At 45.2% G+C, this 72089-nt stretch overlaps 1 protein-coding gene across 1 annotated transcript; it reads left to right on the top strand.

Moving 5' to 3' along the window:
- Positions 1-29273: 29273 nt before the first annotated feature.
- KCTD7 (potassium channel tetramerization domain containing 7) lies at positions 29274-56269 on the top strand. Its single transcript, XM_069757389.1, has 4 exons — positions 29274-29603; positions 39045-39214; positions 46417-46595; positions 55289-56269. Exons 1-4 carry the CDS (start codon positions 29454-29456, stop codon positions 55663-55665), a joined length of 876 nt encoding a protein of 291 aa, XP_069613490.1. The 5' UTR covers positions 29274-29453; the 3' UTR covers positions 55666-56269.
- Positions 56270-72089: the final 15820 nt, after the last annotated feature.

Consider the following 72089-nt stretch of genomic DNA (forward strand, 5'->3'; position numbering starts at 1 on the left):
CACAAAAGGACAAGCACAAAAACAAAACAAGCTCTAGGGTGATGGAACCTGAGCTGACCGCGATCCTGAACCTAAACACACAACTAGCAGTAGCCGGGGAACGTGCCTACGATGATTCCTAGACGTCTCGCGCCAGCCGAAGGATTAACTTCCCCTATAAGAAGAAACACAGACCTCACTTGCCTCCAGAGAAACACCCCACAGAAATAGCAGCCCCCCACATGTAATAACGGTGAAATGAGAGGAAAGCACATACGTAGTTATGAAAATAGAATCAGCAAAAATGAGGCCCGCTAAAGCTAGATAGCAGAGGATACAAAAGTGAACTGCGCGGTCAGCGAAAAACCCTTCAAAAAACCATCCTGAAATTACTTGAACTCATGTGCCAACTCATGGAACATGAGGAGTAATTTCAGCCCACTAGAGCAACCAGCAGCAAGGAATCACATATCTGCAAGCTGGACTAAGACAAAAATTAAGCAAAACGTGGAACAGGAAAATCAAAACTTAGCTTGTCCTGAAGATAACAGACGCAGGGAGCAGAGGTAAAAAGACACGCTGATTACATTGATAGCCGGCGAGGAAATGACAAAAAAGCTAGGTTAAATAGGAAACTCCCATAACCTGATGGAACAGGTGGACACCAGAGACCGCAGAGAACACAAGTCACCCAGTACCATCAGTAACCACCAGAGGGAGCCCAAAAACAGAACTCACAACAGTACCCCCCCCTTGAGGAGGGGTCACCGAACCCTCACGAGAACCACCAGGGCGACCAGGATGAGCCCTATGAAAAGCACGGACCAAATCGGCAGCATGAACATCAGAGGCAATCACCCAAGAATTATCCTCCTGACCATAACCCTTCCACTTGACCAAATACTGGAGTTTCCGTCTGGAAACACGAGAATCCAAGATCTTCTCCACAACATACTCCAATTCACCCTCCACCAGCACCGGAGCAGGAGGCTCAAGCGAAGGAACGACAGGTACCTCATACTTCCGCAACAACGACCGATGGAACACATTATGAATAGCAAACGATGCCGGGAGATCCAAACGAAACGACACAGGGTTAAGAATTTCCAAGATCCTATAGGGACCGATGAACCGAGGCTTGAACTTAGGAGAAGAGACCTTCATAGGAACAAAACGAGAAGACAACCACACCAAGTCCCCAACAAGAAGTCGAGGACCCACGCGGCGACGGCGATTAGCAAACTGCTGAGCTCTCTCCTGGGACAACTTCAAATTGTCCACCACATGACTCCAAATCCAATGCAACCTATCCACCACCATGTCCACTCCAGGACAATCAGAAGGCTCCACCTGACCAGAGGAAAAACGAGGATGAAACCCCGAATTACAAAAGAAAGGAGAAACCAAGGTAGCAGAACTAGCCCGATTATTAAGGGCAAACTCGGCAAGCGGCAAAAAGGAAACCCAGTCATCTTGATCAGCAGAAACAAAACACCTTAAATAAGTTTCTAAAGTCTGATTAGTTCGTTCCGTCTGGCCATTCGTCTGGGGATGGAATGCAGACGAAAAGGACAAATCAATGCCCATCTTAGCACAGAACGTCCGCCAAAATCTAGACACAAACTGGGATCCCCTGTCAGAAACGATGTTCTCCGGAATGCCATGCAAACGGACCACGTTTTGAAAAAACAGAGGGACCAACTCAGAGGAGGAAGGTAACTTAGGCAAGGGTACCAGATGAACCATCTTAGAAAAGCGGTCACACACAACCCATATGACGGACATTTTTTGAGAGACAGGGAGATCCGAAATAAAGTCCATGGAAATGTGCGTCCAAGGCCTCTTCGGGATAGGCAAAGGTAACAACAATCCACTGGCCCGAGAACAGCAAGGCTTAGCCCGAGCGCAAACTCCACAAGACTGCACGAAAGAACGCACATCCCTCGACAAGGAAGGCCACCAAAAAGACCTGGCCACCAAGTCTCTAGTACCAAATATTCCAGGATGACCTGCCAACACAGAAGAATGTACCTCGGAGATGACTCTACTGGTCCAATTATCCGGAACAAACAGTCTTTCCGGCGGACAACGATCAGGTTTATCCGCCTGAAACTCCTGCAAAGCACGTCGCAAGTCTGGGGAGACAGCCGACAAAATCACCCCATCCCTAAGGATACCAGTGGGCTCAGAATTTCCAGGGGAGTCAGGCACAAAACTCCTAGAAAGAGCATCTGCCTTCACATTCTTTGAACCTGGCAGGTATGAAACCACAAAATTGAAACGGGAGAAAAACAGTGACCAACGAGCCTGTCTAGGATTCAGACGCTTGGCAGACTCAAGGTACATCAGATTTTTGTGATCAGTCAAGACCACCACACGATGTCTAGCACCCTCAAGCCAATGACGCCACTCCTCAAATGCCCACTTCATGGCCAAAAGCTCCCGATTACCAACATCATAATTCCGTTCAGCGGGCGAAAATTTTCTAGAAAAGAACGCACACGGCTTCATCACTGAGCCATCGGAGGTTCTCTGTGACAAAACCGCCCCCGCTCCGATCTCGGAAGCATCAACCTCAACCTGAAAAGGAAGCGACGTATCTGGCTGACGCAACACAGGAGCAGAAGAAAACCGGCGCTTAAGTTCCTGAAAGGCCTCCACAGCCGCAGGAGACCAATCAGTAACATCAGCACCCTTTTTAGTCAAATCTGTCAAAGGCTTAACAACACTAGAAAAATTAGTTATGAAGCGACGATAAAAATTAGCAAAGCCCAAGAACTTCTGTAGACTCTTAAGAGATGTAGGCTGCGTCCAGTCACAAATAGCCTGAACCTTGACGGGATCCATCTCAATAGTAGAAGGGGAAAAAATATACCCCAAAAAAGAAATCTTCTGGACTCCAAAGAGACATTTAGAACCCTTTACAAACAAAGAATTGGCCCGCAGGACCTGAAACACCTTCCTGACCTGCTGAACATGAGACTCCCAGTCATCAGAAAAAACCAAAACATCATCCAAATACACGATAATAAATTTATCCAGATATTCACGGAAAATATCGTGCATAAAAGACTGGAAGACAGAAGGAGCATTAGAAAGTCCAAAAGGCATCACCAAATACTCGAAATGGCCCTCAGGCGTATTAAATGCGGTTTTCCACTCATCACCCTGCCTTATCCGCACAAGATTATACGCACCCCGAAGATCAATCTTAGTGAACCATTTAGCCCCCTTAATGCGAGCGAACAAATCAGTCAACAATGGCAAAGGATACTGATATTTGACTGTAATCTTATTCTAAAGACGATAATCTATGCAAGGCCTCAAGGAACCATCTTTTTTGGCCACAAAAAAAAAAACCTGCTCCCAAAGGGGACGAAGATGGACGGATATGTCCCTTTTCCAAGGACTCCTTAACATAATTCCGCATAGCAGTATGCTCTGGCACTGACAGATTGAACAAACGACCTTTAGGGAATTTACTGCCAGGAATCAAATCTATAGCACAATCGCAATCCCTGTGAGGAGGAAGCGAACTGAGCTTAGGCTCCTCAAAAACCTCCCGATAATCAGACAAAAATACCGGAACCTCAGAAGGAGTAGATGAAGCGATAGAAATCGGAGATGCATAATCATGAACCCCCTGACATCCCCAGCTTAACACAGACATTGTTTTCCAGTCCAGGACTGGGTTATGAGTTTGTAACCATGGCAGACCAAGCACTAAGACATCATGTAAATTATACAGTACCAGGAAGCGAATCACCTCCTGATGAACGGGAGTCATACGCATGGTCACTTGTGTCCAGTACTGAGGTTTATTCATAGCCAAAGGTGTAGAGTCAATTCCTTTCAAAGGAATAGGAACTTCCAGAGGTTCCAGACTAAACCCACAGCGATTGGCAAATGACCAATCCATAAGACTCAGGGCAGCGCCTGAATCCACATAGGCATCGACGGAAATGGATGATAATGAACAAATCAGCGTCACAGACAGAATGAACTTAGACTGTAAAGTACCAATGGCAACAGACTTATCAACCTTTTTTGTGCGTTTAGAGCATGCTGATATAACATGAGCTGAATCACCACAATAAAAACACAATCCATTTTTCCGCCTATAATTTTGCCGTTCACTTCTGGACTGAATTCTATCACATTGCATTATCTCAGGTGCCTGTTCAGAAGACACCGCCAAATGGTGCACAGGTTTGCGCTCCCGTAAACGCCGATCAATCTGAATAGCCATAGTCATGGACTCATTCAGACCTGTAGGCGCCGGGAACCCCACCATAACATCTTTAATGGCCTCAGAAAGGCCATCTCTGAATTTTGCAGCCAGAGCGCACTCATTCCACTGAGTAAGCACCGACCATTTCCGAAATTTCTGACAAAATATTTCTGCTTCATCTTGCCCCTGAGAGAGAGCCAATAAAGCTTTTTCAGCCTGAATCTCTAGGTTAGGTTCCTCATAGAGCAAACCCAATGCCAGAAAAAACGCATCCACATTGAGCAACGCAGGATCCCCTGGTGCCAAAGCAAATGCCCAATTCTGAGGGTCACCCCGCAGGAAAGATATAACAATCTTGACCTGCTGAGCAGGGTCTCCAGAGGAGCATGAACATGGAACATGAGGAGTAATTTCAGCCCACTAGAGCAACCAGCAGCAAGGAATCACATATCTGCAAGCTGGACTAAGACAAAAATTAAGCAAAACGTGGAACAGGAAAATCAAAACTTAGCTTGTCCTGAAGATAACAGACGCAGGGAGCAGAGGTAAAAAGACACGCTGATTACATTGATAGCCGGCGAGGAAATGACAAAAAAGCCAAGTTAAATAGGAAACTCCCATAACCTGATGGAACAGGTGGACACCAGAGACCGCAGAGAACACAAGTCACCCAGTACCATCAGTAACCACCAGAGGGAGCCCAAAAACAGAACTCACAACACTCAACTAACCCGTCGGTCTGGGGGTGATACACCGACGTGCGCAACTGCTTTAACTTGATGAGCTTGCACAGTTCCTTTGTCACCTTGGACATAGAAGGAGCCCCTTGATCAGTAAGGATCTCCTTCGGTAGCCCAACATGACAGAACATGGCAAACAACTCCTGGGCTATAAGCTTAGCTGAGGTGTGCCGAAGCCGATTGGCCTCCGGGTACCGGGTGGCATGGTCAACGACCACTAATATGTGTTGGTGGCCCCAGGTGAATTTTACTATCGGCCCTACCAGATCCGCTCAAAAGGTACCTCTATGATGGGCAGAGATACCAATGGACTCCGGGAGTTTGCGGTGGGTGAGATTAGATGGCACTCCGGACATGTATCACAGTACCTCTGGACCTCAGCGTAGACCGCAGACCACAAAAAAGGCTGCAGTATGCGCTCCTGTGTCTTTTTGGCCCCCCAAGTGCTCTCCCAGCATGTGAGTGTGAGCCATTTCGAGCACCGTCTGACAGTAGGATTGGTGCACTACCAGTTGTTCCACCACTGCATCCCGGATTTTATCCACATTGTTTAAGAAATCCTGGTGGACAGCCACGTGGGGGTAAACTGTTTCAGCACATGGTTGCTGAGCCACTCCAGCTCAGAGATCGGTGGGGTCTCATCGACCTCTCATGTCAATACCTCTAGGGGAAATCTATTGGTGTTATACTCTATCCCTAGGTTGGCGACCCTTGCATCAGGTATCCCTGACTCAGGATCTTCGGGTTCCGCGCCCGGAATAACATTTACCCTGGGAGGGTTAACCATGGTCTCCCACAGGGACCAGAATAGGGGCAAGTCTCTTCCCAACACAGTCTCATATGGAAGGGTCTTCACCACTCCCACGTTTTATTGCTCCACAAGGTGTGGAAAAAGTAACCTCCGCGGTCAGGTACTCTCGGAATTCCCCATGTTTACACACCACTCCCACTTTCCGTCCATTGAGGTTGTTCCCGGTAACAAGTGACCCATGGACCATGTCACTAAGCTCCCCGAGTCCAAGAGAGCCTCTGTTTGGTAACCATTGACGAGTACCTGGCAGAGTTGGGGTTTGCTGCTGGCAGTGCCTGTAGTTGCAGTGCAGACTGGCTGGGCATACATAGATACTCTATGCATAAACCCGCAGTCCATAGGTTCATCCGTCAGGGGGCAGTTGGCAGCTACATATCCGGGCCCTTAGCACCGCCAACAGCTAATTGCGGAGGCACGACTGGACTTCGGGACCAGTTTTAGGAGAAACGGGACTTTTGTCACCCTCACTTCTGGGTACCCTCCAGTGTGGACTTGGTTCTGATTATCCCCAACAGAGAGTCGTGGACTTTTTCTAGGCTCCTGGGCTGGCGGGGCCCGATGTGATAACCGTAGTGGGGCAGAGTCCCATATATAGTCGTTAGTGGCCGTATACCACTCAATCAGGCTGACCACCTGGTCTAGGGAGCTGGGAACCCCTTGGCACACCCAACACTGAATAGCGGTTGGCAGAGTACAGGCTGGTCGACCACCACTCTCTCCACCATCTGGTAAAGGGTTAAGGTCTCAGGCTGAAGCCATTTTTTTACCAGTTGTAATAAGTCATATGCCTTAGACCTGGGAAGGGGGCGAGACTCCGCAAATGACCACTGAAACACCCGCTGGACCCGCACATATGTATTAACCCCCTGTCGGGCAAGGATCTCACCTCTCAGCTTCTCATTGTTCAGGGCATCATTCCAACTGAGGTCCAGGTAGGCCTTCTGGGCAGTGGTTGTTGGTGGGAATGCAGTTGTCTTTGACTCGCAGTCCTGGCCAGGTGTATCGGATAATTACAATTCTGACTGGGATATTTAGGTGTGCAGGATCCTTTAGCCCTTGCCAGTTGTCAATGTTTCTCTGGAAGTGTTGGTTCTCTGCCTGGCTTCTCCTTCTTATCTGCCAGTTCAGCAAAGATAAGTGTCTGTTTCTTTTCCTGTGGCACACATGCAGTGTGCTTATTTTCAGTACTGTTCATTTGTTTTTCTTTTGTCCAGATTAGACTGTGTCTGTGTTTTCTCAGTCTGGTTGGTTTCACTGGAGTTGCAGATATACGCTCCTACATCTTTAGTTAGATGTAGGAAGTTTTTTGTATAGTCTGATGTGGAATTTTTGAAGGGTTTTAATACTGAGCGCACAGAACTCTGTCCTATCCTGTCCTATCTAGCTAGAGTGGCCTCCTGTGCTAAATCCTGATTTTTCTGCCTGTGTATGTTTTTTCCTCTCCGACTCACCGCCAATATTTGTGGGGGGCTGTCTATCCTTTGGGGATTTTCTCTGATGCAAGATAGTATTCCGATTTCCATCTTTAGGGGTATTTAGTCCTCCGGCTGTGACGAGGTGTCTAGGTGTGTTAGGTACACTCCACGGCTACTTCTAGTTGCGGTGTTAAGTTCAGGTTTGAGGTCAGTATAGTGGCCACTTTCTCCAGTGAAAGTTCTCATGCAGCTCCAAGGTCACCGGATCATAACAGGGGCCACCAAGTCAGCCCACTGGGACACCGGCATGCTCTCATGCTCTGCTGTGCACTCGAAAATGGTGAAGAAAGCCTCCAAATTGTCCTCAAGACTCATCTTCCTCAGCGCGGACCGGACCTTGTACCGGACCTCAGAACTGATCGGGGTCGCTGGTGAGGACGCTTCTCGCAGAGCCGCAATCTGTACAGGATCAGCTCATTCGTTTTCTGCTGCTGCTAATACAGCAGCTGCTGATGATGATTGTGCTAGTGCAATTGGTGCTGCTCCTATTGTCGTTGCTGCTGCTCCTGCTGCCACTGCTCCTGTTGTTGTTGCTGAAACCATATCCGAGACCTGTTGCCGTGGGCGACTGCACCACCATGTCACACAGGCTGAGCATTGCAGAGCCCTCTGCTCTGCAGTTTGCAAACCAAGAGAGACACACCCAACTCTTTGCTGCAGGGTTTTTAAATGGAATTTGTGGCCATGGGCCACTTATAAGACCCGGCTTGGAGGGAGTGAGCCACTCCACTACCATACTGTAGTTCGCTCCAAAAATAATAGCACATGCCGGGTTATCTTAAATCTGCCTTGGCCAAATAGCGTGTCCAAGACCACACTTACTTTTATTCTGTATTACAACCAAAGCTGTATCTGTGACTGCAATGCCCTTCAGCGGCCTTAATAAGCTTCTATGCGCATCTTGGGGTATACCTAGCGACCCTCCCATATAACACCTGTCACTGTCTCACAATAGCAACGGGTATTATACACTTCATGGCACTCTCTATTATGCACTATGTGGATATTATACACTGTATGGCACTGTACTCTCAGCACTGTGTGGGTATTATATACTGTATAGCAATGTACCCTCAGCACTGTGTATTATACACTGTATAGAAATGTACCCTCAGTACTGTGTGGGTCTTATACACTGTATGGCACTATACTCTCAGCACTGTGTGGGTATTATACACTGTATAGCAATGCACCCTCAGCACTGTGTGTGTATTATACAATGAATAGCAATCCCTCTGCCACCCTCTGTTACCCTCCCTTCCTTTGAGGTGCACTCTGTGCGCATCTACTCCCCCTCCAACTGGCTGCCATCTACCACCCCCCAGGGCCAGCCACAACCTTCTTTGACCACTTCACCACCTGGCTACTTCATTTCCTTTCCGCGGACATCCCTACTATCATCATGGGCGACTTCAACATCCCCATTGACACTTCCCTCTCAGCTGCCACTAAACTTCTATCTCTCACTTTCTCCTTCGGCCTCACTCAATGGTCTTCTACAGCCACCCACAAAGATGGCCACACACTGGACCTCATCTTCACCCGCCTCTGCTCTCTATCTAACCTCTCTAACTCACCTCTTCCTCTCTCTGACCACAACCTTCTCACATTCTCTTCCCTCTCCACTCCATGTCTACAATCTCCACCCCACAAACTTGCACACCCTCGCAGAAATCTTAAACACCTTGACCTACACTCATTCTCTGAATCCCTCCTCCCTCTCACAGATATAAGATCCTTACACAATGCGGATGCCGCTCTATATAACACCACAATAGCTGTAGCTTTGGAATTTGCTGCCCCACCTACACATACCAAAGCTCGCAAAATCAACAGACAGCCTTGGCACACCAGCCTGACCAAAGAACTGAGGCGAGCTTCCAGGGCTGCTGAGCGCAGATGGAAAAGATCCCACTCCAACGAGCACTTCATCGCATTCAAACAGTCCCTCACTACTTTCTTTCTTTCTTTCAATGTTCTTTTTATTGAAAACATGTTTATACAATCATTTTCAGTGAGTTAACGAAAACATAAAACAACTTTAGAATATAGAGTATAATACAAGAATATCGCTTGTTACAAATTCTTTAAGTGCTACTTGTCAGGTATATATATATACATTCAAACATATATATGGTGTCATTTTGTCAAATCAAGTATACTCTATTCTTGGTTTAAATTTAACCGAAAAAAATCTTGTAAGAAGAAAAATCAACTTGTGTATTCGGAGATAAGAAGGGTTAAAAGAAGAAAGGGAATGCAAGTTAGGGTTAGAAGAGTGGGAATGGGGGGGGGGGGGGGTTGACACCTGGGATGTTAGTGTAATGGCTTAAGGTGTTGTTTCTGCTATCTTTGAAAGGAAAGCTTGTTGTGTCCTATAGAGGGTCCAAGGTTTCCAAACATGGTTAAAGTTTACTAAATTATGATTGACTCTGGCGGCCAATTCTTCGATATGATATAGTTGTTCTATTTTAAGATGTAGTTGGGTGGCTGTGGGTATTATCTTGGTGTTCCAGTGCAATGGTATCAAGGATTTCCCAGCTGCTATGATGAATTGAGCTAATTTGTCAGCTGCTTTGTCATTTGTCCAAATTGGAACATGCAGGAAAATATTTTCGGGTTTACATGTAGTGCGCTTATTTAGTAGTTTATATATCATAGAGTTAACCTCTTTCCAGAGGGGGGCTAAATACGGGCAGGACCACCATATGTGTAAGTAGCTGCCTTCTTCAATGCCACATCTCCAGCAGACAGCGGACGCAGTATGATGCCATCTTTGGATCAGCTTGGGCGTGATATACCATCTAGTGACTAGTTTAAAAGAATTTTCTTGGATTCTTACACATTTTGAATGACCGTGTGAGTTCCTATAGATGTGTTTGATTTGTGAGTCAGTAAAGGTGCATCCCAAGTCCTTTTCCCATCTGGCCAGGTAGGCGCGCTTCAATGTTATGTCTATTTTAATTAAAAATTGATATATAGTTGACACAACCTTGGTAGGAGGTCTCAGTCCTGCACATAGACTTTCGTAGGCGGTTAATGGTCTGTTGAGATCGGCTTGTCGGTTATATTGATTTGTTATATGAGAGAGTTTTCTGTGTTGCAGGAAAGTTAAGCCAGAAAGACCTGGGATTTTGTGTAAATCTTCTAATGGTATAGGGGCTCCGTCTTCCAGTATGCACTCTAATGGAATTTGTGTAGCTTGTTTTGGGAGGGAATCCAACAAGTCTGCGATTTTTGCTAAGGGGGATAAAGGTGGAGCCAAATTATGGCGATATTTTTCCCATACTTTAATTGTGGCTAAGGTGTGGATGTTTTTTATTTTTGTTGGGGCAAGGTCATCGCTTTGTCCGAGTAGTATAGATCTCAAAGGGAGAGGTGACATTTCTTCTTCTATATTTAGCCATTGTTTGCTTTCAGTGTTTCTGATCCAGTTAATTGTTCTTGAAATGTGCGCTGCATGATAGTATTTTATTATGTCCGGAGCGCTCATTCCTCCCATCTCTTTTGGTAATATTAGGGTTTTTTAATTAATCCGCGGTTTACTTTTCCGCCAGATATAACTAAAAAAGAGGGAATGCACTTTAGAGAGGAAGGATGAGGGGATTTGGATTGGGAGCATGTTAAATACATATAGAAACTTTGGCAGGATTATGCTTTTTAGTATGTTTTTTTTCTGCCTACCCATGACAGATGTGTATCCTTCCAAGAATGAAGGGTTTCGGTTGTGTTCCTCAGTAGCTGATTGAAATTTAGTTCAAATAAATCTTTGTCTGACGCGCATAACTGTATACCTAAGTATTTAAGGCTTTTCGGTTGCCAAGGAAATGAATATGTTAGTTTAAGCTTATTCACTACATGTATTGGCAGACCTAAATTTAAGAATTCGGATTTTGTTTCATTTATTTTGAAGTTTGATAACTCGTTAAACCTTTCCAGGATAGCTGGTATGGCTGGGATACTCCTCAGTGGTCTAGATATTACCAACAAAAGGTCGTCCGCAAACGCCGCAGTTTTATAGTGGGTTCCCTGGATCTGCAGGCCTGTTATTTCATTACACTGTTGGATGGCCTGTAAGAGTGGTTCGATTGATAGTACAAATAATAACGGGGATAAGGGGCAGCCCTGCCTCGTGCCGTTGTGGATCTGGAACGAGTCTGTCAATGATCCATTAAGTTTAATTTTAGCTGAGGGGCATGAATACATTCCCATGATGGCAGATACTGCCGATGGGGGAAAGCCAAATTGTGATAGTGTTTCTTGCAGGAAAACCCAGTCGACCCTATCAAATGCCTTCTCGGCATCAATACCCATCAGAGCGATTGGTAGATTTTTTAGTTTAGCAAATTGCATTAAATGTAAGATTTTGTAAGTATTGTCTTTCCCCTCTCTTCCTTTGACGAATCCAGATTGGTTCAGGGAGATTAATTGAGGGAGCACCGCCGCAACCCTGTCTGCCATCATTCTCGCATATATCTTCAGATCCGTATTTAACAATGATATGGGTCTATAACTGCCGCATTGTTCCGGATCTTTCCCTTCTTTGTAGATCAGTGAGATTCTGGCTTCAAGCAGCTGCCTCGGTGCCACCCCCCCCCCTCCCGAAGACCATTACACATGTTGAGTAAATGGGGGAGCAAGATCTCAGAATTGGTGCTGTAATAATGAGACAAGAAGCCGTCTGGGCCTGGTGCTTTCCCTTTAGGACACTTCGACAGGGCCGACCGGAGTACAGTCCCTCACTACTTTCAAGACCACACTCGCCACAGCTAAACAAACCTACTTCTCAGCTCTCATATCCTCCCTGTCTCACAACCCTAAACAGTTATTCAACACCTTCAATTCTCTCCTCCATCCCCTGGCACCTCCTCCCTCCCCACTTATCTCAGCTGAAGACTTTGCCTCATTTTTCAAGCAGGAGATTGATAACATCAGAGACAGTTTTGGTCAACAACCCCCACAGCCCTTCCTCCCGACTTCCCAGCCCTCCACCTCCAAAACCAACTTCTCCACCATTACAGAAGATCGACTCTCCACTCTACTCTCAAGATCACATCTCACCACCTGTGCACTTGACCCGATCCCATCCCACTTCATCCCAAACCTCGCCACAGTCTTCATCCCAACCCTAACCCATCTCTTCAACCTATCACTAACAACTGGTGTTTTCCCCCTCAAGCTTTAAACATGCCTCCATCACACCTATCCTCAAAAAGCCCTCTCTTGACCCATCCTCTGTATCTAGCTATCGCCTTATTTCACTTCTCCCCTATGCCTGCAAGCCACTGGAACAACACGTCTACCTTGAACTGTCCTCCCATCTCTCTTCTTGCTCCCTCTTTGACCGCTTACAATCTGGCTTCCGGTCACACCACTCCACTGAAACTGCCCTAACTAAGGTCACCAATGACCTATTAACCGCCAAGAGCAAGTGACACTACTCTGTCCTCCTCCTCCTGGACCTGTCGGCTGACTTTGACACAGTGGACCATTCCTTATTATTACAGACCCTCTCATCCCTTGGCATCACAGACTTGGCCCTATCCTGGATCTCATCATACCTAATAGACCGGACATTCAGCGTCTCCCACTCACACACCACCTCCTCACCTCGCCCCCTATCTGTCGGAGTCCCACAAGGTTCAGTCCTAGGGCCCCTGCTCTTCTCCATTTACACCTTTGGCCTGGGACAGCTCATAGAATCTCATGGCTTTCAGTATCATCTCTATGCTGATGACACACAGATCTACATCTCTGGACGAGATATCACCTCCCTACTAACCAGAATCCCTCAATGTCTGTCCACTATTTCATCCTTCTTCTCCGCTAGATTTCTGAAACTTAACATGGAGAAAACAGAATTCATCATCTTTCCCCCATCTCACGTGACCCCCCCAACGAATCTATCCATTACAGTAAACGGCTGCCCACTCTCCCCAGTCCCACAAGCTCGCTGCCTTGGGGTAATCCTTGATGCTGATTTCTCCTTCAAACCACATATGCAAGCCCTTTCCACTTCCTGCCGACTTCAACTCAAAAATATTTCACGAATCCGTTCATTCCTCAACAAAGAATCTGCAAAAACCCTAGTCCATGCCCTTATCATCTCTCGCCTTGACTACTGCAACCTCCTGCTCTGTGGCCTCCCCGCTAACACTCTCGCACCCCTCCAATCTATTCTAAACTCTGCTGCCCGACTAATCCACCTGCCCCCCCGCTATTCCCCAGCTTCTCCCCTCTGTCAATCCCTTCACTGGCTCCCCTTGCCCAGAGACTCCAGTACAAAACCCTAACCATGATGTACAAAGCCATCCACAACCTGTCTCCTCCATACATCTGTGACCTCATCTCCCGGTACTTACCTACACGCAACCTCCGATCCTCACAAGATCTCCTTCTCTATTCCCCTCTTATCTCCTCTTCCCACAGTCGTATACAAGATTTCTTTCGCGTATCACCCCTACTCTGGAACCCTCTACCCCAACATATCCGACTCTCACCTACCATCGAAACCTTCAAAAAGAACCTGAAGACCTACCTCTTCTGGCAAGCCTATAACCTGCAGTAACCACCGATCGACCAAACCGGTGCATGACCAGCTCTACCCTCGCCTACTGTATTCTCATCCATCCCTTGTAGATAGTGAGCCTTCGCGGGCAGGGTCCTCTCTCCTCCTGTACCAGTGACTTGTATTGTTTAAGATTATTGTACTTGTTTTTATTATGTATACCCCTCCTTACATGTAAAGCGCCATGGAATAAATGGCGCTATAACAATAAATAATAATAATAATGTACCCTCAGTACTGTGTAGGTATTATACACTGTATGGCACTATACTCTCAGCACTGTGTGTATTATACAATGTATAACAATGTACCCTCAGTACTGTGCAGGTATTATATACTGTATGGCACTATACTCTCAGCACTGTGTGTATTATACAATGTATAACAATGTACCCTCAGTACTGTGCAGGTATTATATACTGTATGGCACTATACTCTCAGCACTGTGTGGGTATTATATACTGTATGACACTATACTCTCAGCACTATGTGGGTATTATACCCTGCATAGCACTGCACTCTCAGCACTGTGTGGATATTATACACTGTATGGCACTGTGTTCTCAGTATTGCGGTATTACTTTGTTCCTCACAGCCAGCTGTATGGCATTGTGTTCTCAGTATGGTGGTATTACTTTGGTCCTAGCAGCTGTATGGCACTGTGTTCTCAGTATGACGGTATTACTTTGGTCCCCACAGCTGTATGGCACTGTGTATTCAGTATGGCGGTATTACTTTGGTCCTAGCAGCAGTATGGCACTGTGTTATCAGTATGGAGGTATTACTTTGGTCCTAGCAGCTGTATAGCACTGTGTTCTCAGTATGGCGGTATTACTTTGGTCCTAGCAGCTGTATGGCACTGTGTTCTCAGTATGGCGGTATTACTTTGGTCCCCACAGCTGTATGGCACTGTGCTGTCAGTATGGCAGTATTACTTTGGTCCCCACAGCTGTATGGCACTGTGCTGTCAGTATGGCGGTATTACTATGGTCCTAGCAGCTGTATGGCACTGTGCTGTCAGTATGGCGGTATTACTATGGTCCTAGCAGCTGTATGGCACTGTGCTGTCAGTATGGCGGTATTACTATGGTCCCCACAGCTGTATGGCACTGTGCTGTCAGTATGGCAGTATTACTATGGTCCCCACAGCTGTATGGCACTGTGCTGTCAGTATGGCGGTATTACTATGGTCCCCACAGCTGTATGGCACTGTGCTGTCAGTATGGCAGTATTACTATGGTCCAAGCAGCTGTATGGCACTGTGCTGTCAGTATGGCAGTATTACTTTGGTCCCCACAGCTGTATGGCACTGTGCTGTCAGTATGGCAGTATTACTATGGTCCTAGCAGCTGTATGGCACTGTGCTGTCAGTATGGCAGTATTACTATGGTCCTAGCAGCTGTATGGCACTGTGCTGTCAGTATTACTATGGTCCTAGCAGCTGTATGGCACTATGCTGTCAGTATTACTTTGGTCCTAGCAGCTGTATGGCACTGTGCTGTCAGTATTACTATGGTCCTAGCAGCTGTATGGCACTGTGCTGTCAGTATGGCGGTATTACTATGGTCCCAGCAGCTGTATGGCACTGTGCTGTCAGTATGGCGGTATTACTATGGTCCTAGCAGCTGTATGGCACTGTGCTGTCAGTATGGCGGTATTACTATGGTCCCAGCAGCTGTATGGCACTGTGCTGTCAGTATGGCGGTATTACTATGGTCCTAGCAGCTGTATGGCACTGTGCTGTCAGTATGGCAGTATTACTTTGGTCCTAGCAGCTGTATGGCACTGTGCTGTCAGTATGGCAGTATTACTATGGTCCTAGCAGCTGTATGGCACTGTGCTGTCAGTATGGCGGTATTACTATGGTCCCAGCAGCTGTATGGCACTGTGCTGTCAGTATGGCGGTATTACTATGGTCCTAGCAGCTGTATGGCACTGTGCTGTCAGTATGGCAGTATTACTTTGGTCCTAGCAGCTGTATGGCACTGTGCTGTCAGTATGGCAGTATTACTTTGGTCCCCACAGCTGTATGGCACTGTGCTGTCAGTATGGCAGTATTACTATGGTCCTAGCAGCTGTATGGCACTGTGCTGTCAGTATGGCAGTATTACTATGGTCCTAGCAGCTGTATGGCACTGTGCTGTCAGTATTACTATGGTCCTAGCAGCTGTATGGCACTATGCTGTCAGTATTACTTTGGTCCTAGCAGCTGTATGGCACTGTGCTGTCAGTATTACTATGGTCCTAGCAGCTGTATGGCACTGTGCTGTCAGTATGGCGGTATTACTATGGTCCCAGCAGCTGTATGGCACTGTGCTGTCAGTATGGCGGTATTACTATGGTCCTAGCAGCTGTATGGCACTGTGCTGTCAGTATGGCGGTATTACTATGGTCCCAGCAGCTGTATGGCACTGTGCTGTCAGTATGGCGGTATTACTATGGTCCTAGCAGCTGTATGGCACTGTGCTGTCAGTATGGCAGTATTACTTTGGTCCTAGCAGCTGTATGGCACTGTGCTGTCAGTATGGCAGTATTACTATGGTCCTAGCAGCTGTATGGCACTGTGCTGTCAGTATGGCGGTATTACTATGGTCCCAGCAGCTGTATGGCACTGTGCTGTCAGTATGGCGGTATTACTATGGTCCTAGCAGCTGTATGGCACTGTGCTGTCAGTATGGCAGTATTACTTTGGTCCTAGCAGCTGTATGGCACTGTGCTGTCAGTATGGCAGTATTACTATGGTCCTAGCAGCTGTATGGCACTGTGCTGTCAGTATGGCGGTATTACTATGGTCCCAGAAGCTGTATAGCACTGTGCTGTCAGTATGGCGGTATTACTATGGTCCTAGCAGCTGTATGGCACTGTGCTGTCAGTATGGCGGTATTACTATGGTCCCAGCAGCTGTATGGCACTGTGCTGTCAGTATGGCTGTATTACTATGGTCCTAGCAGCTGTATGGCACTGTGCTGTCAGTATGGCAGTATTACTTTGGTCCTAGCAGCTGTATGGCACTGTGCTGTCAGTATGGCAGTATTACTATGGTCCTAGCAGCTGTATGGCACTGTGCTGTCAGTATGGCGGTATTACTATGGTCCCAGAAGCTGTATAGCACTGTGCTGTCAGTATGGCGGTATTACTATGGTCCTAGCAGCTGTATGGCACTGTGCTGTCAGTATGGCGGTATTACTATGGTCCCAGCAGCTGTATGGCACTGTGCTGTCAGTATGGCGGTATTACTATGGTCCTAGCAGCTGTATGGCACTGTGCTGTCAGTATGGCAGTATTACTTTGGTCCTAGCAGCTGTATTATATATTATGGTCCTATGGCAGTATTACTATGGTCCCCACAGCTGTATGGCACTGTGCTGTCAGTATGGCGGTATTACTATGGTCCCCACAGCTGTATGGCACTGTGCTGTCAGTATGGCAGTATTACTATGGTCCAAGCAGCTGTATGGCACTGTGCTGTCAGTATGGCAGTATTACTTTGGTCCCCACAGCTGTATGGCACTGTGCTGTCAGTGTGGCAGTATTACTATGGTCCTAGCAGCTGTATGGCACTGTGCTGTCAGTATGGCAGTATTACTATGGTCCTAGCAGCTGTATGGCACTGTGCTGTCAGTATTACTATGGTCCTAGCAGCTGTATGGCACTATGCTGTCAGTATTACTTTGGTCCTAGCAGCTGTATGGCACTGTCCTGTCAGTATTACTATGGTCCTAGCAGCTGTATGGCACTGTGCTGTCAGTATGGCGGTATTACTATGGTCCCAGCAGCTGTATGGCACTGTGCTGTCAGTATGGCGGTATTACTATGGTCCTAGCAGCTGTATGGCACTGTGCTGTCAGTATGGCGGTATTACTATGGTCCCAGCAGCTGTATGGCACTGTGCTGTCAGTATGGCGGTATTACTATGGTCCTAGCAGCTGTATGGCACTGTGCTGTCAGTATGGCAGTATTACTTTGGTCCTAGCAGCTGTATGGCACTGTGCTGTCAGTATGGCAGTATTACTATGGTCCTAGCAGCTGTATGGCACTGTGCTGTCAGTATGGCGGTATTACTATGGTCCCAGCAGCTGTATGGCACTGTGCTGTCAGTATGGCGGTATTACTATGGTCCTAGCAGCTGTATGGCACTGTGCTGTCAGTATGGCAGTATTACTTTGGTCCTAGCAGCTGTATGGCACTGTGCTGTCAGTATGGCAGTATTACTTTGGTCCCCACAGCTGTATGGCACTGTGCTGTCAGTATGGCAGTATTACTATGGTCCTAGCAGCTGTATGGCACTGTGCTGTCAGTATGGCAGTATTACTATGGTCCTAGCAGCTGTATGGCACTGTGCTGTCAGTATTACTATGGTCCTAGCAGCTGTATGGCACTATGCTGTCAGTATTACTTTGGTCCTAGCAGCTGTATGGCACTGTGCTGTCAGTATTACTATGGTCCTAGCAGCTGTATGGCACTGTGCTGTCAGTATGGCGGTATTACTATGGTCCCAGCAGCTGTATGGCACTGTGCTGTCAGTATGGCGGTATTACTATGGTCCTAGCAGCTGTATGGCACTGTGCTGTCAGTATGGCGGTATTACTATGGTCCCAGCAGCTGTATGGCACTGTGCTGTCAGTATGGCGGTATTACTATGGTCCTAGCAGCTGTATGGCACTGTGCTGTCAGTATGGCAGTATTACTTTGGTCCTAGCAGCTGTATGGCACTGTGCTGTCAGTATGGCAGTATTACTATGGTCCTAGCAGCTGTATGGCACTGTGCTGTCAGTATGGCGGTATTACTATGGTCCCAGCAGCTGTATGGCACTGTGCTGTCAGTATGGCGGTATTACTATGGTCCTAGCAGCTGTATGGCACTGTGCTGTCAGTATGGCAGTATTACTTTGGTCCTAGCAGCTGTATGGCACTGTGCTGTCAGTATGGCAGTATTACTATGGTCCTAGCAGCTGTATGGCACTGTGCTGTCAGTATGGCGGTATTACTATGGTCCCAGAAGCTGTATAGCACTGTGCTGTCAGTATGGCGGTATTACTATGGTCCTAGCAGCTGTATGGCACTGTGCTGTCAGTATGGCGGTATTACTATGGTCCCAGCAGCTGTATGGCACTGTGCTGTCAGTATGGCTGTATTACTATGGTCCTAGCAGCTGTATGGCACTGTGCTGTCAGTATGGCAGTATTACTTTGGTCCTAGCAGCTGTATGGCACTGTGCTGTCAGTATGGCAGTATTACTATGGTCCTAGCAGCTGTATGGCACTGTGCTGTCAGTATGGCGGTATTACTATGGTCCCAGAAGCTGTATAGCACTGTGCTGTCAGTATGGCGGTATTACTATGGTCCTAGCAGCTGTATGGCACTGTGCTGTCAGTATGGCGGTATTACTATGGTCCCAGCAGCTGTATGGCACTGTGCTGTCAGTATGGCGGTATTACTATGGTCCTAGCAGCTGTATGGCACTGTGCTGTCAGTATGGCAGTATTACTTTGGTCCTAGCAGCTGTATGGCACTGTGCTGTCAGTATGGCAGTATTACTATGGTCCTAGCAGCTGTATGGCACTGTGCTGTCAGTATGGCGGTATTACTATGGTCCCAGCAGCTGTATGGCACTGTGCTGTCAGTATGGCGGTATTACTATGGTCCTAGCAGCTGTATGGCACTGTGCTGTCAGTATGGCAGTATTACTTTGGTCCTAGCAGCTGTATGGCACTGTGCTGTCAGTATGGCAGTATTACTATGGTCCCAGCAGCTGTATGGCACTGTGCTGTCAGTATGGCGGTATTACTATGGTCCCAGCAGCTGTATGGCACTGTGCTGTCAGTATGGCGGTATTACTATGGTCCCAGCAGCTGTATGGCACTGTGCTGTCAGTATGGCAGTGTTACTTTGGTCCTAGCAGCTGTATGGCACTGTGCTGTCAGTATGGCAGTATTACTATGGTCCTAGCAGCTGTATGGCACTGTGCTGTAAGTATGGCAGTATTACTATGGTCCCAGCAGCTGTATGGCATTGTGCTGTCAGTATGGCGGTATTACTATGGTCCTAGCAGCTGTATGGCACTGTGCTGTCAGTATGGCAGTATTACTTTGGTCCTAGCAGCTGTATGGCACTGTGCTGTCAGTATGGCGGTATTACTATGGTCCTAGCAGCTGTATGGCACTGTGCTGTCAGTATGGCGGTATTACTATGGTCCCAGCAGCTGTATGGCACTGTGCTGTCAGTATGGCGGTATTACTATGGTCCTAGCAGCTGTATGGCACTGTGCTGTCAGTATGGCAGTATTACTTTGGTCCTAGCAGCTGTATGGCACTGTGATGTCAGTATGGCAGTATTACTATGGTCCCAGCAGCTGTATGGCACTGTGCTGTCAGTATGGCGGTATTACTATGGTCCCAGCAGCTGTATGGCACTGTGCTGTCAGTATGGCGGTATTACTATGGTCCCAGCAGCTGTATGGCACTGTGCTGTCAGTATGGCAGTATTACTTTGGTCCTAGCAGCTGTATGGCACTGTGCTGTCAGTATGGCAGTATTACTATGGTCCCAGCAGCTGTATGGCACTGTGCTGTCAGTATGGCGGTATTACTATGGTCCCAGCAGCTGTATGGCACTGTGCTGTCAGTATGGCGGTATTACTATGGTCCTAGCAGCTGTATGGCACTGTGCTGTCAGTATGGCAGTATTACTTTGGTCCTAGCAGCTGTATGGCACTGTGCTGTCAGTATGGCAGTATTACTATGGTCCTAGCAGCTGTATGGCACTGTGCTGTCAGTATGGCAGTATTACTATGGTCCCAGCAGCTGTATGGCATTGTGCTGTCAGTATGGCGGTATTACTATGGTCCTAGCAGCTGTATGGCACTGTGCTGTCAGTATGGCGGTATTACTATGGTCCCAGCAGCTGTATGGCATTGTGCTGTCAGTATGGCGGTATTACTATGGTCCTAGCAGCTGTATGGCACTGTGCTGTCAGTATGGCAGTATTACTATGGTCCTAGCAGCTGTATGGCACTGTGCTGTCAGTATGGCAGTATTACTATGGTCCCAGCAGCTGTATGGCATTGTGCTGTCAGTATGGCGGTATTACTATGGTCCTAGCAGCTGTATGGCATTGTGCTGTCAGTATGGCGGTATTACTATGGTCCTAGCAGCTGTATGGCACTGTGCTGTCAGTATGGCAGTATTACTTTGGTCCTAGCAGCTGTATGGCACTGTGCTGTCAGTATGGCGGTATTACTATGGTCCCAGCAGCTGTATGGCACTGTGCTGTCAGTATGGCGGTATTACTATGGTCCTAGCAGCTGTATGGCACTGTGCTGTCAGTATGGCAGTATTACTTTGGTCCTAGCAGCTGTATGGCACTGTGCTGTCAGTATGGCAGTATTACTATGGTCCCAGCAGCTGTATGGCACTGTGCTGTCAGTATGGCGGTATTACTATGGTCCCAGCAGCTGTATGGCACTGTGCTGTCAGTATGGCGGTATTACTATGGTCCCAGCAGCTGTATGGCACTGTGCTGTCAGTATGGCAGTATTACTTTGGTCCTAGCAGCTGTATGGCACTGTGCTGTCAGTATGGCAGTATTACTATGGTCCTAGCAGCTGTATGGCACTGTGCTGTCAGTATGGCAGTATTACTATGGTCCCAGCAGCTGTATGGCATTGTGCTGTCAGTATGGCGGTATTACTATGGTCCTAGCAGCTGTATGGCACTGTGCTGTCAGTATGGCGGTATTACTTTGGTCCTAGCAGCTGTATGGCACTGTGCTGTCAGTATGGCGGTATTACTATGGTCCTAGCAGCTGTATGGCACTGTGCTGTCAGTATGGCGGTATTACTATGGTCCCAGCAGCTGTATGGCACTGTGCTGTCAGTATGGCGGTATTACTATGGTCCTAGCAGCTGTATGGCACTGTGCTGTCAGTATGGCAGTATTACTTTGGTCCTAGCAGCTGTATGGCACTGTGCTGTCAGTATGGCGGTATTACTATGGTCCCAGCAGCTGTATGGCACTGTGCTGTCAGTATGGCGGTATTACTATGGTCCCAGCAGCTGTATGGCACTGTGCTGTCAGTATGGCGGTATTACTATGGTCCTAGCAGCTGTATGGCACTGTGCTGTCAGTATGGCAGTATTACTTTGGTCCTAGCAGCTGTATGGCACTGTGCTGTCAGTATGGCGGTATTACTATGGTCCCAGCAGCTGTATGGCACTGTGCTGTCAGTATGGCGGTATTACTATGGTCCCAGCAGCTGTATGGCACTGTGCTGTCAGTATGGCGGTATTACTATGGTCCTAGCAGCTGTATGGCACTGTGCTGTCAGTATGGCAGTATTACTTTGGTCCTAGCAGCTGTATGGCACTGTGCTGTCAGTATGGCAGTATTACTATGGTCCTAGCAGCTGTATGGCACTGTGCTGTCAGTATGGCAGTATTACTATGGTCCCAGCAGCTGTATGGCATTGTGCTGTCAGTATGGCGGTATTACTATGGTCCTAGCAGCTGTATGGCACTGTGCTGTCAGTATGGCGGTATTACTATGGTCCCAGCAGCTGTATGGCATTGTGCTGTCAGTATGGCAGTATTACTATGGTCCTAGCAGCTGTATGGCACTGTGCTGTCAGTATGGCAGTATTACTATGGTCCCAGCAGCTGTATGGCATTGTGCTGTCAGTATGGCGGTATTACTATGGTCCCAGCAGCTGTATGGCATTGTGCTGTCAGTATGGCGGTATTACTATGGTCCTAGCAGCTGTATGGCACTGTGCTGTCAGTATGGCAGTATTACTTTGGTCCTAGCAGCTGTATGGCACTGTGCTGTCAGTATGGCAGTATTACTATGGTCCTAGCAGCTGTATGGCACTGTGCTGTCAGTATGGCAGTATTACTATGGTCCCAGCAGCTGTATGGCATTGTGCTGTCAGTATGGCGGTATTACTATGGTCCTAGCAGCTGTATGGCACTGTGCTGTCAGTATGGCAGTATTACTATGGTCCCAGCAGCTGTATGGCATTGTGCTGTCAGTATGGCGGTATTACTATGGTCATAGCAGCTGTATGGCACTGTGCTGTCAGTATGGCAGTATTACTATGGTCCTAGCAGCTGTATGGCACTGTGCTGTCAGTATGGCAGTATTACTATGGTCCCAGCAGCTGTATGGCATTGTGCTGTCAGTATGGCGGTATTACTATGGTCCCAGCAGCTGTATGGCATTGTGCTGTCAGTATGGCGGTATTACTATGGTCCTAGCAGCTGTATGGCACTGTGCTGTCAGTATGGCAGTATTACTATGGTCCTAGCAGCTGTATGGCACTGTGCTGTCAGTATGGCAGTATTACTATGGTCCCAGCAGCTGTATGGCATTGTGCTGTCAGTATGGCGGTATTACTATGGTCCTAGCAGCTGTATGGCACTGTGCTGTCAGTATGGCAGTATTACTTTGGTCCTAGCAGCTGTATGGCACTGTGCTGTCAGTATGGCGGTATTACTATGGTCCTAGCAGCTGTATGGCACTGTGCTGTCAGTATGGCGGTATTACTATGATCCTAGCAGCTGTATGGCACTGTGCTGTCAGTATGGCGGTATTACTATGATCCTAGCAGCTGTATGGCACTGTGCTGTCAGTATGGCAGTATTACTTTGGTCCTAGCAGCTGTATGGCATTGTGCTGTCAGTATGGCGGTATTACTATGGTCCTAGCAGCTGTATGGCACTGTGCTGTCAGTATGGCAGTATTACTTTGGTCCTAGCAGCTGTATGGCACTGTGCTGTCAGTATGGCGGTATTACTTTGGTCCTAGCAGCTGTATGGCACTGTGCTGTCAGTATGGCGGTATTACTATGATCCTAGCAGCTGTATGGCACTGTGCTGTCAGTATGGCAGTATTACTTTGGTCCTAGCAGCTGTATGGCATTGTGCTGTCAGTATGGCGGTATTACTATGGTCCTAGCAGCTGTATGGCACTGTGCTGTCAGTATGGCGGTATTACTATGGTCCCAGCAGCTGTATGGCACTGTGCTGTCAGTATGGCGGTATTACTATGGTCCTAGCAGCTGTATGGCACTGTGCTGTCAGTATGGCAGTATTACTATGGTCCTAGCAGCTGTATGGCACTGTGCTGTCAGTATGGCAGTATTACTATGGTCCCAGCAGCTGTATGGCATTGTGCTGTCAGTATGGCGGTATTACTATGGTCCCAGCAGCTGTATGGCATTGTGCTGTCAGTATTGCGGTATTACTATGGTCCTAGCAGCTGTATGGCACTGTGCTGTCAGTATGGCAGTATTACTATGGTCCTAGCAGCTGTATGGCACTGTGCTGTCAGTATGGCAGTATTACTATGGTCCCAGCAGCTGTATGGCATTGTGCTGTCAGTATGGCGGTATTACTATGGTCCTAGCAGCTGTATGGCACTGTGCTGTCAGTATGGCAGTATTACTTTGGTCCTAGCAGCTGTATGGCACTGTGCTGTCAGTATGGCAGTATTACTATGGTCCTAGCAGCTGTATGGCACTGTGCTGTCAGTATGGCGGTATTACTATGATCCTAGCAGCTGTATGGCACTGTGCTGTCAGTATGGCGGTATTACTATGATCCTAGCAGCTGTATGGCACTGTGCTGTCAGTATGGCAGTATTACTTTGGTCCTAGCAGCTGTATGGCATTGTGCTGTCAGTATGGCGGTATTACTATGGTCCTAGCAGCTGTATGGCACTGTGCTGTCAGTATGGCAGTATTACTTTGGTCCTAGCAGCTGTATGGCACTGTGCTGTCAGTATGGCGGTATTACTTTGGTCCTAGCAGCTGTATGGCACTGTGCTGTCAGTATGGCGGTATTACTATGATCCTAGCAGCTGTATGGCACTGTGCTGTCAGTATTGCAGTATTACTTTGGTCCTAGCAGCTGTATGGCATTGTGCTGTCAGTATGGCGGTATTACTATGGTCCTAGCAGCTGTATGGCACTGTGCTGTCAGTATGGCAGTATTACTATGGTCCCAGCAGCTGTATGGCATTGTGCTGTCAGTATGGCGGTATTACTATGGTCCCAGCAGCTGTATGGCATTGTGCTGTCAGTATGGCGGTATTACTATGGTCCTAGCAGCTGTATGGCACTGTGCTGTCAGTATGGCAGTATTACTATGGTCCTAGCAGCTGTATGGCACTGTGCTGTCAGTATGGCAGTATTACTATGGTCCCAGCAGCTGTATGGCATTGTGCTGTCAGTATGGCGGTATTACTATGGTCCCAGCAGCTGTATGGCATTGTGCTGTCAGTATGGCGGTATTACTATGGTCCTAGCAGCTGTATGGCACTGTGCTGTCAGTATGGCAGTATTACTTTGGTCCTAGCAGCTGTATGGCACTGTGCTGTCAGTATGGCAGTATTACTATGGTCCTAGCAGCTGTATGGCACTGTGCTGTCAGTATGGCAGTATTACTATGGTCCCAGCAGCTGTATGGCATTGTGCTGTCAGTATGGCGGTATTACTATGGTCCTAGCAGCTGTATGGCACTGTGCTGTCAGTATGGCGGTATTACTATGGTCCCAGCAGCTGTATGGCACTGTGCTGTCAGTATGGCGGTATTACTATGGTCATAGCAGCTGTATGGCACTGTGCTGTCAGTATGGCAGTATTACTATGGTCCTAGCAGCTGTATGGCACTGTGCTGTCAGTATGGCAGTATTACTATGGTCCCAGCAGCTGTATGGCATTGTGCTGTCAGTATGGCGGTATTACTATGGTCCCAGCAGCTGTATGGCATTGTGCTGTCAGTATGGCGGTATTACTATGGTCCTAGCAGCTGTATGGCACTGTGCTGTCAGTATGGCAGTATTACTATGGTCCTAGCAGCTGTATGGCACTGTGCTGTCAGTATGGCAGTATTACTATGGTCCCAGCAGCTGTATGGCATTGTGCTGTCAGTATGGCGGTATTACTATGGTCCTAGCAGCTGTATGGCACTGTGCTGTCAGTATGGCAGTATTACTTTGGTCCTAGCAGCTGTATGGCACTGTGCTGTCAGTATGGCGGTATTACTATGGTCCTAGCAGCTGTATGGCACTGTGCTGTCAGTATGGCGGTATTACTATGATCCTAGCAGCTGTATGGCACTGTGCTGTCAGTATGGCGGTATTACTATGATCCTAGCAGCTGTATGGCACTGTGCTGTCAGTATGGCAGTATTACTTTGGTCCTAGCAGCTGTATGGCATTGTGCTGTCAGTATGGCGGTATTACTATGGTCCTAGCAGCTGTATGGCACTGTGCTGTCAGTATGGCAGTATTACTTTGGTCCTAGCAGCTGTATGGCACTGTGCTGTCAGTATGGCGGTATTACTTTGGTCCTAGCAGCTGTATGGCACTGTGCTGTCAGTATGGCGGTATTACTATGATCCTAGCAGCTGTATGGCACTGTGCTGTCAGTATGGCAGTATTACTTTGGTCCTAGCAGCTGTATGGCATTGTGCTGTCAGTATGGCGGTATTACTATGGTCCTAGCAGCTGTATGGCACTGTGCTGTCAGTATGGCGGTATTACTATGGTCCCAGCAGCTGTATGGCACTGTGCTGTCAGTATGGCGGTATTACTATGGTCCTAGCAGCTGTATGGCACTGTGCTGTCAGTATGGCAGTATTACTATGGTCCTAGCAGCTGTATGGCACTGTGCTGTCAGTATGGCAGTATTACTATGGTCCCAGCAGCTGTATGGCATTGTGCTGTCAGTATGGCGGTATTACTATGGTCCCAGCAGCTGTATGGCATTGTGCTGTCAGTATTGCGGTATTACTATGGTCCTAGCAGCTGTATGGCACTGTGCTGTCAGTATGGCAGTATTACTATGGTCCTAGCAGCTGTATGGCACTGTGCTGTCAGTATGGCAGTATTACTATGGTCCCAGCAGCTGTATGGCATTGTGCTGTCAGTATGGCGGTATTACTATGGTCCTAGCAGCTGTATGGCACTGTGCTGTCAGTATGGCAGTATTACTTTGGTCCTAGCAGCTGTATGGCACTGTGCTGTCAGTATGGCAGTATTACTATGGTCCTAGCAGCTGTATGGCACTGTGCTGTCAGTATGGCGGTATTACTATGATCCTAGCAGCTGTATGGCACTGTGCTGTCAGTATGGCGGTATTACTATGATCCTAGCAGCTGTATGGCACTGTGCTGTCAGTATGGCAGTATTACTTTGGTCCTAGCAGCTGTATGGCATTGTGCTGTCAGTATGGCGGTATTACTATGGTCCTAGCAGCTGTATGGCACTGTGCTGTCAGTATGGCAGTATTACTTTGGTCCTAGCAGCTGTATGGCACTGTGCTGTCAGTATGGCGGTATTACTTTGGTCCTAGCAGCTGTATGGCACTGTGCTGTCAGTATGGCGGTATTACTATGATCCTAGCAGCTGTATGGCACTGTGCTGTCAGTATTGCAGTATTACTTTGGTCCTAGCAGCTGTATGGCATTGTGCTGTCAGTATGGCGGTATTACTATGGTCCTAGCAGCTGTATGGCACTGTGCTGTCAGTATGGCAGTATTACTATGGTCCCAGCAGCTGTATGGCATTGTGCTGTCAGTATGGCGGTATTACTATGGTCCCAGCAGCTGTATGGCATTGTGCTGTCAGTATGGCGGTATTACTATGGTCCTAGCAGCTGTATGGCACTGTGCTGTCAGTATGGCAGTATTACTATGGTCCTAGCAGCTGTATGGCACTGTGCTGTCAGTATGGCAGTATTACTATGGTCCCAGCAGCTGTATGGCATTGTGCTGTCAGTATGGCGGTATTACTATGGTCCTAGCAGCTGTATGGCATCGTGCTGTCAGTATGGCAGTATTACTTTGGTCCTAGCAGCTGTATGGCACTGTGCTGTCAGTATGGCAGTATTACTATGGTCCTAGCAGCTGTATGGCACTGTGCTGTCAGTATGGCGGTATTACTATGATCCTAGCAGCTGTATGGCACTGTGCTGTCAGTATGGCGGTATTACTATGATCCTAGCAGCTGTATGGCACTGTGCTGTCAGTATGGCAGTATTACTTTGGTCCTAGCAGCTGTATGGCATTGTGCTGTCAGTATGGCGGTATTACTATGGTCCTAGCAGCTGTATGGCACTGTGCTGTCAGTATGGCAGTATTACTTTGGTCCTAGCAGCTGTATGGCACTGTGCTGTCAGTATGGCGGTATTACTTTGGTCCTAGCAGCTGTATGGCACTGTGCTGTCAGTATGGCGGTATTACTATGATCCTAGCAGCTGTATGGCACTGTGCTGTCAGTATGGCAGTATTACTTTGGTCCTAGCAGCTGTATGGCATTGTGCTGTCAGTATGGCGGTATTACTATGGTCCTAGCAGCTGAATGGCACTGTGCTGTCAGTATGGCAGTATTACTTTGGTCCTAGCAGCTGTATGGCACTGTGCTGTCAGTATGGCGGTATTACTTTGGTCCTAGCAGCTGTATGGCACTGTGCTGTCAGTATGGCGGTATTACTATGATCCTAGCAGCTGTACGGCACTGTGCTGTCAGTATGGCAGTATTACTATGGTCCTAGCAGCTGTATGGCACTGTGCTGTCAGTATGGCGGTATTACTATGGTCCTAGCAGCTGTATGGCATTGTGCTGTCAGTATGGCAGTATTACTATGGTCCTAGCAGCTGTATGGCACTGTGCTGTCAGTATGGCAGTATTACTATGGTCCTAGCAGCTGTATGGCACTGTGCTGTCAGTATGGCAGTATTACTATGGTCCTAGCAGCTGTATGGCACTGTGCTGTCAGTATGGCGGTATTACTATGGTCCTAGCAGCTGTATGGCATTGTGCTGTCAGTATGGCAGTATTACTATGGTCCTAGCAGCTGTATGGCACTGTGCTGTCAGTATGGCAGTATTACTATGGTCCTAGCAGCTGTATGGCACTGTGCTGTCAGTATGGCAGTATTACTTTGGTCCTAGCAGCTGTATGGCACTGTGCTGTCAGTATGGCAGTATTACTTTGGTCCTAGCAGCTGTATGGCACTGTGCTGTCAGTATGGCGGTATTACTATGGTCCTAGCAGCTGTATGGCACTGTGCTGTCAGTATGGCGGTATTACTATGATCCTAGCAGCTGTATGGCACTGTGCTGTCAGTATTACTATGGTCCTAGCAGCTGTATGGCACTGTGCTGTCAGTATGGCAGTATTACTATGGTCCTAGCAGCTGTATGGCACTGTGCTGTCAGTATGGCAGTATTACTATGGTCCTAGCAGCTGTATGGCTGTATTATTTCGGCCCTGTAGCGTTATAGGGCAGTGTTGTACGAGGGCACACTCACTGTCAGCTCTCGGGCCAGTTATGTGCCGCCACTATTGGACACAAAGGTGTCATTAATATTTAAGGAGCCTGAGGCGCAGATTCTGACAGGAGATGGAGAGGAAACAAACCAGCCACGTGACGCTCCCGGGGAGCCGCAGAGCCCGCCCTGTGACGTCAGCAGACAAGCTCCGGGGTGATGCCAGATACAAGTGTGTACAGACAGGTCACAGCCCGGGCACATAAACCACATACACCTCAGGACTGGCACAGCATGAGTGCCAGGCGGCTGTGACCTACCCGTGCCCGCACAGCCCTCCCCAGCTCTGACAAGTGAGGCCCCGGCAGAGAAGCTTAGAGGGATGGTGGTAGTTTCGGGGCAGTGTGACGACAGAGGGACCCCGGATGATGCCATGTCGAGTTCTGATGCTGAAGATGAGCTGATCGAGCCAGCTACCCCCACCCCGAGCAGTGCCACCTTCTCCCTGCACGGAAAGCTGCCCCCGCCGCAGGTAGGTCTGTGCCAGGCTCCTGGCAGTCTCCATTAGCGTCTGTCCTTCCCACTCCCTCAGCTGGCACCCATTGGCTGGGCAGGGCTGAGCACACAGGGATTGGCACAGTCCTGGGTGGGCAGCATGGGGGGCTCTGGTGCTGGGTGATGTGCCACTTGTGGCTGCTGTGGGAACGCTTCCAATGTGCCAGGCAGGGGTCATAGGACAATATCATATAACATGCAGGCAGAATCTGATCTAAAATATCTAATATTCATGTATAATAGAAATATAGTCTAAAATATTGTATAAAAATAAAAGTATAATACAATAACAATGCACTGTAAAATAGAACATATAACATAAAATTATCAAAAATCAAGTATACTATAACATTTAGATACAATCTAATATTTAAGTATACTATAAATATAGTCTAAAATATAATATGAAAATCATGTATAATATAATGTAAAATATGAACATCTAAAATACAAGGATAAGCAAAAATAAGTGTAAAAAAATAAGTATAATATGAAAAATCAAGTGTAATAAAATATTCAATATAATCTAAAATGCACATTGGTGATAGAAATCTATAAGAGCATGGTATCGTCCCCTGATGTGAGATCTCAGGCTTCTGGTAGCACCTTGGCATCGTGTGGTGACCTGGCATCGCTCACCATAGAGCAGCTGGGTCGGTGGGGTGTATGTGCCACTAGCACTACAACTCCCAGCAGTTTGGAATCGCACATGGTCCTCAGAGCTGGAGCATGTATAGTGGGTGATTATATTACCCTTTTCAACAAAGCCATTAACAGCAAGGAAAGTGGCATCCTGGTAGAAAAGGTTTGTCAAATAAAACCTATTAGGTGGCATAGCAATGATTAGAATAGTGGATCTGTTTCGGAAGGATGCGCCATGTTTATTCTTGTTCTGTTAGTCCTAAAGCGAAATCTGCCAATTTGCCATTGCTGCCGAGTTCCCCTGTCCGAAGTGTTCTCCTGTTCTTTTCCCCTAAGGTTTTGTGTTTTACTTGTAGTTGTAAACGTTTATTCTTCCACCATATTAGTCATTCTCCTTGTTAATGCAACATCAAGGACTGGATATATTTACGGCGAGGTACCATGACATTATCCCACATGCAGTGTCTGTGTCTCCCCATATAGTTACTGGTCACCATTGAGGATGTATCGGAGCCTGTGTCTTCTGTGTCCATTTACCATGTGCACAAGGAAAGCTCCCATCACATATCTAACCTTAACATTCCCTTCCAAAAGCCTCCATGCAGGCGGAATACATTGGGGTTTCCATCTTTTTACTGTATAGAATAGTGTAGTACATTGGTGCCCATATCATGCTTTCTTAACCCCTTCATGACCGTGGGATTTTTCATTTTTCCGTGTTCGTTTTTCGCTCCCCTCCTTCCCAGAGCCATAACTTTTTTATTTTTCCATCAATTTGGCCATGTGAGGGCTTATTTTTTGCGGGACGACTTGTACTTTTGAACGACATCATTGGTTTTAGCATGTCGTGTACTAGAAAACGGGAAACAAATTCCAAGTGCGGTGAAATTGCAAAAAAAGTGCAATCCCACACTTGTTTTTTGTTTGGCTTTTTTGCTAGGTTCACTAAATGCTAAAACTGACCTGCCATTATGATTCTCCAGGTCAGTACGAGTTCATAGACACCTAACATGACTAGGTTATTTTTTATCTAAGTGGTGAAAAAAAATTCCAAACTTTGCTAAAAAAAAAAAAAATTGCGCCATTTTCCGATACTCGTAGCGTCTCCATTTTTCATGATCTGGGGTCGGTTGAGGGCTTATTTTTTGCGTGCCGAGATGACGTTTTTAATGATAGCATTTCGGTGCAGATACGTTCTTTTGATCGCCCGTTATTGCATTTTAATGCAATGTCGCGGCGACCAAAAAAACGTAATTCTGGCGTTTCGAATTTTTTCCCGCTACGCTGTTTAGCGATCAGGTTAATACTTTTTTTTAATTGATAGATCGGGCGATTCCGAGCGCGGCGATACCAAATATGCGTAGATTTGATATTTTTTTTATTGATTTATTTTGATTGGGGCGAAAGGGGGGTGATTTAAACTTTTATGTTTTTTTTTATTTTTTTCACATTTTTTTTAACTTTTTTTTTTAACTTTTGCCATGCTTCAATAGCCTCCATGGGAGGCTAGAAGCAGGCACAACGCGATCGGCTCTGCTACATAGCAGCGATCTGCTGATCGCTGCTATGTAGCAGAAATGGAGGTGTGCTGTGAGCGCCGACCACAGGGTGGCGCTCACAGCCACCGGTCATCAGTAACCATAGAGGTCTCAAGGACCTCTATGGTTACCATTCACAAGCATCGCCGACCCCCGATCATGTGACGGGGGTCGGCGATGACATCATTTCCGGAAGCGGTAGTTAAATGCCGCTGTCTGCGTTTGACAGCGGCATTTAACTAGTTAATAGGTGCGCCTATTACAGGCACATGTCAGCTGTTCAAAACAGCTGACATGTCCCGGCTTTGATGCGGGCTCACCGCGGAGCCCTGCATCAAAGCAGGGGAGCCGGCATCGGACGGTATAGTACGTCCGATGCCGGTAAGGGGTTAATATTATATATTTTTTTGCAGTAGAGGTCTAATTGTGACAGATGAGCACAGCGCTTGGCTATCTCTGGGGGTGCCATTAGGAATTAAAGCAGTGTTCCCCAACTCCGGTCCTCAAGAGCCACCAACAGGTCATGCTTTCAGGATTTCCTTAGTATGGCACAGGTGATGGAATTATTGCCCGTGCAGGTGATGCAATTATCTCCTGCACAATAATAAGGAAATCCTGAAAACATGACTTGTTGGTGGCTCTTGAGGATCGGAGTTGGGGAACATTGAATTAAGGTATCAGGAATAACTTACAATCTTGAGAACACACTATTAGGCTACGCTCACATTAGCGTTGCGTCGGGCGCAGCCGCGGCGACGCATGCGTCATGCGCCCCTATATTTAACATGGGGGCGCATGGACATGCGTTGTCTTGCGTTTTGTGACACATGCGTCATTTTTGGCGCAAGCGTCGGCGCAGAGGATGCTGCAAGTTGCATTTTTTTTGCATCCAAATCAAGCCAAAAATGGACACATGCATCACAAAACAATGCGTTTTGCATGCGTTTTGCATGCGTTGTGCGTTGCGTCGCCGACGCAACACACAACAACGCAAATGTGAACGTAGCCTTATTGAGCGAAAGAAACACAGCGTGAAAGAGCAGTATATATTCCCAACATGGTGTAAATGCTGCGACTTCAGGGCACGTTGGTGTTATTTGCCCTGAAGCATGTTTTTTGCATATTTTTGGTCATTTTCAGAGAACTTGCTTCTTCATTTTTGACTCTTTCATGGTGTTTTTTTACTGGCGCTTTCCACTTGTTCTTTTTTTGTCTTTTCAGCAATGAAGAAACTGCTTGTGGTGACTGAGGCGAAAACACTCAAAAAGACGCCTGGGTCATCTTTTGGGCTTCGTTTGAGCCTTCCCGTTGTATTGTAAAGTATGGAGCATATTCAGAGCAGAAACCGCCAGAAGAGTGGTCCGCTCATTTCTTTTAGGCTATGTTCACATGTCCGGTAGTGATCCTTTAGAACGGATCCAGCAACAATCAAGTAAAATACGGATCCGTTACAAATGAAAGAAAAATAGATGAGTAATTAACCAGTCCATTTTCCATAGACTTCAATGTTAAAAAAAAACAAAAAAACACGATTCTGAACAGATCACTTATTTAAAGACGGACTAAAAAGTTGTCTGCACAACTGTTTTGCCCACAAATTGCTGCTGGATCCGTTCTTACTGATGATTTCTGGACATGGGAACACAGCCGTAGCTGACTGGCGTCTTTTGAATTCTGAAGCCTGGATATAGGAGTAGCAAGTCGTTTTTACATACAATTTTTTTTTTTGCATATCGTCATTCTTCTGAATGTTTACTGACTGCCCCCAAACCCCCCTAAATAAGAAATAGTTTATTTTTAATTATTATGATTTTGTTCTGTTTTTTTTTTTTTTTTTTTGCATTTTCCCCTTTTATTTGATTTCTTTTAGTGGCAGATTTAAAGCATCAGTTATTAATGCATTTTTATGTTCAGAAAACCTTTAATTCTGCATATAAAGAGGCCATGTCCCCAAGTCAATATTGGCCAGTTTTTGCTCTTATTTTATTCTTGCTGCTTCTCTTAGTATTTTGTTTTTTAAATAAATCCACCAAACGGTTCTAGAGATATGGGCCATTTTTTGTGGTCTTTATCAATGGGGGAGTGCCCACAGGGTAATAATTCAGAGCGGCTTAAAGACATGTCACCTAGAGAATCCCGTGTGCCACGCCACCTTGTAAGGACCATAAAAGTAGCACTAAATGAAAAGCCCCATATAGCTAAGACTCATATGGCGGATTTAAAGGGAAAAAAAAAATATTCTGGAGTAGCAGGAAGAAAATAAGAGCAAATACTGTCCCCTTTTGACTTGTTGACAGACCCCCTTTAAAAACACAACAGTATTTTTTACTGCATTTTTTGGGCTCCCCATAGAAGCCTATAGGACTACAGGGGAAAAATGTATAAAAAAAATACACAGTTCAGCAGCTTCTTTAACTGCACAGTGGCCATGAGCTTTCATAAAATCACATCAACTACGCTTGTACAAATGTGATAGATTGCCTAGCAAACAGGCAATCCCAGCATGTGTTGTGGCTATCGAACAGCCACGAGACATGCAGCCGCGGGGAGTCGAACATAGTATTAGAGCACCCCAAAGACACGGTGGGCACATGAGCATGCTCATATAACACCTTATCAGAGCACGTTCGTTCATCACTAGTGCTAATAACATAATTTGGGCTTATAATGTGTACTGTCAATATCCCCACATGACCCACTTTACAGCGTCGTCTATGTGCCCTCCTGTACTCTTTATATTTCCTCCCACTCTGAGCTGCAGTCTCTTCCACTCCCCAGTTCTGTATTCCGGCTTGGTGACATGAGCAGAAGGCGGAATCACTGAGGTGATATGTTGATTTAAACAGGCTTTATTGAAAAATGAGGAAAGCTGTGTGCAACAGGGTGGGCACCTGTGTGCCACCTGATGGTAATGGTCTGCCCACATCTTGCCTATAAGATTCCAAGGTGTTTTTTTTTTTTTCTGTTTCACTAGTTGTAAAATGAAGGCTGTAAGACTAGTGTAAATATAAACAGTTGAAACTAGAAGTTTACATACACTATATAGATATACTCATTATTCTGGCATTTGGGAAATATTAATAATTATGGTAATCCTAATTGACCTAAAACAGGAAAGGATTATTCTGATTTCATGTCAGATACTGAGAAAAACATGCACATGTGTCTTTTATATAGTGTATGTAAACTTCTGGTTTCAGCTGTAGATGCTAATCTTCTTTTTTCCATGAAATGAAGAATGAGACTTAGGAGTTTACCCAAAAAGAGCATCATTTGTATTATACACCCAGAGGAGGAAGCACTAAGCAGAAATTCCAGGAAATGTACGGGAATGACATTGATCTCTGCAGTTCTGGCCTTCCCCCAGAATAATCATGTGCACAGTCCCCGTCCCTTTCCCGCTAGCAGCGCCAGATGCATATGGTCAGGATGTCCTGGAAGCTCTGTCTGAGGGATACATTCCAATGCAAACAGCCTGGAACAATGTCCTATACTGACAGCACCATACTGTGAGCTAAGATGGGCCTGATCAGCGATCACGCTTGTATTTTCTTCGCTTGCTGCTTTACTGATAGAGATATTGCGTTTAAAATGGAAGACTGTTAAGAGGGCATTGTATATAGATTTGAGGAAATCTTATTCTACATTTTCATTGAGTTTTATGCAATGCATAGTAAGGAAAGTAGAGAATACACAAGTTACATGACTTTTGGATATGGTACGGATCCCCACTCCATCTTAAAACAACCATAACTACAGTAAACTTAGAGGCTGGAATAAATGCGCAAAACACATTATTTTGGTTATCAAAAAGGCCACAGCTTTATTTTAATCACAGGATTAAAACAATCAAAGTAGGAATCAGGAGAAGTGCTAGTACATTGGGATTCACAAGTACTGTGATACCCCCAGCTGTCTGACATACAGCACCAGGACAGACAGCCATAAAGGGGCAGCACGCACTGGTTTGCCATTCAAGCAGAGCCAGTAAACTTTCAGGGCACCAATGACCCTATTATCCTCACTCCTATGCTTAACAACTGTGCCCACCCCTGATTGACGTTACCATTACAACATCCTTGAGGGTGGCCACCAAAGCCGAGCCTGTTCACTACCATGAGCTTTTTACCTCCTCTGTTAGTTAAAATGAGTCCACCTTAACTTCCACCTGACTCCTAAACTGCAAAGCTGTGACGAGTTATAAATTACAAGTCATATTTGACACTTTTAGAATTTTTTTCTTTGTAAATCACTTTTGCAAACTTATAAAGAAGAAGTCCCTCCAAAAGCATTAAACTTAGCAAACCTCTGACTCACAAAGAGTCATCCTACAGCACTCGGGAGAGGAAAACCCCATGTGGAGGAAACCTCTAGGGAACCATGGCTGAAGGATTGACCTTCCCTTGGGCTTAGAAGTTAATGTTAACTCTTTATAGCCATGATAAAATTGGACCCGGTACAAGATATACAATAAAGCATTCATCATTGTAAAGTAAGGGTTAATTAAAACCTTTTAGGACCGTGATTATAACGGGGCAGGTGATGTTTTCTCCAGTTCATCCTGTGCGAGAAAGAGGGAGAGAGACAGACAGAGTTACCTCCTGTATATAAGCTTCACCCTCCTCACAGTAACACACCAGGCACAGACCTACTCCTGTCCTTCATCTTAAAGCAACATCACTCTTGCTTAAAGTCTACACCACTATACAAACAACGCTGCCAGAGTTAGTGGTCCACCCCTGCCAAAGTTTTGTACTCCTCTGCTTAGTGCTCCGGTGGTTTCTATATTTACAATCTGTGATTTTGTATGTTGTTGGTTATTATCTGTCTGGCAGGAGTAAGATATCCACTCTTGTTCCCTAAAGTTACTGCCCCAAAGATAAACAATCAGAGACAGAATCCTAAAAAGGAATATACAGTGCCTTGCGAAAGTATCTGGCCCCCTTGAACTTTACAACCTTTTCCCACATATCATACTTTAAACATAAAGATACTAAATGTAAATTTTTGGTGAAGAATCAACAACAAGTGGAACACAATTGTGAAGTTGAACAAAATTTATTGGTTATTTTAAAGTTTTGTGGAAATTCAAAAATGGAAAAGTGGGGCGTACAATATTATTCGGCCCCTTTAACTTAATACTTTGTTGCGCCACCTTTGGCTGCGATTACAGCTGCAAGTCACTTGGGGTATGTCTCTATTAGTTTTGTACATCGTGAGACTGAAATTCTTGCCCATTCTTCCTTGGCAAACAGCTCGAGCTCAGTGAGGTTTGATGGAGATCGTTTGTGAACAGCAGTTTTCAGCTCTTTCCACAGATTCTCAATTGGATTGAGGTCTGGACTTTGACATGGCCATTCTAACACCTGGATACATTTATTTGTGAACCATTCCATTGTAGATTTTGCTTTATGTTTGGGATCATTGTCTTGTTGGAAGACAAATCTCCATCCCAGTCTCAGGTCTTTTGCAGACTCTAGCAGGTTTTCAATAATGGTCCTGTATTTGGCTCCATCCATCTTCCCATCAATTTTAACCATCTTCCCTGCTAAAGAAAAGTAGGCCCAAACAATGATGCTGCCACCACCATGTTTGACAGTGGGGATGGTGTGTTCAGGGTGATGAGCTTTGTTGCCTTTACGCCAAACATCTAGTTTGCAATTGTTGCCTAAAAGTTCGATTTTGGCTTCATCTGACCAGAGCACCTTCTTCCATGTTTGGTGTGTCTCCCAGGTGGCTTGTTGCAAACTTTAAACAACACTTTTTATGGATATCTTTGAGAAATGGCTTTCTTCTAGCCACTCTTCCATAAAGGCCAGATATGTGCAGTGCACAACTGATTGTTGTCCTATGGACAGACTGCCCCACCTCAGCTGTAGATCTCTGCAGTTCATCCAGAGTGATCATGGGCCTCTTGGCTGCATCTCTGATCAGTCTTCTCCTTGTTTGAGATGAAAGTTTAAAGGGACGGCCGGGTCTTGGTAGATTTGCATTGGTATGATACTCCTTCCATTTCAATATGATCGCTTGCACAGTGCTCCTTGAGATGTTTAAAGTTTTGGAAATCATTTTGTATCCAAATCTGGCTTTAAACTTCTCCACAACAGTACCATGGACATGCCTGTTGTTTTCCTTAGTCTTCATGATGCTCTCTGTGCTTCAAACAGAACACTGAGACTATCACAGAGCAGGTGCATTTATACAGAGACTTGATTACACACAGGTGGATTATATTTATCATCATTAGGCATTTAGGACAACATTGGATCATTCAGAGATCCACAATGAACTTCTGGAGTGGGTTTGCTGCACTGAAAGTAAAGGGACCGAATAATATTGCACGTCCCACTTTTCCGTTTTTGAATTTCCACAAAAATTTAAAATAACCAACAAATTTCATTCAACTTCACAATTGTGTTCCACTTGTTGTTGATTCTTCACCAAAAATTTACATTTGGTATCTTTGTTTGAAGCATGATATGTGGGAAAAGGTTGAAAAGTTCAAGGGGGCCGAAGACTTTGGCAAGGCACTGTATAAGGAAACTTTTTGAGCCTATTTTGTGGTCTGTAACTAGCTAAAAATCTTTCCTGGCGGCAGCGCCATTTCATTACTGTGGAGGGACGATAATTTTTTGAGCACAGGTAAAATGCATAAGTATGTCACACTTGGGTGAAAAACCCTGAAAGAAGTGACAAAAACAGTGTGCATGAGATTTCTGACATCTCATAGGTTTTGCTGGTACTGTAAAAAAAAAAAAAAAAAAAAAGGGGCATAAAAAATGAAAAAAACAAGCAAAAACGCCCAGTGTGAACATAGTGTGCCTCCAATCTGACTGCCCTTAGTGGTTTACAACATAACGTAATAATAAACTGAAATCTAATTATTAAAATTTAAAATACCTTTGGTATAATCAAAAGCACATCTTCTGCACCCTGCGCTTTGTAAAGTCACAAATTTAAGGCTTTTCTTCTGGCAGGACTCGCACAATGCAGGGCATTGTTGGCTCCTCTGTGAATTGTTCTATTGTGCATGATTATCTGGGTGAACATTTTTCTGAACACTATGGAAGCGACTAGGTATATGTGCTGTATGCTTGCTCCATGCCAAACAGAAGCACTAATTTAGTAATCTCATTGGTATTTAGCTTGAACACCGCACTCCAGGTCTGTACATTATTCTCCCTCTCAATCCATAAACCATTGCTACTGGAAGTACCTTGTTCTTTATTCTTCTGCAGCTTCCAGAGGTTGTTCCACTTAGTGTGGGAGGCACGTGCTTCACCACCAGGCTGTCTACACTGCAGAGGTATGAAGACACCATGCTGGCTGCCATGTTTAGTGGACGTCACCACATTCCTACAGATGCTGAGGGCAGATACTTTATTGACAGAGATGGATCATACTTTGGGTAAGGAAGAGATAAGAACCACCTTGCTGTTTGGAAGTGCAATATCTGAGAAGATATAGACATGAATGTGACACTGTCATGTAGGTACTTCCATTATCCGCATAGCGTCGTTTTGGTCTTTCCATTTTTTTTTTTTTTTTACCTTAGACCCTTGTATATGTACTAGTACAGTAATCATTAGTTTGTGCTTTAAGATTTCAAGGACTAAAACTGTTGATAACATTTATTTAAGATAGGTGATCAATATCGGGACTATCGCCCCTGCTAATCAGATGATTAAAGTGGTCGCGGCCTGTATATAGTATTTTTCACATTGGCGGATCCTGATATTGCAGCTAGGCCCAATTCACTACCAAATTTAGAAAGGCACCGTCTCCCTGTAGTCATAATTTATTTATTTTTTTTACTTAAATGTATGTACTTGAAGCTAAAATTAATTTTTGGACTTTGGTTTCAATAAAGAGTTTGCTTTTACAGACTCCGCACATTCAATTTTTATGTAATTTGTGCTCATAAAGGAGAAAAAAAGATAGATAAAAAATGTACACACTCTCCCACTAGACCACCTGAACAATTCTCAGTTACCACATTCCACATCCAAAATAGACCGTACAACCCAGAGGCTATGGAAGGCAAATGTAAACTTTTTAGTCTAGAAAAATGATTTTTAGTCAAAAATGCATGCATTGTGAGCTTATAGAGGCGCAGTTCTTCTTTTAGGACCCTCATCTCGAACCAAGATTAAAGAAGCAAGTTTATTACTGTCATGGAGGACTCAGCATGCCTGTACATTAGATAAATAGCCTATTACGGTAATTTTAATAGCCTCTTTGTATGGCCTCATTCTCCGTGAGAAAGTAAGACGTCATGACGCACAAAATAAACCGGTTAGGCCCTCACATTGTGATTTTTTTTTTTTTTTAATATGGTATTTTATGTTCCACTAGTACCCCGTCCACTTTGTGAATGAGGCTGTGTACCGCAGACATGACACTGTCACTGGGTATACAGCACTATATACAGACCTGTCAATCATCTCAGTTTTCATGTTGCCCATTGTGACACCAGGGCAGACATGTCTTATCATATAAGATCACTGTGTACGTCGCTCCTTATAATTGTGCAGGCTTGTTTCTTACCTGTTACATAGCTACAGGTATATACAGGCCTGTCAGAACTTGCAGACATGATAAGCCACCTAATCTCTGGGGCCTTTGGGGCAGGCATGTCAAGTTCTAGTGATGCTGAGGGTCACCGTTATTCTATACAGGAAGCCACACATAACACTCATCTCTGTTGCTAACTATGACATAATTATTAATGTCTTGGTTCCAGCCCAGACACCACACAAACAAGCCACAGAGAAGGGAAGTAAAGGGAATGTCAAACAGAGCCAGACTTGTGAACTTTCTCCGCACAGACATCCTGATCATTCAGAGTAGACCCTCTGTCAATAAACAGAATGAAAAGCGGCTCTTTAATTCCCTGTTAGGGTACTTTCACACTAGCGTTTTTTGTAAATCCGTCACAATGAGTCGTTTTGCAGAAAAAACGCATCCTGCAAAAGTGCTTGCAGGATGCGTTTTTTCCCCATAGACTTCTATTGGCGACGCATTTGCGACGGATTTGCACACTTCGCATCCGTCTTGCGACGGATGCGTCGTGCTTTGGCGGACCGTCGGGGAAAAAAAAACCCTACATGTAACGTTTTTTTCTCCCGACGGACCGCTTTTTCCGACCGCGCATGCGCGGCCGGAACTCCGCCCCCACCTCCCTGCACCTTACAATGGGGCAGCGGATGCGCCGGAAAAATGCATCCGCTGCACCCATTGTGCAAAGCGTTAAACGCTAGCGTCGGAATCTCTCCCCGACGCATTGCGACGGGGAGATTCCGACGCTAGTGTGAAAGAAGCCTTATGTGACTGTTGTCTATGTACATTACATAAAGCTTGAGTGCAGTCACTTTATTAATGGGGCTGTCCACTCCTTTGATATTGATGACCTATCCAAGGTTATCAATATCAGAACGTTGAGGGTCTGACACTTGGCACCCCCACTGATCTTCTACAGCTGGATAACGGCTCATTGATGGGTGTGCCATGTGTTTGACCCCCACAATCTGTTATTGGAAACTGATCCCAAGAATATTTAATAAGTATCAAAGTAGCCAACAATGCCTTTAAGCCGTGCATAACTAGCAATTCCCCTGTTGCTGAAATTAAACCCTTTAGGCTGTGTGCACACGTTGCTGATTTTTCGCGTTTTTTTTTTCACGTTTTTTCATGATAAAAACGCTATAAACCCGCAAAAAAACAGCATACAATATGCATCCCATCATTTTGAATGAATTCTGCATGTTTTGTGCACATGATGCGTTTTTTTCACGGTAAAAAACGCAGCATGTTCATTAATTTTGCGTTTTGTTTTTTTTTGCAGATTTCCCACTATAAAATGCATTGGGAAATGTCCAAAAAAAACCGCATCAAAAACGCGCAAAAAACGCATGCGGATTTCTTGCAGATTTCTTGCAGAAAATTTCAGGTTTTTCTCAGGAATTTTCTGCAAGAAATCCTGAACGTGTGCACATAGCCTTACAAGTGGCAAAGATGCAATATTAACTTGGAGAGAACATTCACATGACAGCTTTTTTTTTTCGTTCTCAAAAAAATGGATCAATATGTCATCCATTTTTTTTTTTTTTCTCCTTTTTGTTTTTAAAAACTGAAGATATAAACTGAGCTTTTTTATTATTATTGTTGCCTAGCAATTTATTTATTGAAAACAGATGCAAACAGAACATACACTAATGTTTCATGGATTGGAAACACAGATCCATTAGAAAAATATGTTAACAGAGGGTGACTCCACTTAATAAATTTAGTAAGGTAAAGGTACTTTCACACTGAACAATTTAACAACGATATCGCTAGCGATCAGTGACGTTGCAGCGTCCTGGATAGCGATATCGTTCAGTTTGACACGCAGCAGCGATCTGGATCCTGCTGTGACATCGTTGGTCGGAGCGGAAATGCCAGAACTTTATTTCGTCGCTGGATCTCCCGCAGACATCGCTGAATCGGCGTGTGTGACGCCGATTCAGCGATGTCTTCACTGGTAACCAGGGTAAACATCGGGTTACTAAGCGCAGGGCCGCGCTTAGTAACCCGATGTTTACCCTGGTTACCAGTGTAAATGTAAAAAAACAACAAACACTACATACTTGCATTCCGGTGTCTGCTTCCCTGGACTGTCAGCGCCGGCCGTAAAGCAAGCACAGCGGTGACGTCACCGCTTTACGGCCGGCCGGCGCTCACAGTCAGTGCAGGAAGCAGAGCGCCGGGGGACAGACACCGGAATGTAAGTATGTAGTGTTTGTTTTTTTTACATTTACACTGGTAACCAGGGTAAACATCGGGTTACTAAGCGCGGCCCTGCGCTTAGTAACCCGATGTTTACCCTGGTTTCCAGGGGACTTCGCATAGTTGGTCGCTGGAGAGCTGTCTGTGTGACAGCTCTCCAGCGACGCTGCAGCGATCGGCATCGTTGTCTAGATCGCTGCAGCGTCACTAAATGTGACGGTACCTTTAGGAGGAGATGGATAGTCAGCTCACCAATCTTCATTAGATTCCAAGGTCCATCCATGCACGGAGCTGCTCTGCTCAAAGGCGTAGTCAAATTCCAAGCAGAAAAAAAAGGTTATCTCCAGCGTAGAAATTCATAGGAATAAAACTTCACTTATATTTAGAACTTTCTTTAAAACATGGTCTCAGACTTGTACAAGTTGTAGGGTCCCTGGTAAACTACCGACGCACGCGTTTCGACCTATGAGGTCTTGCTCATGGTCATACCATGAAACACGTCGGTAGTTCAATATGGACCCTACAACTTGTACAAGTCTGAGACCATGTTTTTAAGAAAGTTCTAAATAAAAGTGAAGTTTTATTTATATGAATTTTTACGCTGGAGACAACCCATTTTTTCTGCTTGCAACTTAATGAATTTGGCATATTTTGTCAGTGGTGTGCACCTTCCTCAGAAATGTTACTCCATTCGGGCTCAAATTTATCTAATGCCGGGGTCACACTAGAGAGGAATACGGACATATGAGAGGCGCAAAAACAACGCATTGCACACGGACCAATGTTTCTCTATGGGGCAGCTCCCATCAGCCGTATATTTCTCGGCTGTATTTTATGGGCTGAGAAAATCGCAGCATGCTGCGTTTGTCAGCATATTGCGCAAAAAATCCGTCTATGAAAGTCTATGCGGCCGAGAAAAATACGGATTACACACGGACCATGCATGTGACTTGCGAGAAATACGCACCGGTGTTCTATAGAAAAGCCGGTAATTCAGTGCGGTGTACAGTAAAATTACGCTGACAGGTTAGAATAGAATAGATAAAATAAATGTCTACACATAGAATAGATATAGTAGCTTCGTAGACTTGCGGTGATGCACCTCCTGGTGGCATAAACTCACGCTAGAGTTCATATGAGTTTATGCCACCAGGAGGTGCATCACCGCAAGTCTACAAAGCTACTGTTCCCCTGCATTCCATTCATTCCCCAGTTTTTACAGCCAGGGGCGGCTGCATTAGCAGGCTCCTGGTTGTAAAATTATTTAACCTCTTCAGATGGATATACATCGTGAGACATGTATGGCGGACAGGTATGGGATATTGTTGTTTTTTTATTTTTCCATTTTTTTTCAGAAGATCGAGGGTCGTCAGTTGGATTGAGCGTAAAATAAAGATGTTAAAACCCCATGTGTATTTATTTCATTAAAATACTTTATTCATAGTGTGTGGTTTTTTTTTTTTTAACCCTTTATTACTATTGGATTAATAATGGAGAGGTGTCTTATTGACATCTCTCCATTATTAACCTGGCTTAATGTCACCTTACATTAGCAAGGTGACATTAACCCTTTATTACTCCATATCCCACCGCTACAGGGGAGTGGGAAGAGAGAGGCTAAGTGCCAGAATAGGCGCATCTTATAGATGTGCCTTTTCTGGGGTGGCTGGGGGCAGATGTTTTTAGCCATGGGGGCCAATAACCATGGTCCCTCTCTAGGCTATTAATATCTGCCCTCAGTCACTGGCTTTCCCACTCTAGCGGAGAAAATTGCGCGAGAGCCCATGCCAGTTTTTTCTGCGATTTAACCCTTTATTTTAACACCTAGAGCTCCCAAATTTTGCACACAAACACTTCTAACATTAGTAGTGAGGAGTATATAAAAAAAAATAAGGGATATGAAATGGTTTACTGTATGTAAACCATCCTGTCGGGCTTTAGAAGGAGATAGCAAAAGCCGGCAATTGAATAACCGGCTTTTCTGCTATCTAGCTTTGTTATTTATATATATGATTACATTAGAATTAAACCTGAAGGTAACTGGCCAGTCGCTGTAAACAATGTTTCTGTTTATTTTCACTTTCACCCCTATAATTCTTCACCTTCTGCAAACTCCCCTAATCCCTACTCCTAGCAAAGAACTGTCCATCTCCTCTTCAAACCTCCCCATCCATCTCACCTCCTCCTCAGAACTGTTCCTTAACATACAATCCTCTGTCTCAAAGCACAGGCAGCCCCCTCATGCCCTTTCCTGCTCCCACCTGCTAACACTTTCTCTGCTCCTTCTCACTGCTGGTGATATCTCTCCAAATCTTGGTCCTCCTCACCATATTCCCACAGTCATTTCTACCTCCCATCCATGCTCTATCACAAACTTCCGTAACCTCTCTAACCTTATACCCATTCGCCCAGCTCCCGCTTCCCCAGTCCCACTAACAGGAGCTCTGTGGAACGCTCGCTCTGTCTGCAACAAGCTTTCCTACATCCATGATCCTTTTTGTTACTACCAAACTTTCCTTCTTCGCCATCACCGAAACCTGGCTCACCCCTTCTGACACAGCCTCTCCTGCTGCACTCTCTTACGGTGGCTTCCACCTTTCTCACACACCCCGCCCCAGCAGCAAGCATGGCGGAGGAGTTGGTTTTCTCCTGTCAGATAACTGCTCCTTCACCCCAATCCCACGGCCACCCTCTGTTACCCTCCCTTCCTTTGAGGTGCACTCTGTACACATCTACTCCCCCTCCAACCTCCAACTAGCTGTCATCTACCGCCCCCCAGGCCCAGCCACCACCTTCTTTGACCACTTCACCACCTGGCTACTTCATTTCCTTTCTGCGGACATCCCCACTATCATCATGGGCGACTTCAACATCCCCATTGACACTTCCCTCTCAGCTGCCACTAAACTTCTATCTCTCACTTCCTCCTTCGGCCTCACTCAATGGTCTTCTGCAGCCACTCACAAAGATGGTCACACACTGGACCTCATCTTCACCCGCCTCTGCTCCCTATCTAACCTCTCTAACTCACCTCTTCCACTCTCTGACCACAACCTTCTCACATTCTCATCTCTCTCCACTCCATGCCTACAATCCCCACCCCACAAACTTTCACACCCTCGCAGAAATCTTAAACATCTTGACCTACATTCATTCTCTGAATCCCTCCTCCCTCTCACAGACATAAGTTCCATACACAATGCGGATGACGCTGCCGCTCTATATAACACCACAATAGCTGTAGCTTTGGAATCTGCTGCCCCACTTACACATACCAAAGCTCGCAAAATCAACAGACAGCCCTGGCACCCCAGCCTGACCAAAGAACTGAGGCGAGCTTCCAGGGCTGCTGAGCGCAGACGGAAAAGATCCCACTCCAATGAGCACTTCATCGCATTCAAACAGTCCCTCACTACTTTCAAGACCACACTCGCCACAGCTAAACAAACCTACTTCTCATCTCTCATATCCTCTCTGTCTCACAACCCTAACCAGTTATTCAACACCTTCAATTCTCTCCTCCGTCCCCCAGCACCTCCTCCCTCCCAACTTATCTCCGCTGAAGACTTTGCCTCATTTTTCAAGCAGAAGATTGATAGCATCAGATCTAAAGCCGCTAGGCAAAAATTTATGTAACTGAACATGAGGTTTTCAGCGTATTTTTGCGTATTTGGTCTGTAAAAAATCGACAGTATTTTTATACGTTGTGTGTGACTCCAGCTTAAATGTGGGATTAAGTCCAAGCTCTCAATTCACTGATTGTTAATGACATAATGTCTTCATCACATGTTAACGTTTGGGACCACTTTTGTCATCAGTGTAACGAAATGTTTTTATTTTTAGAGATATATTAAATTTTTTACGCTGTGGTGAACTACCTCCCCGAAGCCGTGTTAAAATGGTCTACAAAGAGGCTCAGTACTATTCCATTGGGCCACTGCTTGACCTCTTGGACAAGATGCAGCCTCTTACCGGAGAGAAAGTGAGGCAAGCATTCCTGGACTTAATGCCTTATTATAAAGGTAAGGAAATATTTATGTTCTTACTATTGCATCGTAGACTGCGACATTTATTGATTATTCTCTTCCCAGTATCATAAATGGACATAAATAGGTACTATAAGGCCACATTCACACGTTCCTTTTTATCCTGCGGGTTCTCCCGCAGCGGATTTGATAAATCTGCAGGGCAAACCCGCTGCGGTTATCCCTGCACATTTATCGCGGTTTGTCCTGCGGGTTCCGCTGCGGGATTTACCCCTACTATTGATGCTGCATATGCAGCAATATGCAGCATCAATAGTAATGTTAAAAATAATAAAATCATGGTATACTCACCCTCTGACGTCTCAATCTCCTCGGCGCTGCAGGCGGCGGTCCGGTTCCAAAGATGCTGTGCGACCAGGACCTTCGGTGACGTCACGGTCATGTGACCGCGACGTCACCGAAGGTCCTGGTCGCATAGCAAACCTGAGACCGGACGGCCGCGTGCAGCGCTGAGACTTCAGAGGTGAGTATAACATTATTTTTTATTTTAAATTCTTTTTTTTTAATACAAATATGGTTCCCGGGGCCTGGAGGAGAGTCTCCCGGGTATAACCCGCACATTATCCGCATTACTTCCCGCATGGTGTGCACAGCCCCATGCGGGAAGTAAGCGGATCAATGCACTTCTATGGGTGCAGAATCACTGCGATTCTGCACAAAGAAGTGACATGGTCCTTCTTTTTTTCCGCAGCAATTCTGCGCGGTTTTTTTCGGGTTTTTCCGCATCATGTGCACTGCGGTTTCTGTTTTCCATAGGGTAACATTGTACTGTACCCTGCATGGAAAACAGCTGCGGACCCGCAGCGGCAAAATCGCCGCGGTTCCGCAGTAAAAACCGCATAGTGTGAACATGGCCTAATAAATCCCTGGGAAATATTTCCTAGAATGCTTCGTTATAATAAAAAATTAGTACTTACCATGAAAAATCCCAGGCACATGAGCACCTTATTGCTTGAACTCAGCTTTAATTGTGTACACACCTGAGTAAATTTTTGTAGACGCCCACCATACCTCATAGCATGCGAGTATGAGTCGGAATAGTGTTTTTTACTGTGTTTTTTTTTGTATGGAATATATGTAGCAAACTACGCCATTTTTATGCAAAGATCTGCAGTAAAAAAAGATATACATTTTGATAATCCTTTTTGTATTATGGCGTCAGAGCCTTCTAGCAGAGGTATATTGTCACTTCCAGTGGAAGGCAAAAGTACTAACAGAGCCTAACTATTAGGGCAGAGACAGACTGCCATATTTCTCCTGCGAGAATCGCACTGCACAGAGTGGCTGGCACCTCTCCTGACCTGAGCAAGACTGCGTGATGGATTACTATGCAGCCGTCAAGCTCAGGTCAGGAGAGCCGACAGCCAGTACGAGGTTTACGATGCAATTCTCCCACGAGAAATACGACAGTCTGTGTCCTGCCCTTAGAGTTCTTGCCACCAGGTTAAAAATGGCAATTTTTTTTTCTTTCATCTCATTTTTGCAATTTTTAAAAACCTACTATACGTGCCTGATATTTGCTTTTTAATTCAGTAATAAGTTTTATTGCCAAAAGAATCCTGTGATCATATACAAATTAGCACTAAATAAAAAGGTTCATGTTCCTGGAACCTGAAGGCAGATTTAAAATACAAAAAAGGAATACTACAGTGAGCAGTGAGAATAAAATAAGAAGTCAAACTGGCCACTTGTGACCTGACAACAGGTCCTCCTTAACACCTTCCCAACATAACGTACTACATCATATGTCAGATCCTTGTCTTTGATGCAGGTTCGGTAACTGAGCCCGCATCTTTCCTGCCAGATTGTAGCTGTGTTATTCAGTCATCATCTACCTCCCACAGCCATTTGTGGAGACAAAGGGTAGCCATGACAGCTGGAGATCTGCTGAAGACCCCCATAGATGTCATGTGAATGACATTAGTTAAAGACCTTAATTTTTGCTATACACTGCAATATTGCAATTGGATGATCGCAGGTTCAAGCCCACTAAGGGGACTAAAAATATAAACGAATATGTTTGAATTCCCTCCTTCATCCTCCATTAAAAATAAAAACTAAGAAAAAAATACACAAATATACAGTGGCATATGAAAGTTTGGACACCCCTTGGCAGAATTGCTGTTATTGTGAGCAGTTAAGCAAGTTGAAGATAAATTTATCTCTAAAAGGCCTGAAACTAAAGATGACACATTTCCTTTGTATTTTAGGCAAAAAAAAAATATATTGTCTATTTTTACACCTTAAAAATTTAAAAAAAGGAAATTAGGCCAATGCAAAAGTTTGGGCACATTTACATGCCACTGTATGTGGTATGTTTAAGTCCAGAAAAGATTCAGTCTATCAAAATATAATATAACTAGATGGTGGCCCGATTCTAACACATCGGGTATTCTAGAATATGCATGTCCACGTAGTATATTGCCCAGCCACGTAGTATATTGCCCAGCTACGTAGTATATTGTCCAGCTACGTAGTATATTGTCCAGCGACGTAGTATATTGCCCAGCCACGTAGTATATTGCCCAGCCACGTAGTATATTGCCCAGCCACGTAGTATATTGCCCAGCCACGTAGTATATTGCCCAGCCACGTAGTATATTGCCCAGCCACGTAGTATATTGCCCAGCCACGTAGTATATTGCCCAGCCACGTAGTATATTGCCCAACTATGTAGTATACAGCACAGAGCCACGTAGTATATTGCCCAGCCACGTAGTATATTGCCCAGCTACGTAGTATATTGCCCAACTATGTAGTATACAGCACAGAGCCACGTAGTATATTGCCCAGCCACGTAGTATATTGCCCAGCCACGTAGTATATTGCCCAGCCACGTAGTATATTGCCCAACTATGTAGTATACAGCACAGAGCCACGTAGTATATTGCCCAGTCACGTAGTATATTGCCCAGCCACTTAGTAGATTGCCGAGCCACGTGGTATATTGCCCAGCCACTTGGTATATTGCCCAGCCACGTAGTATATTGCCCAGTCACGTAGTATATTGCCCAGCCACGTAGTATATTGCCCAACTATGTAGTATACAGCACAGAGCCACGTAGTATATTGCACAGTCACGTAGTATATTGACCAGTCACGTAGTATATTGCCCAGCCACGTAGTATATTTCCCAGTCACATAGTATATTGCCCAGTGACGTAGTATATTGCTGAGCCACATGCTATATTGCCGAGCCACGTGGTATATTGCCCAGCCACGTAGTATATTGCCCAGCCACGTAGTATATTGCCCAGCCATGTAGTATATTGCCCAGCCACGTAGTATATTGCCCAGTCACGTGGTATATTGCCCAGCCACGTAGTATATTGCCCAACTATGTAGTATACAGCACAGAGCCACGTGGTATATTGCCCAGCCACGTAGTATATTGCCCAGCCATGTAGTATACAGCACAGAGCCACGTAGTATACAGCACAGACATGTAGTATATTGCCCAGCTACGTAGTATATTGCCCAGCTACGTAGTATATTGCCCAGCCACGTAGTATATTGCCCAGCCACGTAGTATATTGCCCAGTCACGTAGTATATTGCCCAGCCACGTAGTATATTGCCCAGTCACGTAGTATATTGCCCAGTCACGTAGTATATTGCCCAGCCACGTAGTATATTGCCGAGCCACGTGGTATATTGCCCAGCCACGTAGTATATTGCCCAGCCACGTAGTATATTGCCCAGCCACGTAGTATATTGCCCAGCCACGTAGTATATTGCCCAACTATGTAGTATATTGCCCAGCTACGTAGTATATTGCCCAGCCACGTGGTATATTGCCGAGCCACGTGGTATATTGCCCAGCCACGTAGTATATTGCTCAGCCACGTAGTATATTGCCCAGCCACGTTGTATATTGCTCAGCCACGTAGTATATTGCCCAGTCACGTAGTATATTGCCCAGTCACGTAGTATATTGCCGAGCCACGTGGTATATTGCCGAGCCACGTGCTATATTGCCCAGCCACGTAGTATATTGCCCAGCCACGTAGTATATTGCCCAGCCACGTAGTATATTGCCCAACTATGTAGTATACAGCACAGAGCCACGTAGTATATTGCCCAGTCACGTAGTATATTGCCCAGCGACGTAGTATATTGCCCAGCCACGTAGTATATTGCCGAGCCACGTGGTATATTGCCCAGCCACGTAGTATATTGCCCAGTCACGTAGTATATTGCTCAGCCACGTAGTATATTGCCCAGCCACGTAGTATATTGCTCAGCCACGTAGTATATTGCCCAGTCACGTAGTATATTGCCCAGTCACGTAGTATATTGCCCAGCCACGTAGTATATTGCCCAGTCACGTAGTATATTGCCCAGCCACGTAGTATATTGCCCAGCCACGTAGTATATTGCCCAGTCACGTAGTATATTGCCCAGTCACGTAGTATATTGCCCAGTCACGTAGTATATTGCCCAGCCACGTAGTATATTGCCCAGCCACGTAGTATATTGCCCAGTTACGTAGTATATTGCCCAGCCACATAGTATATTTCCCAGTCACGTAGTATATTGCCCAGTGACGTAGTATATTGCTGAGCCACATGCTATATTGCCGAGCCACGTGGTATATTGCCCAGCCACATAGTATATTGCCCAGCCACGTAGTATATTGCCCAGCCATGTAGTATATTGCCCAGCCACGTGGTATATTGCCCAGTCACGTGGTATATTGCCCAGCCACGTAGTATATTGCCCAGCCACGTAGTATATTGCCCAGCCACGTAGTATATTGCCCAGTCACGTAGTATATTGCCCAGCCACGTAGTATATTGCCCAGTGACGTAGTATATTGCCCAGCCATGTAGTATACAGCACAGAGCCACGTAGTATACAGCACAGACATGTAGTATATTGCCCAGCCACGTAGTATATTGCCCAACTATGTAGTATACAGCACAGAGCCACGTAGTATATTGCCCAGTCACGTAGTATATTGCCCAGCCACGTGGTATATTGCCGAGCCACGTGGTATATTGCCGAGCCACGTGGTATATTGCCGAGCCACGTGGTATATTGCCCAGTCACGTAGTATATTGCTCAGCCACGTAGTATATTGCCCAGCCACGTAGTATATTGCTCAGCCACGTAGTATATTGCCCAGTCACGTAGTATATTGCCCAGTCACGTAGTATATTGCCCAGCCACGTAGTATATTGCCGAGCCACGTGGTATATTGCCCAGCCACGTAGTATATTGCCGAGCCACGTGGTATATTGCCCAGCCACGTAGTATATTGCCCAGCCACGTAGTATATTGCCCAGCCACGTAGTATATTGCCCAGCCACGTAGTATATTGCCCAGCCACGTAGTATATTGCCCAACTATGTAGTATACAGCACAGAGCCACGTAGTATATTGCCCAGTCACGTAGTATATTGCCCAGCTACGTGGTATATTGCCCAGCCACGTGGTATATTGCCCAGCCACGTGGTATATTGCCGAGCCACGTGGTATATTGCCCAGCCACGTAGTATATTGCCCAGTTACGTAGTATATTGCTCAGCCACGTAGTATATTGCCCAGTCACGTAGTATATTGCCCAGTCACGTAGTATATTGCCCAGCCACGTAGTATATTGCCCAGCCACGTAGTATATTGCCCAGCCACGTAGTATATTGCCCAGTCACGTAGTATATTGCCAGTCACGTAGTATATTGACCAGTCACGTAGTATATTGCCCAGCCACGTAGTATATTGCCCAGTTACGTAGTATATTGCCCAGCCACGTAGTATATTTCCCAGTCACGTAGTATATTGCCCAGTGATGTAGTATATTGCTGAGCCACATGCTATATTGCCGAGCCACGTGGTATATTGCCCAGCCACGTAGTATATTGCCCAGCCACGTAGTATATTGCCCAGCCATGTAGTATATTGCCCAGCCACGTAGTATATTGCCCAGTCACGTAGTATATTGCCCAGCCACGTAGTATATTGCCCAGCTATGTAGTATACAGCACAGAGCCACGTGGTATATTGCCCAGCCACGTAGTATATTGCCCAGTGACGTAGTATATTGCCCAGCCATGTAGTATACAGCACAGAGCCACGTAGTATACAGCACAGACATGTAGTATATTGGCCAGCCACGAAGTATATTGCCCAGCTACGTAGTATATTGCCCAGCCACGTATGTAACAGGTTAAAAAATAAAAAATAAACATACTCACCTTCTGAAGGGCCCCTTGTAGTCCTGTCGCCTGTGTGCGGTGCACGCGGCAGCTTCCGGTCCCAGGTTTGGTATGAGCGCAGGACCTGTGATGACGTCGCGGTCACATGACCGTGATGTGATGGCAGGTCCTTCCCACATAGCATCCTTCGCACCGGAACCTGACGCTTGCACTGCCGAGGACAGGACGACACGTCGGAGGGTGAGAATAACGTTTTTTTTTTATTGCTATTATTATTTTTAACAGTAGATCTTTTTACTATTGATGCTGCATACGCATCATCAATAGTAAAAAGTTGGTCACACAGGGTTAAGAGCTGCATAAGCGGAGTGCGTTACACCGCGCTCCGGTAACGCTGGCATTAACCCTGTGTGAGGGCTGACTGGAGTGGAGTATGGAGCGGGCACTGACTGCGGGGAGGAAGGAGCGGCCATGTTGTCGCCGGACTGCGCTTGTCGCTGATTGGTCGTGGCAAAATGTCCACGACCAATCAGCGACTTGGATTCCATGACAGACAGAGGCCGCGACCAATGAATATCTATAATAGAAGGACAGACAGAAAGACGGAAGTGACCCTTAGACAATTATATACTAGATATTAATCAACCTGATTGGTAAAAAGAGAAAATGAATTGCCGCATCACTGCAAAAAATGTAGTAAGAAGCAACCAAAATGTTGTGTCTACCTCCGAATGGTACCAATAAAAACAGCAGCTCGCCACGCAAAAAAAACAAGCCATTGACCAAAAGAATACATAGTGGGTCTTGGAAAATGATGAAACAAGTGAATTATTATTTTTATTTACAAGTTTACACATTTTTTTTCACCTCTTAAATAAAAAAAAACATATTTGCAATCTGCGTACTTATACAGACCAAGATAATCCGATTTCCATGTAGTTTTTACTGCTTATTGAATGCCGTAAATTCAAAAACCAAAGACTATTGTGGAATTGCACTTTTTTCACAATTTTGCCACAATTGTAATTTTACCTGTTTTCCACTACATCACATGGTAAAATGAATAGTTTCATTCAAAAATACAACTTATTCATCAAAAAAAAAAAATCCCTCCTACGGCTATACTGACGGAAGAATAAAAAATATCGGGAAGGGGTTACTACGGCTATATTGACGGAAGAATACAAAATATCGGGAAGGGGTTTCTACGGCTATATTGATGGAAGAATAAAAAATATCAGGAAGGGGTTTCTATGGCTATATTGACGGAAGAATGAAAAATATCGGGAAGGGGTTACTACGGCTATATTGACGGAAGAATGAAAAATATCGGGAAGGGGTTTCTACAGCTATATTGACGGAAGAATAAAAAATATTGGGAATCGGTTACTACGGCTATATTGGCGGAAGAATAAAAAATATCGGGAAGGGGTTACTACGGCTATATTGACGTAAGAATAAAAAATATCGGGAAGGAGTTTCTACGGCTATATTGACGGAAGAATAAAAAATATCGGGAAGGGGTTACTACGGTTATATTGACGGAAGAATACAAAATATCGGGAAGGGGTTTCTACGGCTATATTGATGGAAGAATAAAAAATATCAGGAAGGGGTTTCTATGGCTATATTGATGGAAGAATAAAAAATATCAGGAAGGGGTTTCTATGGCTATATTGATGGAAGAATAAAAAATATCAGGAAGGGGTTTCTATGGCTATATTGATGGAAGAATAAAAAATATCGGGAAGGGGTTACTACGGCTATATTGACGGAAGAATAAAAATATCGGGAAGGGGTTACTACGGCTATATTGACGGAAGAATAAAAATATCGGGAAGGGGTTTCTATGGCTATATTGATGGAAGAATACAAAATATCGGGAAGCGGTTTCTACGGCTATATTGACGGAAGAATAAAAATATCGGGAAGGGGTTACTACGGCTATGTTGACGGAAGAATACAAAATATCGGGAAGGGGTTTCTACGGCTATATTGACGGAAGAATAAAAAATATTGGGAAGCGGTTTCTACGGCTATATTGACGGAAGAATACAAAATATCGGGAAGGGGCTTCTATGGCTATATTGATGGAAGAATAAAAAATATCGGGAAGGGGTTTCTACGGCTATTTTGACGGAAGAATGAATAGTATCGGGAAGGGGTTTTAAAGTGGTTTTTCAGTCTTGTTACCGTAGCCCAACTGTGTGCCATATGTGATGGTCTACAGCAGCCACCACTGGCCCTGCAGTGACCACAAGAAGTGGTGGCACCAGTACCTGGCAGCATGGGAAGAGCTTTGTGGCACATGCATGTATAGAATATAGAGGTGGAGGAAGAACGTGGAGGAAGAAATCCACATGTATTATATTTTATTCTGAGCTGATATGAGCAGTGTTTCACAATTCTTGATTTTTAATGTTCCCAGTAATAGAGCACATAATGAAATATATAGGGAACGCTGTGCTGTGTATGTCCATAGTTGCCTATTTATAGAATGTTTCTTTTAAAGATCACTTGGAACGGATCATTGAGATCGGGAAACTTCGCGCTATGCAGAGGAAGGCCAGGTTTGCCAAGCTGAAGGTTTGCGTCTTCAAGGAAGAGATGCCCATTACTCCTTATGAATGCCCACAGTTCAACGCGTTACGTTTTGAGAGGAGTGAGAGCGAATCCAAGCACTTTGAGCATCAGTGCGACGTGGATGTGTCTTTTGGGCCCTGGGAAGCAGTGGCTGATGTGTATGACCTCCTCCATTGTATAGTCAGTGATCTCAGCAAGCGAGGCATCACTGTGGAGCACCAGTGCATTGGAGTGTGCGATAAGCACCTAGTTAACCACTATTATTGCAAACGTCCCATCTATGAATTCAAAATTACTTGGTGGTGAGAGGTTCACACTATCGGCCAAGGTGCAGGACCAAATATTATTAAACTGGTTGCACGACCAATTAGCTAGCAAGTAGCACTGCAGATGTGGCGCAGACTGTTACTGCCATCTGTGGCATGAGAACAAGGTATAATATACATTTCGGTAGCTGCGTTATACCAAAAGGAGCAGACAATAAGCTAATTGCACTTATAGCCCACAATTTGGGACATGACTTTGAAAGAACGCTGACTGAGCCACCCTTTGTATGGGGTAAAAGAGTGCTTGAGTGGTCATCCCATAGAGAAAGCGGTCTCGCTCCACCGCAGCACAGCTCAGTGCATAGTGATGTAGAGTAATACAGGGAAATATTAGCGTTACAAAGCATACAATGTAGGAAATCAAAATACCCCGAATATATGCTTTTCTCCCAATTTCTCACTGTATTTCTAGTTGTTTTTTTGAGACCCTCCTTCCCATTAATAATTATATTTATAATTGTTTTAAATAATGAAATTACATTTACTAGTGTTTAATTTATTTCTTGCATTATATTAATGTCATGACTAATTTTGTCTGCAGTAATTGATGACTTATGTGACCGTATAAATATACTGTAATTTGATACTTGTCTTATTTTTTTTGTCCGATTACACTATATTACTTACTAGGAAAAATTTCCTGTAAGGTGAGGCCGGTTCTCTACATAGTAAGACTTCATTCAGATTAGAACAGGTACCCATTACGGTCTATGAGGTTCATATACCATTGTTTTTGTGGACCGGGTGTCAGGATAAGACATGGAAATGGAATATTTCTCTAGTCACCTTCCACGACAGCCACTTCGGAGGTTGTCTTCCCCGCCCTAATAGGGGACAGGAACACAAGAGGTTAAATACCCCTCCCCTTCCTGCACCGCCAGTGTTTTCCTGTCCCCTATGGGGCATGAAGAGTTTCTGAAGGGGCTGCCGTGGCCGGCGACGGAGCTCCACTTACCCAGAAGCCGGGCGGCATGAAGGTCGGGTTCCCTCCTTGATAATGCCGCTCCCGTCTCCTCTCCCCTTTGAGGACTCTTCGCAACTCAAGGATCCGATGGATCGTAAAATAGAGAGTTTATTAAAAAAGTCCTGGGACACCTCCACAAATCTGCTAAAATCTAATATAGCCTCTACTTGCGTGGCCAGATCTCTATTTATCTGGTTACGCAAACTTGAGGATCACTTGACTCAAGGCACCCCAAGAGAGGAGATTTTAGACTCCCTACCCTTACTACAGAAAGCTACAGGGTTCCTAGCCGATGCATCTGCTGAATCGGTTCGAGTAGCCACGAAAGCTGCCGTTCTCTCTAACTCGTCCAGGAGAGCACTCTGGATAAAATCCTGGGGAGGCGATTTTGTCTCCAAGTCCAAATTATGTAGCATACCCTTTCAGGGTCATAATGTATTTGGACCCGTCCTGGACGATATTTTGGATAAGGCGGCAGATAAAAAGAAATCTCTCCCTGAGCAAAAGACCCCAAAAAACGCTTTTTTCGTCCCTCCCGTGATCAAACCTCACAGAGAGGAAAAGGCAAAACGGGAAGATGGAGTTATCCTAAGGGAGGCAGGGGAAAAAATATCCTGGCCCCTCAGGCCCAGCAAACCCCAGATAAACAATGACTGTACTCCGGTCGGGGGTCGACTCTCACGATTTTTCACCGAGTGGCAAAACATCTCCGCAAATCAGTGGGTCCTTCGTACCATTCAAGAAGGATTAAAAATAGAATTCGTGAGACCACCCCCACATTGCGTAAAGATAACCTCCCTTCAAAACCCAGATCTCCAAAACTCCTTGTTACAAGATCTACAAAAATTAATACAATCAAATGTGATTTCTCAGGTGCCAAAGTTAGAGGAAGGACGTGGTCATTATTCACGCCTTTTTCTAATAACCAAGCCGTCGGGGAAGAACAGAATTATCATAAATTTGAAACCCTTAAACGATTCTGTCCGATACAGGAGATTCAAAATGGAGACAGTCAAATCCGTGATTCCCCTCATCGGTCAGGGTTGGATGATGGCGACTGTGGACCTGAGGGATGCGTACTACCATGTGCCAATCCATCCAGAGCACAGGAAATTCCTCAGGTTCGCAGTCTCCAAGGGTCACCAAATCAAACATTTTCAGTTCAATGTTCTCCCCTTCGGCATCTCTTCGGCCCCTCGGGTCTTCACAAAGATTATGGCGGAAGCGATAATCTTCATCCGTCAGCAGGGAATATGCATAGTCCCGTATCTAGACGACCTGCTTATCATGGCTCCATCTGCCTCCCGTCTGGAAACAGACGTATCAAAGTCCCTAGAGATATTACAAACCCTGGGTTGGATCCCAAATCTGGAGAAATCGGAGGTCCATCCCTCCACAAGAAGAAAATTCCTGGGGGTGCTACTGGACTCGGATGTAAGAACATCTTTTCTACCCAAAGATCATCAAATCAACCTTGTCCGCAAGGTAACCAAATTCAGAGGCCAGCGTGCACCGACCCTCAGAGAATCGATGTCTGTACTAGGGTCCCTGACCGCATGTATACAATCGGTTTCCTGGGCCCAGGCTCACACACGAACTCTCCAGACTTATGTTCTCCTACATTCCAGGAGACGACAGACTCCATTGAATCAGAAGATTCTTCTCCCTGGCCATGTGAAATCGGCGCTAAAATGGTGGCTAGATTATCAAAATCTCCAGAGAGGGGTCAGCTGGGACCACCTTCCCCTAAAAACACTCCGCTCAGATGCCAGCAAAAGAGGCTGGGGTGCGGTGGTAGAGGGTTTCCACTTTCAGGGACAATGGACATCGGACATCAGCAGCAGCTCCTCGAATCTAAGAGAATTGAAAGCTGTGGAGGAGGCCCTAAAGGCATCATCAGCACTGATCAAAAATCATCACGTTTGTATTTACTCGGACAATATGACCACAGTGGCCTATCTACGACATCAGGGGGGGACAAAGTATGCCTCTCTAAAAGAAGTGGCCGCAAGAATATTCTTCTGGGCAGAGAGGAACCTTCTATCGGTCACAGCAGTACATCTGAGGGGATTGGACAACACTCAGGCGGATTTCCTCAGCAGGAAAGACGTTCATCCGGAAGAGTGGTCCCTAAACCAAGCAGTATTTCAGTCCCTAGCCGAAAAATGGGGTACTCCAGAGGTGGATTTATTCGCCAACAGGCAAAATGCGAAGGTGGAAACATTTTTCTCCCTTCATTACAAAGACAAGGCACAGGGAATAGATGCCTTTTCACACCAGTGGAAATTCAACCTTGCATATGCCTTTCCTCCCATTCCCATGCTGGCGAAAACCCTGCAAAAAATCAGGACAGACGAAGTGACCACAACTGGTTGCCCCATTGTGGCCCGGGAGGAGTTGGTACGGCACCCTATTAGAGATATGGCCCTGGAAGGTCCCTGCCTTCTACCTCAAAAGACCGATCTCCTACACCAGGGTCCTCTACTACATCCGGACCTAAACAGACTGAACTTGGCTGCATGGCTACTGAAGCCACAATCTTAAAAGCTAAAGGACTCTCAGATGACGTAATCCAGACCCTTCAAAAAAGCAGAAAGGCAGTAACCAATGCCATCTACACTAAGGTCTGGAAAAAATTTACGTCCTGGTGCTTCCCAGAAGTTCCAGACCCCTTCAATCCTGATATAGCAAGGATCTTACAATTTTTACAGAAGGGCTTGGATATAGGCCTTACCCCTAGCACACTCAAAGTACAAGTATCGGCCCTTAGTAGCTTTTTTGACTCAAATTTAGCCAATCACCGCTGGATCAAGCGATTTATGACAGCCGCATCCAGAATTCGTCCTACACTCCGTACTAGGGTACCCTCCTGGGACCTCAATACTGTACTTAACGCACTAACCCAGGATCCATTCGAACCCCTGGATGATATATCCATAAAAAACTTAACTTTGAAAACAATCTTTCTAGTCGCAATCACTACGGCTAGACGTATTGGTGAATTACAGGCCCTGTCAATACAGGAACCCTATTTAACGGTCACTGCGGATAGCATTGTACTAAAACTAGACCGATCCTTTTTACCCAAGGTGGTCTCAAATTTCCACAGAGATCAGGACATTCTACTTCCTTCTTTTTGCCCAAACCCCTCCAACCCTAAAGAACAGGCCTTCCACACCTTGGATGTTCGCAGGGTGGTTCTATTTTACTTACAACAAACTGAAGCCTGGCGAATTGATCAAAATTTATTCATTCAGTTCTCCGGACGAAATAAGGGAAAGAAGGCGGCAGAAAACACCATCGCAAACTGGATCAAACAGTCTATTTGCTTGGCTTATTCATCGCAGGGACTAGATCCACCTGCCTCTCTGAAGGCACACTCTACCCGAGCAATGGCAACATCGTGGGCAGAGAGGGGGAATGCCTCAGCAGAGCAGATATGCAGAGCCGCCACCTGGTCGTCCATCCATACGTTCACCAGACATTACCGGCTAAATTTCAATAGGGATTTAACGTTTGGCAGACGTGTTCTGCAGGCTGTAGTCCCTCCCTAGAGAAATTAGCTGTTGGTACTACTCCGAAGTGGCTGTCGTGGAAGGTGACTAGAGAAAATAGAATTATTCTTACCGTTAATTCGGTTTCTAGGAACCTTCCACGACAGCACTAATTTCCCTCCCTACCTGATATTCTTATTGGATGATTCCTGCACTTTTGTGGTAACTATACATGCTACTGTGTCCAGGAAAACACTGGCGGTGCAGGAAGGGGAGGGGTATTTAACCTCTTGTGTTCCTGTCCCCTATTAGGGCGGGGAAGACAACCTCCGAAGTGGCTGTCGTGGAAGGTTCCTAGAAACCGAATTAACGGTAAGAATAATTCTATTTTCTTTGTTTTTCTTTTTGTAGTCACGGATCAAACTCTGACATTGACAACAATGGGTACATTGAAAAAATGGACAGCGTACAGTTTAATATCCATGTGTTTCCAAGTGATCTCTATATTTTACTGTTTGATGGGGACGAAAAGGTTGTAATTTTATTTTGCATGCAAGAAAAACAGAGGCCACACTGGTAGTAAAAATGGACACAGACCAAAAATGCATGAAAGTTCGATCTAGCTCACTGATGAAAAATGGTCTGCTTTTCGTCACATAAAAAGCAAAACAAAAACACAAACTTCTAAAAGCAGCTTTTGGCTCATATATGAAATTCCAAAACCAGTGCAAGGCAGCTTCTCCATCTACATTCCGTTTTCGAAAATGAATTTTACAGCCAAGATTCCCAGAACTCGCAGCTACTGCCATCTAGTGGCTGAATGACATAGGAAGGAACAGATTGTTTTTTTTTTTGTAGTTTTTTTTTTAAACTAGATTGTCTTAAAAAATAAAAGAAAAAACACTGCAGGTACATTAATTGGAATGTTTGTTCAGGGTTATACGATATTAACCGTATGTAAGTAATTATAAATGGGTTGGCTGGAGTCTAAACATAGGGGTCAATATGCTTAGATTTCAGAATGTAAAAAATAAAATTTTATTAATTCACTTGTACTCAAAATTCAATTTGCTGTAGAAAAATTGAGAGGTCTGTAATTTTTTATCGTAAGTAAACTTCATCTGTGAGAGACAGAATCTAAAAATAAAAACCAGAAACGCACATTGAATGATTTTTAAATAATTAAATAGCATTTTATTGCATGACATAAGTATTTGATCACCTACCAACCAGCAAGAATTCTGGCTCTAACAGACCAGTTAGTATTTCTTTAACCCCTTCATGACCCAGCCTATTTTGACCTTAAAGACCTTGCCGTTTTTTGCAATTCTGACCAGTGTCCCTTTATGAGGTAATAACTCAGGAACGCTTCAACGGATCCTAGCGGTTCTGAGATTGTTTTTTCGTGACATATTGGGCTTCATGTTAGTGGTAAATTTAGGTCAATAAATTCTGCGTTTATTTGTGATAAAAACGGAAATTTGGCGAAAATTTTGAAAATTTCGCAATTTTCACATTTTGAATTTTTATTCTGTTAAACCAGAGAGATATGTGACACAAAATAGTTAATAAATAACATTTCCCACATGTTTACTTTACATCAGCACAATTTTGGAAACAAAATTTTTTTTTTGTTAGGAAGTTATAAGGGTTAAAATTTGACCAGCGATTTGTCATTTTTACAACGAAATTTACAAAACCATTTTTTTTTAGGGACCACCTCACATTTGAAGTCAGTTTGAGGGGTCCATATGGCTGAAAATACCCAAAAGTGACACTATTCTAAAAACTGCACCCCTCAAGGTAAACCACATTCAAGAAGTTTATTAACCCTTCAGGTGCTTCACAGCAGCAGAAGCAACATGGAAGGAAAAAATGAACATTTAACTTTTTAGTCACAAAAATTATCTTTTAGCAACAATTTTTTTATTTTCCCAATGGTAAAAGGAGAAACTGAACCACGAAAGTTGTTGTCCAATTTGTCCTGAGTACGCTGATACCTCATATGTGGGGGTAAACCACTGTTTGGGCGCACGGCAGGGCTTGGAAGGGAAGGAGCGCCATTTGACTTTTTGAATCAAAAATTGGCTCCACTCTTTAGCGGACACCATGTCACGTTTGGAGAGCCCCCGTGTGCCTAAAAATTGGAGCTCCCCCACAAGTGACCCCATTTTGGAAACTAGACGCCCCAAGGAACTTATCTAGATGCATAGTGAGCACTTTGAACCCCCAGGTGCTTCACAAATTAATCCGTAAAAATGAAAAAGTACTTTTTTTTCACAAAAAAATTCTTTTAGCCTCAATTTTTTCATTTTCACATGGGCAACAGGATAAAATGGATCCTAAAATGTGTTGGGCAATTTCTCCTGAGTACACCAATACCTCACATGTGGGGGTAAACCACTGTTTGGGCACATGGTAAGGCTCGGAAGGGAAGGAGCGCCATTTGACTTTTTGAATGAAAAATTATTTCCATCGTTAGCGGACACCATGTCGCGTTTGGAGAGCTCCTGTGTGCCTAAACATTGGCGCTCCCCCACAAGTGACCCCATTTTGGAAACTAGACCCCCCAAGGAACTTATTTAGATGCCTAGTGAGCACTTTAAACCCTCAGGTGCTTCACAAATTGATCTGTAAAAATGAAAAAGTACTTTTTTTTCACAAAAAAATTCTTTTCGCCTCAATTTTTTCATTTTCACATGGGCAGTAGGGTAAAATGGATCATAAAATTTGTTGGGCAATTTCTCCCGAGTACGTCGATACCTCATATGTGGGGGTAAACCACTGTTTGGGAACACGGCAGGGCTCGGAAGGGAAGGCGCGCCATTTGACTTTTTGAATGGAAAATTAGCTCCAATTGTTAGCGGACACCATGTCGCGTTTGGAGAGCCCCTGTGTGCCTAAACATTGGAGCTCCCCCACAAGTGACCCCATTTTGGAAACTAGACCCCCCAAGGAACTTATCTAGATGCATATTGAGCACTTTAAACCCCCAGGTGCTTCACAGAAGTTTATAACGCAGAGCCATGAAAATAAAAATAATTTTTCTTTCCTCAAAAATGATTTTTTAGCCTGGAATTTCCTATTTTGCCAAGGATAATAGGAGAAATTGGACCCCAAATATTGTTGTCCTGTTTGTCCTGAGTACGCAGATACCCAATATGTGGGGGTAAACCACTGTTTGGGCGCACGGCAGGGCTCGGAAGGGATGGCACGCCATTTGGCTTTTTAAATGGAAAATTAGCTCCAATCATTAGCGGACACCATGTCACGTTTGGAGAGCCCCTGTGTGCCTAAACATTGGAGATCCCCCAGAAATGACACCATTTTGGAAACTAGACCCTCAAAGGAACTAATCTAGATGTGTGGTGAGGACTTTGAACCCCCAAGTGCTTCACAGAAGTTTATAACGCAGAGCCATGAAAAAAAAAAAAAAATTATTTTCTCAAAAATGATCTTTTAGCCTGCAATTTTTTATTTTCCCAAGGGTAACAGGAGAAATTTGACCCCAAAAGTTGTTGTCCAGTTTCTCCTGAGTACGCTGATACCCCATATGTGGGGGTAAATCACTGTTTGGGCACATGCCGGGGCTCGGAAGTGAAGTAGTGACGTTTTGAAATGCAGACTTTGATGGAATGCTCTGTGGGCGTCACGTTGCGTTTGCAGAGCCCCTGATGTGGCTTAACAGTAGAAACCCCCCACAAGTGACCCCATTTTGGAAACTAGACCCCCAAAGGAACTTATCTAGATGTGTGGTGAGCACTTTGAACCCCCAAGCGCTTCATAGAAGTTTATAATGCAGAGCCGTGAAAATAATAAATACGTTTTCTTTCCTCAAAAATAATTATTTAGCCCAGAATTTTTTATTTTCCCAAGGGTTACAGAAGAAACTGGACCCCAAACGTTGTTGTCCAGTTTCTCCTGAGTACGCTGATACCCCATATGTGGGGGTAAACCACTGTTTGGGCACATGCCGAGGCTCGGAAGTGAAGTAGTGACGTTTTGAAATGCAGACTTTGATGGAATGCTCTGTGGGCGTCACGTTGCGTTTGCAGAGCCCCTGATGTGGCTTACCAGTAGAAACCCCCCACAAGTGACCGCATTTTGGAAACTAGACCCCGAAAGGAACTTATCTAGATGTGTGGTGAGCACTTTGAACCCCCAAGCGCTTCATAGAAGTTTATAATGCAGAGCCGTGAAAATAATAAATACGTTTTCTTTCCTCAAAAATAATTATTTAGCCCAGAATTTTTTATTTTCCCAAGGGTTACAGAAGAAACTGGACCCCAAAAGTTGTTGTCCAGTTTCTCCTGAGTACGCTGATACCCCATATGTGGGGGTAAACCACTGTTTGGGCACATGCCGAGGCTCGGAAGTGAAGTAGTGACGTTTTGAAATGCAGACTTTGATGGAATGCTCTGTGGGCGTCACGTTGCGTTTGCAGAGCCCCTGATGTGGCTTACCAGTAGAAACCCCCCACAAGTGACCGCATTTTGGAAACTAGACCCCGAAAGGAACTTATCTAGATGTGTGGTGAGCACTTTGAACCCCCAAGTGCTTCACAGACGTTTACAACGCAGAGCCGTGAAAATAAAAAATCATTTTTCTTTCCTCAAAAATTATGTTTTAGCAAGCATTTTTTTTGATTCACAAGGGTAACAGGAGAAATTGGACCCCAGTAATTGTTGCGCAGTTTGTCCTGAGTATGCTGGTACCCCATATGTGGGGGTAAACCACTGTTTGGGCACACGTCAGGGCTCGGAAGTGAGGGAGCACCATTTGACTTTTTGAATACGAGATTGGCTGGAATCAATGGTGGCGCCATGTTGCGTTTGGAGACCCCTGATGTGCCTAAACAGTGGTAACCCCTCAATTCTACCTCCAACACTAACCCCAACACACCCCTAACCCTAATCCCAACTGTAGCCATAACCCTAAACACAACCCTAACCGCAACACACCCCTAACCACAACCCTAACCCCAACACACCCCTAACCATAACCACAACCCTAATTCCAACCCTAACCCTAAGGCTATGTGCCCACGTTGCGGATTCGTGTGAGATATTTTCGCACCATTTTTGAAAAATCCGCGGGTAAAAGGCACTGCGTTTTACCTGTGGATTTTCCGCGGGTTTCCAGTGTTTTTTGTGCGGATTTCACCTGCGGATTCCTATTGAGGAACAGGTGTAAAACGCTGCGGAATCCGCACAAAGAATTGACATGCTGCGGAAAATACAACGCAGCGTTTCCGCGTGGTATTTTCTGCACCATGGGCACAGCGGATTTGGTTTCCATATGTTTACATGGTACTGTAAACCTGATGGAACACTGCTGCGAATCCGCAGCCAAATCCGCACCGTGTGCACATAGCCTAATTCTAAAGGTATGTGCACACGCTGCGGAAAACGCTGCGGATCCGCAGCAGTTTCCCATGAGTTTACAGTTCAATGTAAACCTACGGGAAACAAAAATCGCTGTGCCCATGCTGCGGAAAAACTGCACGGAAACGCAGCGGTTTACATTCCGCAGCATGTCACTTCTTTGTGCGGATTCCGCAGCGGTTTTACAACTGCTCCAATAGAAAATCGCAGTTGTAAAACCGCAGTGAAATGCGCAGAAAAACCGCGGTAAATCCGCCATAAATCCGCAGCGGTTTAGCACTGCGGATTTATCAAATCCGCAGCGGAAAAATCCGCAGAGGACCAGAATACGTGTGCACATACCGAAACCCTAACCCTAGCCCTAACCCTACCCCTACCCCTAACCCTAACCCTAGCCCTAACCCTAACCCTAGCCCTAACCCTACCCCTAACCCTAACCCTATTCTAACATTAGTGGAAAAAAAAAATTTCTTTATTTTTTTATTGTCCCTACCTATGGGGGTGACAAAGGGGGGGGGTCATTTATTATTTTTTTTATTTTGATCACTGAGATATAATCTATCTCAGTGATCAAAATGCACTTTGGAACGAATCTGCCGGCCGGCAGATTCGGCGGGCGCACTGCGCATGCGCCCGCCATTTTGGAAGATGGCGGCGCCCAGGGAGAAGACGGACGGGACCCCGGCTGGATCGGTAAGTATGATGGGGTGGGGGGGGACCACGGGGGGGGGGATCGGAGCACGGGGGGGAATCGGAGTGCGGGAGGGGTGGAACGGAGCACGGGGGGGTGGAACGGAGCACCGGGGGGGGGGTGGATCGGAGTGCAGGGGGGGTGATTGGAGCACGGGGGGGTGATTGGAGCACGGGGGGAGCGGACAAGAGCACGGGGGGGAGCGGAGCACTGGACGGAGGGGAGCCGGAGCAGTGTACCGGCCAGATCGGAGGGCTGGGGGGGCGATCGGAGGGGTGGGGTGGGGGCACACTAGTATTTCCAGCCATGGCCGATGATATTTCAGCATCGGCCATGGCTGGATTGTAATATTTCACCCGTTATAATGGGTGAAATATTACAAATCGCTCTGATTGGCAGTTTCACTTTCAACAGCCAATCAGAGCGATCGTAGCCACGAGGGGGTGAAGCCACCCCCCCTGGGCTAAACTACCACTCCCCCTGTCCCTGCAGATCGGGTGAAATGGGAGTTAACCCTTTCACCCGATCTGCAGGGACGCGATCTTTCCATGACGCCGCATAGGCGTCATGGGTCGGAATGGCACCGACTTTCATGACGCCTACGTGGCGTCAAAGGTCGGGAAGGGGTTAAGCTGCCCTCCTACTCTACACTCATTACCTGTATTAATTGCACCTGTTTGAACTTGTTACATATATGAAAGACACCTGTCCGCACACACACTTAATCAATCAATCACACTTCAACCTCTCCACCATGGTCAAGACCAAAGAGCTGTTTTAGGACACCAGAGACAAAATTGTAGTCCTGCACAAGGTGCTGAGATTGGCTACAGGACAATAGGCAAACAGCTTGGTGAGAAGGCAACAATTGTTGGCACAATTATTAGAAAATGGAAGAAACAAAAGATGACTGTCAATCTTCCTTATTCTGGGTCTCCATGCAAGATCTCGCCTCGTGGGGTAAGGACAATTCTGAGAAAGGTCAGGAATCAACACAGAACTACATCAGAGGACCTGGTCAATGATCTGAAGAAAGCTGGGACCACAGTCTCAAACATTACCATTAGTAACACACTACGCCTTCATGGATGAAAATCTTGCGTGGCACACAAGATTCCCCTGTCCAGGCTCGTTTGAAGTTTGCCAGTGACCATCTGGATAATCCAGAGAAGGCATGGGAGAAGGTCATATGGTCAGATGCGACCAAAATAGAACTTTTTGGAATCAACTCCAGTCAATGTGTTTGGAGGAAGAAGGAGGAGTACAACCCCAAGAACACCGTCCCAACTGTGAAGCATGGTGAGGGAAACATCATACTTTGGAAGTACTTTTCTACAAAGGGGACTGGACAACTTAATCATATTGAAGGGAGGATAGATGGGGTCCTGTATCGCAAGATTTTGGCTAACAACCTCCTTCCCTCAGTAAGAGCATTGAATATGGGTCGTGGCTGGGTCTTCCAGCTTGACAATGACCCGAAACACACAGCCAGGGCAACTAAGGAGTGGCTTCATAAGAAGGTCCTGTAGTGGCGAAGCCAGTCTCCAGACCTGAACCCAACAGAAAATCTTTTGAGGGAGCAGAAACTCAATGTTGCCCAGTGATAGCTTCGAAACCTGAAAGATCTGGAGAAGTTCTGTTTGGAGGAGTGGGACAAAATCCCTGTTGCAGTGTGTGCAAACTTGATCAAGATCTACAGGAAACATCTGACCTCGGTAATTGCAAACAAAGGATTCAGTACCAAATATTAGGTTCTGATTTTCTATTGTATCAAATACTTATTTCATGCAATAAAATGTCTCACAGTTGAAGTGTACCTACAATAAAATTTACAGTCCTCTCCATTCTTTGTAGATTTGAAAACCTGCAAATTCGGCAGTGTATCAAATATAGTCCCCACTGTCCATGCTGCTCACATAAGCTACCAAAGAGTTCTCATTCACATACTTCAGTTGGATAATACATACATAGACATTTAGAAATATAATGTGCCTAGGGTGTTATATTGATCCAGTGGTTCTCAACCTGCGGTACGCAAAGAAAAAAAAATAAGTGTGTCAAGCCTGATTAGCTGCCTGTAGCAAAATCAGCTTAGCACAGATCTTAAAGTGTGCAGTGTTCAGTGCTAAGACCTAAATATAATGGAAGAGTGCGTCTTGTATTCAGCCCATTGCTATCAGCAGTCTGATGGGGAAGAATAGTATGTTGGGAGGAGATGTTCGGTGTCCTCTAATCAATAAGGCCGGGTTCATATTAGCGTTTGAGTCCGCAGCGTGGTGCTGTGGACTACTTTCCTTAAGTTCCGCCTACTTCCGCATGCGTCCTCCGTACCTATCTTTAACATTGGGTACGCAGGGACATGCGTTGGATGCGTCTGCGTGCGTCGTTTTGATGTGCCCGCCGAACACAACATGATGCATTTTCTTGCGTTCGGCAGGCGTGTCAAAAGACGCATGCGGACACATCCGCATACAATGCATGTCCCTGCGTACCCAATGTTAAAGATAGGTACGCAGGATGCATGTGGAAGTAGGCGGAGCTTAGGGACAAAATCCGCGGCACCACCCTGTGGACTCAAACACTAATGTGAACTTAGCCTCTTCTGCACACCCCCGAGCCGTGAAGATTGTAACTATGTTTGAATAAAGTACCAATTGGTCTCAAAAGGATCGGTGAGTGCTGTAACCTATTTTTCTTGGAGTTTGGACTGCATCTTTGTTACATTCAGTTCAAGCACCCGGGATCCGCAAGTAAGCCCATATCCGTAAACAGGTATGTTCAACATATGACTCGGACTTATCGGCAGTTCTGTCTATTATTTTCTTTGGACTTGGTGAACTTAGCCTAAGCAAACCTCTGTGAGTAGTTGGCTGGTAATGCCTGGAAGACATCAAATCACTATGTTCTTTGCTCGGCACACAGAAGAATTCTGAAATTACACAAAAGATCTCCGCTTCCTCCAGACACTAAATAAAAAGTAAAGTAAGGAGATATATATATATATATATATATATATATATATATATATATATATATATATATATATATATATATATATATATATATATATATATATATAACCCAACTGTATGATAATTAAAAAAATGTAACACCTCTGTTTGCATCACACCTGAGCCGTATGCTGGGCACATCATTTTGGTGGGATGGTCCTGCAAAGGAAGGCTTAATTCATTCTTCTTAGTTCGTTCAGTAAAAAAAACAACAACATATACTCGTGTGTGTATATATATATATATATATATATATATATATATATATATATATATATATATAAATCTGTGAAGAAAATAATTATTTGATCCCTTGCTGATTTTGGAAGTTTGCCCACTGACAAAGTTTTTTGTAGTTGATGAGGTTTGCGCACATGTCAGGAGGAATTTTGGTCCACTCCTCTTTGCAGATCATCTCTACACTGTGCAGAATTATTAGGCAAGTTGTATTTTAGAGGATTATTTTTATTATTGGTCAACAACTATTCTCAATCAACCCAAAAGCCTCATAAATGTCAAAGCTTAATATTTTTGGAAGTTGGAGTGTTTTTTTTTTTTTTTTTTTTTAGATTTGGCTATTTTAGGAGGATATCTGTTTGTGCAGGTAACTATTACTGTGCAGAATTATTAGGCAACTTAATAAAAACCAAATATATTCCCATCTCACTTGTTTATTTTCACCAGGTAAACCAATACAACTGCACAAAATTTAGAAATAAATATTTCTCACATGCAGAAACAAAACCCCCCAAAATTAGTGACCAATATAGCCACCTTTCTTTATGATGACACTCAACAGCCTTCCATCCATAGATTCTGTCAGTTGCTTGATCTGTTTACGATCAACATTGTGTGCAGCAGCCACCACAGCCTTCCAGACACTGTTACGAGAGGTGTACTGTTTTTCCCCCCTGTAGATCTCTCATTTTATGAGGGACCACAGGTTCTCTATGGGGTTCAGATCAGGTGAACAAGGGGGCCATGTCATTATTTTTCCTTCTTTGAGACCTTTACTGGCCAGCCACGCTGTGGAGTATTTGGAGGCATGTGATGGAGCATTGTCCTGCATGAAAATCATGTTTTTCTTGAACGATACCGACTTCTTCCTGTACCACTGCTTGAAGAAGTTGTCTTCCAGAAACTGGCAGTAGGTCTGGGAGTTGAGCTTCACTCCATCTTCAACCCGAAAAGGTCCCACAAGTTCATCTTTGATTATACCAGCCCATACCAGTACCCCACCTCCACCTTGCTGGCGTCTGAGTCGAAGTGGAGCTCTCTGCCCTTTACTGATCCAGCCTCTGGCCCATCAAGAGTCACTCTCATTTCATTAGTCCATAAAACCTTTGAAAAGTCAGTATTAAAGGGAACCTGTCACCCCCAAAATCGAAGGTGAGCTAAGCCCACCAGCATCAGGGGCTTGTCTACAGCATTCTGGAAGAATGAGAAAAAAGAGGTTAGATTATACTCACCCAGGGGTGTTCCCGCTGCCATCCCTTCCGATGGGTGTCGCGGTCCAGTCCGGCACCTCGTTGTCCGCTATCACTTGCCATTTTCTTCAAAAATTATTTGGTGGTGCTTGTGCACTTGAATAAAAATAGAAAAATTTTCTACATTGAAATTAAGACTTGAGTGCAGCTGTTTTTCTTGTATATCTGAAATATGGCAAAACTGGTGGCAAATGGCATCTTGGCAGCTTCATGCTTAATTTTCCTCAATTCATGGGCAGGTATTTTGCGCCTTTTTTGCCCAACAGGCTTCTTACGACCCTGTTGGCTATTTGCCATGAAACACTTGATAGTTCGGTGATCACACTTCAAAAGTTTGGCAATTTCAAGACCGCTGCGTCCCTCTGCAAGACATCTCACAATTTTGGACTTTTCACAGCCCGTCAAATCTCTCTTTTGACCCATTTTGCCAAAGGAAAGGAGGTTGCCTAATAATTAAGCACACCTTATATAGGGTTTTGATGTCATTAGACAACACCCCTCCTCATTACAGAGATGCACATCACCTGATTTACTTAATTGGTAGTTGTCTCTCAAGCCTGAACAGCTTGGAGTTGGAGTAGGACAACATGTATAAACAGTATCAAAATACAACTTGCCTAATAATTCTGCACACAGTGCAAATCATTAAGATTTTGAGGCTGTCGCTTGGCAACTCGGAGCTTCAACTCCCTCCATAAGTTTTCTATGGTATTAAGGTCTGGAGACTGGCTAGGCCACTCTATGACCTTAATGTGCTACTTTTTGAGCCACTCCTTTGTCGCCTTGGCCCATTTTTAGTGTCCTGGCGGAAGGAAGGAGGTTGTCACTCAGGATTTTACGGTACATGGCTCCATCCTTTTTCCCACTGATGCAGTGAAGTAGTCATGTGCCCTTAGCAGAAAAACACCCCCAAAACATAATATTTCCACCTCCATGCTTGACAGTGGGGACGGTGTTCTTTGGGTCATAGGTAGCATTTCTCTTCCTCCAAACAAGGCGTTGAGTTAATACCAAAGACAATTTTTGTCTCATCTGACCACAGCACCCTCTCCCAATCACTCACGGAATGATCCAGGTGTTCATTGGCAAACTTCAGATGGGCCTGCACATGTGCCTTATTGAGCAGGGGGACCTTGCGGGCACTGCCGGATTTTAAACCTTTACTGCAAAATGTGTTACCAATGGTTTTCTTGGTGACTGTGGTCGCAGCTGCCTTGAGATCATTAACAAGTTCCCCCCGTGTAGGCTTAGTCTGATCTCTCACCTTCCTTATGATCAATGATACCCCACGAGGTGAGATTTTTCATGGTGCCCCATATCGATGTCGATTGAAAGTCATTTTGTATTTCTTCCATTTTCATACTATTGCACCA

This window comes from Ranitomeya imitator, chromosome 3 (genome assembly GCF_032444005.1).
Source record: "Ranitomeya imitator isolate aRanImi1 chromosome 3, aRanImi1.pri, whole genome shotgun sequence".
Classification (NCBI taxonomy): domain Eukaryota; kingdom Metazoa; phylum Chordata; class Amphibia; order Anura; family Dendrobatidae; genus Ranitomeya; species Ranitomeya imitator.

Bases quoted from the DNA above. Each gene is read 5' to 3' on its own strand.
- KCTD7 (XM_069757389.1), top strand. From the start codon at position 29,454: ATGGTGGTAGTTTCGGGGCAGTGTGACGACAGAGGGACCCCGGATGAT. The intron at 29,604-39,044 runs GTAGGTCTGTGC...ATTCTTCTGCAG, and splicing joins GAAAGCTGCCCCCGCCGCAG to CTTCCAGAGGTTGTTCCACT. The intron at 46,596-55,288 runs GTAAGGAAATAT...TTTCTTTTAAAG, and splicing joins CTTAATGCCTTATTATAAAG to ATCACTTGGAACGGATCATT.